This window comes from Solanum stenotomum, chromosome 1 (assembly GCF_019186545.1).
Source record: "Solanum stenotomum isolate F172 chromosome 1, ASM1918654v1, whole genome shotgun sequence".
Classification (NCBI taxonomy): domain Eukaryota; kingdom Viridiplantae; phylum Streptophyta; class Magnoliopsida; order Solanales; family Solanaceae; genus Solanum; species Solanum stenotomum.
This window is the reverse complement of record NC_064282.1, coordinates 96,133,620-96,205,708: the sequence shown is the minus strand read 5'-3', so window position 1 is coordinate 96,205,708 and position 72,089 is coordinate 96,133,620. Positions and strand designations below refer to the sequence as shown.

At 33.8% G+C, this 72,089-nt stretch overlaps 6 protein-coding genes across 12 annotated transcripts; 3 read left to right on the top strand and 3 right to left on the bottom strand.

Annotated features, from left to right (window-relative positions):
• Positions 1-1,586: 1,586 nt before the first annotated feature.
• On the bottom strand, positions 1,587-2,888 carry LOC125859891 (putative late blight resistance protein homolog R1B-23). The gene has a single exon (XM_049539744.1). It carries the CDS (start codon positions 2,886-2,888, stop codon positions 1,587-1,589), a length of 1,302 nt encoding a protein of 433 aa, XP_049395701.1.
• A 1,822-nt stretch (positions 2,889-4,710) lies between these two features.
• Positions 4,711-7,040, bottom strand: LOC125853738 (peroxidase 57-like). Its single transcript, XM_049533474.1, has 2 exons — positions 6,446-7,040; positions 4,711-5,610 (listed from the first exon to the last, which is right to left on the bottom strand). Exons 1-2 carry the CDS (start codon positions 7,016-7,018, stop codon positions 4,861-4,863), a joined length of 1,323 nt encoding a protein of 440 aa, XP_049389431.1. The 5' UTR covers positions 7,019-7,040; the 3' UTR covers positions 4,711-4,860.
• A 1,181-nt stretch (positions 7,041-8,221) lies between these two features.
• On the bottom strand, positions 8,222-13,262 carry LOC125853495 (uncharacterized). Its single transcript, XM_049533191.1, has 8 exons — positions 12,852-13,262; positions 11,693-11,787; positions 11,197-11,300; positions 10,807-10,907; positions 10,622-10,725; positions 9,836-10,273; positions 9,131-9,262; positions 8,222-8,456 (listed from the first exon to the last, which is right to left on the bottom strand). Exons 1-8 carry the CDS (start codon positions 13,083-13,085, stop codon positions 8,297-8,299), a joined length of 1,368 nt encoding a protein of 455 aa, XP_049389148.1. The 5' UTR covers positions 13,086-13,262; the 3' UTR covers positions 8,222-8,296.
• Positions 13,263-21,924: 8,662 nt separating this feature from the next.
• Positions 21,925-26,560, top strand: LOC125866377 (cysteine-rich receptor-like protein kinase 2). The gene is made up of 8 exons (XM_049546769.1): positions 21,925-22,025; positions 23,696-24,474; positions 24,580-24,693; positions 24,895-25,034; positions 25,114-25,324; positions 25,457-25,691; positions 25,931-26,081; positions 26,164-26,560. The coding sequence occupies exons 2-8, from the start codon at positions 23,709-23,711 to the stop codon at positions 26,497-26,499; spliced, it is 1,953 nt and encodes a 650-aa protein (XP_049402726.1). The 5' UTR covers positions 21,925-22,025; positions 23,696-23,708; the 3' UTR covers positions 26,500-26,560.
• Positions 26,561-28,732: 2,172 nt separating this feature from the next.
• Positions 28,733-43,548, top strand: LOC125866347 (cysteine-rich receptor-like protein kinase 2). 7 transcript variants are annotated; one of them, XM_049546709.1, is made up of 11 exons: positions 29,458-29,472; positions 31,464-31,548; positions 33,444-33,570; positions 33,700-34,463; positions 34,572-34,685; positions 34,926-35,065; positions 35,157-35,367; positions 35,609-35,843; positions 35,930-36,080; positions 36,178-36,460; positions 43,198-43,548. In XM_049546709.1, the coding sequence occupies exons 4-11, from the start codon at positions 33,713-33,715 to the stop codon at positions 43,272-43,274; spliced, it is 1,962 nt and encodes a 653-aa protein (XP_049402666.1). In that variant the 5' UTR covers positions 29,458-29,472; positions 31,464-31,548; positions 33,444-33,570; positions 33,700-33,712; the 3' UTR covers positions 43,275-43,548. The 7 variants fall into 7 exon arrangements, with proteins under 7 accessions (XP_049402691.1, XP_049402701.1, XP_049402682.1 ...); XM_049546734.1 differs by lacking the exons at positions 29,458-29,472; positions 33,444-33,570 and adding an exon at positions 28,733-28,751; XM_049546725.1 differs by lacking the exon at positions 31,464-31,548 and having other exon boundaries at positions 29,407-29,472.
• A 1,884-nt stretch (positions 43,549-45,432) lies between these two features.
• Positions 45,433-48,838, top strand: LOC125866401 (cysteine-rich receptor-like protein kinase 2). Its single transcript, XM_049546801.1, has 7 exons — positions 45,433-46,678; positions 46,765-46,875; positions 46,978-47,117; positions 47,204-47,414; positions 47,605-47,839; positions 47,924-48,074; positions 48,172-48,838. Exons 1-7 carry the CDS (start codon positions 45,889-45,891, stop codon positions 48,505-48,507), a joined length of 1,974 nt encoding a protein of 657 aa, XP_049402758.1. The 5' UTR covers positions 45,433-45,888; the 3' UTR covers positions 48,508-48,838.
• The last annotated feature ends 23,251 nt before the right edge of the window (positions 48,839-72,089 follow it).

The window sequence follows — 72,089 nt, the reverse complement described above, 5'->3', positions numbered from 1 at the left end:
AACATGTTTAATGCAAGTCTTGCCAATTCGTGCTTTAGTATTTTGTAAACCATAACTATTGATGTACGAGTATTTATTTTGTGTTATGTGATAGTTCAAAATGAATAAGGTTTCTATTATGCATATCGAAGGTTTCATAAATCACACATGTATTGTAATTTGAGCTCACAATAACCTAATGTTCAGTTCTTGGCATAAATCATTATCTATCCTCTACGCCTATCAACGATACAGATCAAATACTTCTCGGAAAATATACCTTTTCTCTGTTTTTATTTGTTTGTTTTCGCATAAGTTCAACTAGTTGTTGAGCAAGATTTGATATATATATGTACGTAAACTATTATTTGACTTATATATATACACACAATATAATTTTTCGTCAAAGGGTGATGATTGTAGCTCCGCGTCTACCTATATAAGAGATCTGACTAAAAAAAAAGACTTTTGTGTAAAATTACAAGAAATCTTACATTTTAAACTCTAACTTCTTGCTGAAATAGGATTGTTAAGAATTTCTACACTAGTTAGGTAAGACTCGGGGGCAGAGCTAGCATTGTGGTTACGGATTTGGCAGAACCTAGTAACTTTTATGCTCAAACTATATTTTTGTTTTAAATCTGGTGATCGTATTTGCGATGCACCAGGTCCATGATCTGCACTACATATATCGAATTTTCAGTCGACTTCAACTTATATAAGCCAACAATGTAAAGAAATTTACACTATCAGATCGACACTATTTTCTGATTTGCCCTCGATTTGTCAAGACTAAACCATATCATATATACGCGAAAGTTACTCCTAGTCCCATTGGGATTATGCATTGACTTAAAGAACCACACAAGACTAAATTCCAACACATGAGGATGCAACAAGAAAAATACAAATAAAACGAAAAAATTCTCAAGTGAAATAGGAAAGTGAAAAAAAAAAATCTTCATTTCTCATTCGACTAGGTCCTTTTTTTTTTGTCTATGATGATGTTTTGAATGAGCAAATTACATCTTCTTGCACCGATGGCGAAAAAAGATATATGAAAAAAATTAATCATCCAAATTGTGATACATATTTAGAGCATTGTCAAATTAGAGTCAGTCAGTGTATACAAGTTAAACTCTTATTATAAGTTAACAGCTCGACATTGTTTCCTGATTTCCCCTTGGTTTCCGGTGAGCACTTCTACCGCCCCAAGCTTGTTCATTGCCACGCCGAATTTGTTAAACCACCCCACTTCATCATTACTAAATCTTTGGACAAATCCCCTTGTTCTTATATCTTGTGTCAAAACTTGATCGGATTCGAGTAAGCCTTTTTTCATCAACAATTGCTTGTAAAATACTGAGTCCATTTTGTATTGTGTTGTTGCATCGAACGCTATTGTACTCATTTGGCTAGTACATGTAAATTTCATAACACCGCCAAGTCGCGGATCAACCATTTGCGCCTTCTCGGGTGTGTCCATTCTATAAAGAAAGTTGAAACAATGAGCTACACCAATTGAGTGTGCACCAATTAAGACAACTAAATCTTCAGCATTTAGGCCTTTTCTGTTGAAAAGCTGAATCATTTGGTCTACTGTATCATCAGGCAATGGGAGGTTGCCAACGACGTTTTCTACNATCCTCCGGAAAACCACCAATAGAAAGAAAGCAGGGTTTGAGGTGATTAGGCAAATGGTGGTAACTCAAACCGAGCACTCCTAAGCATTTATCTGGATGACTAGCAATGATTTCACCTAAAGTTCGAGCAACATCCATCCAACTTCCTAATGTCCTGGCCACTTTTGAGAGATGTCCCGCAATCACTGAAATTGTTAAGGGTAGTCCTTGACATTTTTCTGCTATTTTCTTTCCAATTTCTACCAACTCGGGAGGGAAATCATGTTTTGGTCCAAACACCTTATCACAAAGTAAGTTCCAACTGTTTTCTAAATTCAAGAGGTTCATCTTAAGAGGGCTAACAGGATTTGCATACATTGCTACATTTGTTTCCCTAGTAGTCAATAAGATTCGACTCCTATTGTTGCAATTGGGAAATATTTTTCTTATGTTATCCCAAACATCCGTACTCCAAATATCATCAACAACAACAAGGTATCTTGGGCCCTTTAGTTTTTTCTGCACTAGGTCGGCTAATTCGTTGTCATCCTTTTCATCATAATTTTTTCCAATGTCAATATTTTTTTGTTTTGAAATGCAATGTAAAGCTTCTAACAACACATTTCTACTTCCATACTTTTGAGATACTGTAATCCAAACACGAATATCAAAATGATACCTGATTGTTAGATGATCATGAGCTTTTCTAGCGAGTGTTGTTTTGCCAATCCCACCCATGCCTGCTATTGTGACAACATCTAGATCCGACATTGCTCCTTTCAATCTTTCAACTATTATCTCCAAGTCATCATCTAGTCCGTGCACGATACCATCTTCCAAATGTTGCAGCATTCGATTACTTCTAGAAGTATCACTCAATGAATCCCCAGCAGATTCAAGAATATGATCATCGTCAATATCATGAGTGCTAGTACTAAAATCAGAAACAATCTCCATCACTTCCTTCTTTATTGTATCGATTCTTTCAACAACCGGTAGAAAATTCTTGTTTAGTGAACTTTCAGATGCATTTCCACATGTCCAGCTCCTTTCAATAACATTTTCTGCACAACTAGCAGCATCTCTTATTATTTCCTCCAAAGACTTAATTTTTTTGAGATCAAATCTACTCTTGCTAGCTTCATCAACAAGATTTTGAAAATATTGAGCAGTATCAAGAAGGGATTCGAGTGTTTTAGCAGTTTGACCTTGAACGAGGTTTGGATTTCTCTGCTGAAATTGCTCAAGTGTTTGAAGAAGAGAAATCACCGCGCTATAAGCTGCCATCGACTACTCAAGATATCAAATACACAAAGATTTTCACTTGAAATACCTTTCACAAGATGAAAAGGATATCAATATATAGAGATTTGAACTTAATATTCACAAAGTATCACAATATAAAGCTGCTAAGCTCTTTAACAATTTTTTGTCACAAATTTTTAATCCATCAACTTGTTGTACAAAGTCAGAGGAGTAGGTGTAATAATACAATAATTCTTCCATTTTATTTGTCATTTCATAATATATTCCCTTTATTCTGATGAATAACTTTTACTTAATTGAAAAGGCAACAATTTTTTTAAATAAATTAAAACAAAGTTAGATCAGAGGAGTAGGTGTAATATAATAATCTCCCCATTCTTTAAGATTTTCCCTTTCTTCTGATGGACAACTTTTACTTACTTGAAAAGGCACCAATTATTTTTATTTGCCCTGATTGGACTAAACACCAATATCGAAAACATTGAAATGAAACTAATTTATAGCGACCCTACTCCCAACTCTAGCTGAGAAGTATAAGAGTTGAATATGGTTATGAAAGCTTGAGTATTATTAATACAATGTGTGATATTTATACATGTACAAGTATATATGAGAAAGGAGTTTGCTGGACATAAGAAACCTAAAGAGAAGAGGAAATAACTACGTATAACTCAAACATACTAACGTACTAGGACTCTACATCCTTATCCTTATCATGCCCCTTCAACATTGGCTCAATTTTCTTGAGACCAATGTTGCTGACAAAGGACCTTCTGGGAAGTGCTTTAGTTAATGCATCTGCTAGTTGAGCTCAAGTTGGAATGTGATGAACTGAAATTTGTCTACTTTCCACTTGGTCACGGACAAAATGAAAGTCAATTGCAACATGTTTCATTCGACTGTGAAAAACTGGATTACGACATAGGTAAGTGACACCAATGTTATCGCAAAAAAGCTTAGGAGGACAAGGCAGCTTGACCCGAAGTTCTTGAAGTAGGTTGGTTAACCAGTTCAACTCAGCTACAGCACTTGCTACAGCCTTGTATTCTGCCTCTGTGGAAGATCTGGCAACAGTGCGTTGCTTGTTGGAGCACCAACTAATGGGATTCTTTCCAAGAAAAATAATATAAGCAGAAGTGGAGTGTCTAGTGTCGGGAATACCACCCCAATCTGCATCTGAGTAGGCGAGTAACTGAGAAGAGTTACCATGTTTGAAGTGAAGTCCATAGGTTATCGCTCCTTTCAGAAAAAGAAGAAACCTCTTTGTTGCTTGCCAATGTTTAGCTGATGGAGAGCGTTGGAATTGCGCAAGCTTGCTTACTGCAAAGCATATATCAGGCCGTGTGAAGCTGAGATATTGCAATGAGCCATTGACCTGCCTATAAAGTGTAGAGTCTGCTGAAGGAGAACCATCATCCAAGGATACGGATTGTGGTTACAGATTTGGCAGAACCTAGTAACTTTTAGGCTCAAACTCTATATTTTTGTTTTAAATCTGGTGATGCATTTGCGATGCACCAGGTCCATGATCTTTACTACATATATCGAATTTTCAGTCGACTTCAACTTATATAAACCAACAATGTAAAGAAATTTTACACTATCAGATCGACACTATTTTCTGATTTGCCCTCGATTTGTCAAGACTAAACCATATCATATATCCGCGAAAGTTACTCCTAGTCCCATTGGGATTATGCATCGACTTAAAGAACCACACAAGACTAAATTCCAACACATGAGGATGCAACAAGAAAAATACAAATAAAACGAAAAAATTCTCAAGTGAAATAGGAAAGTAAAAAAAAAAATCTTCATCTCATTCGAGTAGGTCCTTTTTTTTGTCTATGATGATGTTTTGAATGAGCAAATTACATCTTCTTGCACCGATGGCGAAAAAAGATATATGAAAAAAATTAATCATCCAAATTGTGATACATATTTAGAGCATTGTCAAATTAGAGTCAGTCAGTGTATACAAGTTAAACTCTTATTATAAGTTAACAGCTCGACATTGTTTCCTGATTTCCCCTTGGTTTCCGGTGAGCACTTCTACCGCCCCAAGCTTGTTCATTGCCACGCCGAATTTGTTAAACCACCCCACTTCATCATTACTAAATCTTTGGACAAATCCCCTTGTTCTTATATCTTGTGTCAAAACTTGATCGGATTCGAGTAAGCCTTTTTTCATCAACAATTGCTTGTAAAATACTGAGTCCATTTTGTATTGTGTTGTTGCATCGAACGCTATTGTACTCATTTGGCTAGTACATGTAAATTTCATAACACCGCCAAGTCGCGGATCAACCATTTGCGCCTTCTCGGGTGTGTCCATTCTATAAAGAAAGTTGAAACAATGAGCTACACCAATTGAGTGTGCACCAATTAAGACAACTAAATCTTCAGCATTTAGGCCTTTTCTGTTGAAAAGCTGAATCATTTGGTCTACTGTATCATCAGGCAATGGGAGGTTGCCAACGACGTTTTCTACGCGTGATTCCATGCCGTCACGTCGTCCACCAGACACCTCGTAATGCGGGAGTCCCGATGCAACAAAGGCGTCACGAGATAAATAGGCTAAAACATCAGAGCAAGAGACAATGCCCGGGCAATTTTCTTCGAGTTCTGCTTTGATCTCGTCAATGAGTTCAAATCCCTTGACTGTAATGCCATTTGACGGAGATAACTTCTCTACTTTCCCACCACTTGGTGTTGTATCGAGAAATATTGACCCATCGCAACCCTGTATATATGATAAGTTACGTACACTAACAGTATAAAGAATTTTTATGATCATCTGTGTAATTTAATATGTTTTTGTAGTGAGTTATCAATGAATTTTTATTAAGTAAGTCTTAAGTTGTCGTTTAGATGACCTAAATATTTCTTACATTGTTTGTGTATAAAACTTAAACTCTATTTTCATGGTTGCAAACATTAAACTTAAAGATTGTCTTAGGATATGTTTGGTATATAATTAAGGGAAAAAGGACAAATATATCCCGAACTACCGTAAATAGTATGTAAATACCCTTCGTCATACTTTTGGGACATTGGTGCCCTTGCCGTCCAAAAATTAGAGCATATATGTCCTTCACTCTAACCGAAGACACTAAATAGGGACACGTGGCACAATCTTATTCATCGATTCGATATTTAATAAATGTCGAGTCAGTGGAAAAGATTATGACACGTGTATGTCCGTTAGTATAAAGGGTATATATGTTCTAGTTTTTGGACGGCAGGGACACCAATGTCCCAAAAGTATAACGGAGGGTATCTGCATACCATTTACAATAGTTCGAGGGTATATTTAACCCTTTTCCCTATAATAAAATATTTTTTGAAACATAGTAGTCATTTTGTGGTGTTTGGTAGTCCTAAACTATTTTTCACCTAAAGATAAAAGAAAAATCATTTACTTTTCTTCATCAATTCTCTCAAATGCTAAAATACTTATCAATTTTTCGCTCTCTCTAACCAAACACCTGAAAATATTTTTTTTCATTTTCCAAAAAAATGTGCAAAATATTTTTTTAGAATTTATGAATAATTGCATAGAGTGGTGAGTAACTTACCTTGACAAAGCAATCATGCAAGAAAAGTCTAGGGATGGCAGCAGCAATAGTAGAGTCATTTTGTAAGGCTCTAATTAGGCCATTTTTGATAATTTGCTCTGCTTGAGGACATGTATTTTGATAAAATCCCTCTCTTAATCCCCCTAAAATCTCTTGTTGTTCGTGTTCTTCTGTAATTGGATCTACGTTATATCCAGGAAAAACATGTGGATATCCATGGTGGCCACCTCCTATTAGGGGATGCTCAAAATTGAAAGCCTCAAAACCGTGTTCATGAGACTTCATTTCCTTTTTGTTCTTCTTGTTCTTATTCTTATTCTTGTTCTTATTCGACTTTTTCTTTTCCTTTAAGGACCTTTCGTTCCTTGTCTCATAATTTGAGCTAGGAATCGCGATGTCATTGACATTGGCATGAACAACATTATTATTGTCACCATGGATCGTTACGTCTGTCTTACTAGAATCATGTTCTAGAAATTCAGGACGATGATTGGGACATGATGAGGCTAGCAAAGGTAATAGGATCGCGCAAACTAGTAAAATAGCTGCAAAAATCCCAACCTTAGCTGCCATAATTTGTTTAAGGTGATATGATGATAAATGTTTGTTCAATTTGAGCTTTTTTGGATGATCTTATAAATAAATAAATTTCAGAGAACAAAAAAAGAAGGCTTTTTAGGTTATTGGTGGTAAAGATCTTTCTTGGTAGTTATTTCAGTTAAGGAAATAAATGGTTAAAATTTTGAGAACCAATGAATTCAATTTAACTAATTAAAGAAAAATTTCACCCTCACAATAGGAAGTTCCTTATAAACTTCTTCAAAGTTTTTTATTAGAAAGTAAAAGGGCGGAAAATACTTTTGAACTATTCGAATTAGGTTAATTTTACCCTTCGTTATGTTTTTTACTCAAAAATGATCTTGTTGTTGGTCAACTAGCTTAAAAATGCTCTCAAACTAGTCAAATAGTTGAAAAATATATGATTATACTAATGGTTGCTCCAAAATAAGGAAAAAAATCGTTTTTTATTCAGTCAAGTCCTCTAAAGGTCTCCTTCTCTCTCCCTTTTATTGAGAGAAAATTTAAGATTTTAACTTTATGGGTTCGATTTTTTATTACTGGACTCGCTATACTTTTAAAATTATGAGTTTGGAATCTAATATTTGTTGAACTTTTGTTGTTTCACGCGCTCACAAATACTGGTGTTGATCGAACCCGTAGCATTACGAATACATCCGCCACCTGCCGCGTGTGGATGCGGAGGGTAGACATAATGGTCAAAAACACACCTCAACTATCGTTTTTTCACAGGTTTCACACATTAACTATCAATTGTTCCCTTTTCCGACCTGAACTATCACCATCTACTCAACTAAGTGTTTATAACACGTAGTGTTATAGTTCAAACTTCAAATAGAAAAGGGGAAAAGGGGAACAATTGATAGTTGAGGTGTGAAACTGGCAAGAAAGTGATATTCTACTATTATTAGTACTAGTAATATGCATCACATACTTGAAAACTTACAAGACATTTACACGATTGAGATGAACAAAATCATTGAGTTCATAATGAGAGTAGAAATTTTTCCTTGTGGAATTCTATATTCATCTTTTTACAGCAAATCAAGTGTCACTTACATCTCTATTCAAGTCACATCCNCCCCCCCCCCCCCCCCACAACAACACACACACAACAGAGTTGCAAATTACATACAGACAAGAACAATGTGAGAGACATTGACCGTAAAATCCATTTCATTTGCGAAATAGATTTTCGTCAGTGTGTAAAAGAATTACAAAGAATGTGATAATGCAGTATTTCATAAACAAATGAGAGAAGTATCTTGCTGACTATTCAGGAGGTACTTGGTTTGGCAGTGTTGTTGTCTTTCTTAAGACATGTTTCCTGCAGCGCTCGAATATGCTGTCGTAGATCAAATCAAATTGAACTCCAGCTCTATCGCGATTCACAACGAAAAGAATGTGGTCGCCTTCTATTATTTTATAGTACCTGCACATGAGAGGAACTATCAATACTGCTGCCTTAAACAACACGAGTGATAACCTGATTGGCATGTGTTGCTCGGACTCTCCAAAATGTTGTTGTACCCGCATTGGATCCTTAAAAATGCACTACTTATGGAAGACCCGACACACATCCAAGCCATCATATTTAAAAAGTCCGAGCAACATAGGATGTATCCATCTAATTGATATCGGTACCTATGGGGAAGGTAGAGTGTATGCAGACCTTACCCCTAACTTGGGAGTTAGAGAGGTTGTTTCTGATAGACCCTTGGCATAAATGTTCACTAAAATCTGACACCAAAATGAGTAAGGTCATAAAACTAAGCCATCATCACATAAAATCATATTACTAGGTTCTGCTCTGGGATTCTATAGAAGTATGATCGACGCTACATTAAATCCTAATGAGAAGAAAGGATCACATTCGAGTTAAGATTCTTCTCACAATGAAAAGATGGCTATAACAATCGCTTATCATAAAATAAAATTCCAAATTTCGAAAACCTCAATTCTTGATAACCAGAAAAACTATGACATGAATGAAGACAATAACATGACAACTGTCTAGTTGATCTATGGACACAGAATTAGAAGAGGAACTCTATATTGGTAATTTGGCTGAATAAATGCAAGAGCAGAATCTGACTGGTCACCTACCAGATGCCAGGTTGCAACGGCTGGCAATCAGAATCTTTAATAACAAGGCAACTAGGGTGTTCAACCGGCAAACGAGGGTGTGTCATAGATATGGTGTTGAGAGCACCGTCATTGTCCCACCAATCTTCATCCCTGCATGTATTAGATGAAATAAAAACAATGAGATGATGAAACAAGTTATTGCTAGTATTGAATCAGTTATTTGTCGCTCCATAATGCTTCCGCATATGATACTTATATAATTTTGATTGAGTACTTAATGGTGCCTTTGAGTAACTGGATTTGAAAATTGTCAGATAATAAACTTATGACTCTAAACTGATCATAAACAGATTGTTCAAAGGCATCTACATTTTACCAAGGAATTAGCAAAAAGTCTTAAATCAACTGAAAGTGATGTTACAAGATCTCTATTTTGGCACAGTGTACATCAGTCATTCATGTAAATCTACGAACTAGTCTAACAACCCACAAGAACTTGTCATGAGAATATAACCCAATGGGGGTAGGATCTCAGTGTAAAGCAGCAAGGCATAACACACAGTCCCTCAATTACAATACTCGATGCTTCAGAAATTTTTTACTAAGGGAGTTTCAAAATCTTGCTGACTAATTAGAAATAAGACTCAAGTGAATAGGGCTTGCACTATAATGTATCTTCATCTATCTAAGTAGAGTGGAAACAGAGGAGTAATAGACACGAACCTATAGCCCTTATACGGAGGAGAAACATCTTGAGGATGCCGCCATTGGCTCATTTGCAGGACTCTAATGAATAGCAGAGGATGTATCCCTCGAATGCCAGAAGGAACTGCAAAACCCGTAACTTTTGTGGTATGCTTGGTAGCATAGCTGAAGTAGTATGTTTGCGGAAATGTACGTAAGTGTCTGTTCAACTTGATTGACCCCTGGATGGTAAGATCAGGAAGTATCCAGTCCCCTGAAGCAAATGGACCAGCATTCCCTAAAAGGTAATCAAGAAGACCCCGGATACCAACTTTCCTCCAGGTCATACTGAAGTGATCAAACCCAAAGTTGTAATAGTCCTTCATCAAAGGAATGTCGAGCCACTCATAAACTATTACTCCAATGCGGCAAAGTTGGAGCAAACTTACAGGCATTATCGACTTTTCGTCTTCAGGTCTGTAGAAGAATTCAGTCAAATTCAGCAAAATGCAGTTTTACAAGTCTAAGTAAACTGGAAAAAATATAATTTTTAAGAAAGCTAAACACAGATGATAGCGTTGACTGTGGAATTCATGCAAATCACCATAATGTAATGGAGTAATTACATGTTCTGTGCATTGGGTGCCTCCTCAAGAACTATGTACTCAAAAATCATATAGGAAATCAAAGCTAAAAACTTGATATATTAACTCAGAGCTCGATCAAATTTATAGCTGAGGTATCACTTCCCTGGAATTGTTCACATGGCAATAATTGATCAAAAAAAGGTTAAACTGCAATAACTAAGAACTATCAGAAACTTACTGCATTCCATCGAAGTATGTCCTGGTTGTCCCATTAAGTGCTCCAGATAATGATGTTATGCTTAAGATCCAGTTCTCTGAAGTGTTCTCATAACCCTTGAATGCCTATCACAGTAAGCTTGAGGTTAACATCGAACAGGTTATTTTAGGTGTCACAATTTTTCAATTGAATGTGCACTAATTTACCTTGTCAGCCAGCATCTGGTGCAGAACTCGAACAACCTGTGCTCCAGCTGAATGCCCCACAAAATGAATAGGGTGATCTTCATCCCACTCGGGGTAGTACCCTGCTTCCTTTTTTGTTAAGTGAGGCATTGATCCAGAAAGATGGAAATGCGATAGCTCTTTAATGGCTTAGTTTGACACAAAGTTTAAGAAAGAAAGAACGGTTTTTGAAATATGCAATCTTAAACATGTCACAACACTTGTGTATCTATAAAAACTTGTCATTCATTAGTATAAAGTGAAAAGTTCAAGGTTTCAAAATTTACAAATGTGTAGTCATTTTCATAACGGACTTATAAGGAAATAATATCATTGGGACTGAGTTATATAGATGAAGTAAAAGATTTTGACCTTGTTCATAAACTCGTCCAAATTGGGAATGTCCACAAGCCTTGCTGTGCTCCTCCCCATAATCAACTTGCCCTCCTTTCAAATAATAGAACAATCCACGAGCCCTGAAATCTAAAATCCATCAATTGTTGCAAAAACTATAGAACAAGAAAAACAGTATAACTATTGACATAAGTGACAATCTCATCTAAAAGTTTAAGCAATTATGGAAAGCACATTTTTACTTATTTAACTATGTTTTCAAAATGCCCCTCATGTACGAGAGCTCATCGTTCAAACAATTATTCAGAGTTCCTAGAGCTCCTCGTAAGGTTAGTAGGAAAACCTGTTTGGTTAGATGTATTATTATTCATATGAAGTGGATAGCTCATCCTCAAAAACTAACTCATGAAGTGAACAGCTCATCCTCAACCAGTATGTGACCCTTAACAATAACACAATATAGCAAAGAGAAGATAATTAAGCATTAAACCAAAAAAAAATAGAAAATATTCACCTGTCGTATATGCTAGTTAGCGAACCCAAATCTGGAACAAGAACCTTGTCATCCTTTTTCTCTGCACCAGCAAAATACGAAAGTCCTCCCAATCTCTACAAAAAAAAAAAATTACATTTCCAAGCCCACATGACAATAAGAATAAATAAATGTAGCATCTGTATAGGGAAGAAAAAAGGGTCAAAGTTCCCTCTATATTATTCGAAATTGAGCAACTTTATACTCTGGAGCTATACAAAGGTTTGATTTTTACCTTTAACCCCTAACGGAACTCCAACTCGAGTAATTTAAAACCATAATCAAAGAAGCATAAATTTTGACCCTTTTTCTCGAAGAATTTGAACACGTAGAGTCCACTCATTTCAAGCTAAAGCTCCAGTAAAGATAATGGCAAATACGAGACTGATTTGTTAATGACAAGACTATGAATGAACCAAATGTGTGAACACATGACAAAATTGATCAATTTCCTATGCTACATGGACAAATTAGGAAAAAGCCTGATTAAATTTTGATCCTTTTTATCGAAGAATTTGAACACGTGGAGTCCACTCATTTCAAGCTGAAACTCCATTAATGACAATTGCAAATACGAGACTGATTTGTTAATGACAAGACTATGAATGAACCAAACGTGCAAACGGATAAAAAAATTGATCAATTTCCTTTTCTACAAGAACAAATTAGGGGAAAACCCAAACAAAACAACAACAACATACTCAGTATAATCTCACAAGTGGAGTCCACTCATTTCAAACTGAAACTCCATTAATGACAATTGCAAATATGAGACTGATTTGTTAATGACAGGACTATGAATGAACCAAAACGTGCAAACGAATAACAAAATTGATCAATTTCCTATTCTACAAGGACAAATTAGGGGAAAACCTAAACAAAACAAAGTATAATCTCACAAGTGGAGCCTTGAGAAGGTGATGTATACGTAGCCTTACCCCTACCTTGCGGAGATAGAGAGGTTATTGCCAATAGACCCTCATCTCAAGTGAAGCAAAAAAGAGAAAAGAACACTAGCAGCCACAAATAGTACAACAAACAAAGCAAAGAAAACAACAGGTAACACTAAAATCGAAAAATATTAGTAATAGAGGAAAACCCCAAATGTGAAAATGTGAAAATGTGAAAAAGGGGCATTTACCCCTTTGCCAAAACCAAAGATTCCATGAACCAAAACTATAGGAGGCAAATCATTTAAACTCTTTATCTCTTTGTTACCCTCAAATTTTGGCTTGAAAATCCAATTGTTCACTGACTGAGAAACATCACCGGCGACGGCTGTGCTAAATAAGTAAAACCCATAACTCAAATGAACCAAAGAACTCACAAATAGCTCTGTCAGTTGAAATGCTGTTACCCACCATTTCACTATCATTCTACAGATCCTTAGTGAAAATTTCTCAAAAAAAAAGTTGTAAAAATGCTCAAATTGAGAGAAAACAAGAACACCCCACAACTTTTTGAAGCCCCTAGAATGAATTAAAACAGAATAAAATGGAGCTTTTGTTTCTTCAAAAATGGTGATTCTTGGAAAGAGGAGAAAGAAATGAAGAAAAACACGTTTGGGTTTCCATTTCTTTGGGGTTTTATAGAGCTTGTTGAGAATTGTTTCCACCACTTTCACGTTTCCAAAATTGACCAATCAAATCCTTGCATTTGTTTGGATTGTCGTGTTATATTGTATCGTATTGTATTGTTATTATTGTGAATATAACGTGTGTGTAGATCTCTTGTTATTTTGATATGTTTTACTTGACGCGAGCGTCATTCAAAAATTGTTGCTCTATACAATATCCTCATCATATCCCACTTGTGTGATAACACTAAATATATTATTGTTGTTAAATTTGATATTGTGTAATGATAAAAAAAAAGTCATTACATGGAATGATCACGTTGTTATCCTGTTTTTTTCTCATCTTGTCTTATTTGTTTGTACAAGTGGTTCACTAAGAGATGTCAAAATATAAAAAAAGTAAATCTACGAAGAAGTCAAGGGGTGGAAGTATTTTATCAAGCTATATAATATAATTTTTCGACGAAGAGATGTCGATTGAGACACCTTAAGTATTGGTGGCTCTGCCACTGGTTAGTACTTTATTTGTCTCAATTCATATGTCATAATTTGAATTTTGAAAGTTAAACTTATTAATAAAATTTAGAAATACTCATTTGACTCTCAAAATTTAAATACTATTAGGTAAGTTAAGACGGATAAAATATTTTGAAAATTTTATTTTCCCTTTTAATATTTAGGGAGGGAAACACAATAACAAAGAGAACCAAATTATTAGTTATAGATTTGGATTACAATCCAAAGATTATGCCTAAAATCTAGTGCAATGATTGATTTTTAAGGTTTATAGTTTTTGCATTATCCAAAAGACACCATACATAAACACATTTTTTTACTTGGCTTCAGTTGACACTTTTGCCCTTCAACTTTGATATGCATAAGTCGATACTTAAATTTATATAAAATTGAATAAGTAGACACACGCATCCTAGGTGACATAATACCAGAGGCGTATCTAGAGGGGGTGCCGTGGGTTCACGTGAACCCATGCTCCCCTCTCTAGATCATATATAGTAGTGTTATATTTTTTAAAAAATATTTAAATATAGATGTGTGAACTCATGTTCAAAGTATCATATAAAAATGTGATGATGATTGAGTGCACTTCTCTAAGTGAGAGATAGAAATTTAAATCTTATATCTATCTTGTTTCTTTGAGTAACACTTTTCCAAGAGGTTATCAGTTACACTTTTGTCGTTTCAATTAATTTTTCTTTTGTTTTTTTCCTTTATTCTTTCAAAATTTTCAAGTGTGTTACATTGAGAATTCCTAAAAAATTTAGCATTGTAAATTTTTTATATAATTAAATCAAATGTGTATATTAAAATTTAAAACTAGTAGTATTATATATTTTGGATCTATAATTTTGGGAAAAGGGACAAATATACCATTGAATTATCGTAAATGGTATGTAAATACCCTTCGTTATACTTTTAGGACACTGATGCCCTTACCGTTTAATTTTTGGAGTGTATATACCCTTTGCACTAACGGAAGGACACGTGTCATGATCTAAATGGTCTATCCAAAATTTATTTAATTTTTATCCATAATTAAAAAATTGACCCGATTAAATAAAAACCCGCCCAAATAATTTAAGACCCGCACCAAATTATAACCCCAAACCCCCAATAGACTATCTTCTCGATCTTTTCCTTCCTAACAGAGAAGGTTATAGCTTCTTTTTTTTTAAGTTAAATTTCTCGATCTTCTCCTTCCTAACAGAGATTGTTATAGTTTTTTTTTTAANTTGTTGTTAAATTTGATATTGTGTAATGATAAAAAAAAAAGTCATTATATGGAATGACCACGCTGTTCTCCTGTTTTTTTCTCATCTTGTCTTATTTGTTTGTAGTAGCAGTAGAGTAAGATTTTTCATTAAGAGATGTCAAAATATAAAGAAGTAAATATATGAAGAAGTCAAGGGGTGGAAGTATTTTATCAAGCTATATAGTATAATTTTTCGACGAAGAGATGTCGATTGAGACACCTTAAGTATTGGTGGCTCTGCCACTGGTTAGTACTTTATTTGTCTCAATTCATGTGTCATAATTTGAATTTTGAGAGTTAAACTTATTAAAAAAATTTAGAAATACTCATTTGACTCTCAAAATTTAAATATTATTACGTAAGTTAAGACGGATAAAATATTTTGAAAATTTTATTTTCCCTTTTAACATTTTAGGGAGGGAAACACAATAACAAAGAGAACCAAATTATTAGTTATAGATTTGGATTACAATCCAAAGATTATGCCTAAAATCTAGTGCAATGATTGATTTTTAAGGTTTATAGTTTTTGCATTATCCAAAAGACACCATACATAAACACGTTTTTTTACTTGGCTTCAATTGACACATATGTCCTTCAACTTTGATATGCATAAGTCAATACTTAAATTTATATAAAATTGAATAAGTAGACACACACGTCCTACGTGACATAATACACGTTGAACACCACAAGTGACACAAAATTGTCATGTAGGACGCCTCGTAGGATAAGTATGTCTATTTATTTATACAAGTTTAAGTGTTTACTTGTGCATACCCAAAATTAGATGATATAAATATCATCTGAAGTCAAATTAAAGAATACGTTTATATATTATACCTATCCAAAGTTTAGTCATTTTGGTTGACCAATTATGATAAAGAGGCGCATCAAAATGTGAACTTCATCGATTTTTACAACAACCTCACATTAATATAATTATACTAATATTTTAATAATTATAAAATATTAAAAATTAAATATTCATAAAGTTTATGTCAATATGTCTCGAAACTTACATCTTGACTCATGTATCAAAACTCATGAAGCATTTTAATTGAGTAACCATCCCAAATTAAACTAAATTGAAATTAGTAGCGTAATTTTTTTTAATTATATACAATATTTACAATAAATCAATAAATATATAAATTTAGTTAAGATAAAAAAATATTTGGTCGTTGAAATACCATTGTTATACTTGTACACTAAATTAATACTTATCTTTTTTGTGAATACGAAGGAGAATTCAACTTTGATTTTGAGTAATTCAATTAATCTACTTCAAGTTATCAACTTGGCAAAATCAAAATGAAATTTGAATGATCCTAAAATTAGTTGACCTAAAAAAAAAACATAAGGAAAGCAAAGGAAATTTATGAGTGTGGTAAAGAGCTGCCTAAAATTGTGGACATTTTTTTTTATTTCAATTTATATGATATCTTTTTTCTTTTGAAAGTTATATAATTTTTGCAAGCCATCTCATCTTTAATGACATGATTGGTTGAAATTTTACCCAGTCAATACCACTCATTTAAAACAAAAAAACATGTGGAATTCTTCATGATATATTTTTGTAAATTTGGCATACATATCAAAAGTCTTAGGTCTCATTTAAAACAAAAAAACATGTGGAATTCTTCATGATATTTTTTTGTAAATTTGGCATGCATATCAAAAGTCTTAGGTCTCATGTATAAGTTTAATAAGATTTAGACGTATGAATTTGAATACATATTTAAATATTATGATGTACATAAAGATTTAGATATCTAAATATAATTATTTTAATATTGAGATATTATATTAAGATCTGAATATTGAATAATCAAAATTGTTTGTAAACATTTGAATATATAAAATTTATCTTTTTAAGAGAAATTAATAAATAGTAAATTTAATAATACTAAATTAATCTAATATAATATTAATAAAAATATTTTTTAATAGTTATATGGAGGTTGGAGATGGTAAGGGCTAGCGGTAGTGGTTCTTGTGGGTGCTGGATTGGGATGGTGTCGGATAATGATGATATTATAGTTATGTAATAGCTAGTGGTACTGGTGGTTGACAATTGTGATTAATAGTTGTATGTAATGGATGATAGTAATAGCTAATAATGGTGATAATTGTCAGTAGTGATTGGTGATTGTTGTGGCAATAATGATCGATGTGATGATTGTAAATGATAGCTAATGATGATGATGACGGATTGTAGTGATTGATATTTGATAACAAAAATGGTGGTGGTTGTGGATGATGCATAGTGGTGAATGATGATGGTTAGTGATAGTGGTACATAATAGTTGATAATATCGAACGATGACAATAGTATAAACAAATGGAATTGATAAATTGTTACCTTTGTAGAAATTTTTGAAAACACATTTTAATGAAACTAATATTTTGATATGGATCTAAAAATAAATAAATCTAATGACTGAGCTGATAATAATTAAGATTATGATTATCATTAAGTGCAAATAATAAATAAAAATAATTTGACAATATAAACATTTTCTTATACTAACGATTTATATATAAGTCAAAACACATTAACAAAAAAAAATGGATGATTGAATCCAAGTCTAATTGGCTGACATTGTTGAAGTCATACCACTTTATGCATATGTAACATGTGATTTTATTAAATAACAATATAAAATGATAATCATAAGAAAATTGTTTTTTATTCATAGTATAATTACTATTTAAGTCAATCTACATTAACTAATCAATAGATTCTCCTAGTATTGTTTGAAACTAATTATATTATTAATCAATTGTTCAAGATTTGATAGTTAATATTTGACGATCGTTGAGATTTATGACAAGAAAATATGACGAATTATCAACATTTGGTAGTCAGACTTTGAGTTTGTTCTTGGACCTCTAGTTGGGCTTCTCTTAATTGAGCCCAAAATCAAGTGGGCCAGTCCATACCAAAATCAAAGCCGCTTTCAAAGGGGTTTCAAATTTCAAGCAACAGAATAAAAAGTTCAAAAATGTAATATATATATATATATATATATATATATATAATTTTATTCCTATGTATACAGTGTAATTTCTTGACTAGCTCCGTTACCACCAAGGATTTGGTGAAATTCCTTTGCCCTTAATTAGAAGTATTGGTCTCAAGTCTTGTGGATAAGAAAACCCTGGTACAGAGCGTTTTCCCTTCGGGAATGTCAGGATTTGAAGTTAATTATGAATTTTGAACTTGCCATCAAATTCATAGCATGATTTAATTATTGGGTTCCCTCCACCTTCAGTAAGAGATCTCGAATTCAAGTTTTGAGAATGAACAATAGTACTCTGATAAGGACATTGTCCTCCAAAGACGAAGTCAGTATATGAAGTTTATGAATTCTATGACTAACGTGTAAATTAAGTTGATAAAAGAAACTTCTATTATCAACAAAAACTTCTTGACTTTCTACAACATGCATGTAATGACCTAATTAAATGCAATTCCTTGGACCATCAAATGGAATAATATTTACTTCCTTCAATTCATTTTAGGTATTTTTATTTGATTGACCATAAAATATAATAATGTAAAAAATTTCTTTAAAAAAAAATTGTAATCATAAATTAAACATTTGTATAATGTATCAAAATATTTTTTGAATTCGTGATCTTAAATAATATAGTGAGATGCTAACTATTTTTCTTTGTCATAAGTGCTTTCCAAATAAGTATTTCCATAGAGTAGCAATTTGTTTTTAACTAATCAATTTGAAAAAAATGCATTTATCAATACCGTTGCCGAGTTTGTGTTTGGCGAAGATTCCAAAGATATTTACTATTTCTAGAGAAAATACACTTTTTTCAATTTCTTCTCTTCTCAATAACATTTATTTTTTTTCCTAAAAGTTTAAAAAAACATTCTAACTCTTTAAAATAAGCACCTTTAATTTTCTAAAAACTTAGCCAAACATTCTTCAAGTATAAACATGATCTTATTTTTTAAAACAAAAAAAAAACACGTAAATTGAAACAAAAGTCCTAAAGTGGAAGACTTTGAAAATATTATTTTCTAGTCCCCACAAAAATAGTTTACTTTGAATAGTTATTAATCTTAGTTTTCTACAAAAACAAAATATAGTTGTTCAACATTAATGCACTTTATCATGATTAACTAATAAATAATTAAGGCCAAAACACAAACTAATTGATTATAGTTAGATAATACCTTCTTAAAGTGAAAATCTTAAGCGAATGATTATACACCTTTAATATGGTATTAAATTAGACACTACAACAAAAATAGCTTTTAGCGGCAACAAATATACACATTATCAAAGAGTGATAAAATTTTTACCAACACTGAAAATATGTTTTTAACGACAATTCAATTATTGCCGTTAAACAATTACCGCTAAAGATCATTACATCATAACTCGTAAGTCTTGATGTTATCTAACAAAAAGAGATTTGTCTATGCTGTAAAGCATAGAAAACAAAACCATTTTACATATGAAAATGACATGTTAGAGACATAATTAAAAAAAAATATCTATATTATATTATACTACTATTATATTGAAGTTTAGTTGAGATGGATGACGACTTAGGTAATGGTTTGTCTTTCTACCAAAACTTCTTCTTGGTGAAAGAGCTCTTTTTTGACAAGTAGAGAATTTTTTATAAACACATAAATATTTATGACATATTTAAATACACCAGTTTCAAAAAGCTTATAGCCTCACAAAATATTTTTAGATCACACATTTAAAAAAGACATAATACATAAATATGCCTTTTAACTTGACCTCATTTTACAATTATGTCCTCCAACTTTGTGTATGCACAAGTAAACACTTAAACTTGTATAAAATTGAACAAGTAGACACATGAGTCCGACATGATACAATACATGTAGGACACCACGTGATATGTAGGATGCCATTTAGGACATGTGTGTCTATTTGTTCAACTTTATACAAATTCAAGTGTCTACTTGTGCACACCCAAAGTTGAAGGGCATAAATGTGTTTTGAAGCCAAGTTAAAGGGAATATTTATGTATTATACCTTTAAAAACTACTCATTTTAAAAAGGGAAAATGCATAAGTACTCCCCCAGCCTATGCCCGAAATCCTAGAGACACACCTAACCTTTACTAAGGTCCTATTCCCCCCCCCCCCCGGACTTAATTTATCTATAATATTCTACCCCTTTTCGGCCTACGTGGCACTATCCTTGANACATTTAAAAAAGGCATAATATATAAATGTGCCCTTTAACTTGACCTCATTTTACAATTATGTCCTCCAACTTTGTGTATGCACTAGTAGACACTTAAACTTGTAAAATGTAATTTGAAGCCAAGTTAAAGGGCATATTTAATTATACCTTTAAAAACTACTCATTTTTTTTAAAAAAATTATGTTGAGACAAACTATGTCAGGTTAATTAAAAGGGAGTATCTTGTTTTCTTTTCCTAATACATGGATAGATGTCTTAACTTGACCTTAATTAATAACTAACACATATTTATAATAGGCATAATACATAAACATGATCCGTAACTTAGTTTTAGCGGACAATTATGCCCTCCGATCCAACTTTGAGTGTGCGTGCACAAGTAGGCACTTAAACTTGTATAAAACTGAACAAGTAGACACATGTGTCCTATGTGGCATAATACATGTAGGACACAAAATTGTCATGTAAGGTGCCATGTACGACGAATGTGTCTATTTGTTCAATTTTATACAAGTTAAGTGCCTACTTTTGCATATCAAAAACTAAAGGTCATAGTTGTCAGTTGATGCCAAGTTAAGAGTTATGTTTATGTTATTATGTATTATGCCTTTATAATATGACATTTAACTTGACTTCGTTTGACATCTATGCCCTTCAACTTTGGATGTGCATAAGTCAATACTTAAATTTGTATAAGATTCAAGAAATAGACATACACATCCTATGTGGCATAATGCACGTAGTACACCATGTAGAAACAAAATTTCCATGTAGGATGCCACATAAGACGAATGTGTCTATTTGTTCAATCTTTTACAAATTTAACTGCCTACTTGTGCATACTCAAAATAGGAGAGCATAAATACAAAATAAAGTTAAGTTAAAAGGGCATAGATCCAACTTTGAGATTGCACGGTTAGACACCTCAACTCATTCCCACATAATCCCACTTATGTCTAATGGGAGGTTCCTAAGTTCTAAGTGTTGCATATGGTAGGATTTTTGTCTTGAAATATCCTTAACGTTTGCCTCATGGACAAAAATTAAAATTTCCTAAAGGAAAGACTAATTTTAACTTTTTTTTTTGGTTAAAGCAGGATTTAACCCAATTTATTAACTCGATTTATTTTAATTCGACGGTATAACACTTGTAGCCCCACCCAGTGGCGGAGCCACATGTAGTTGAGGGGTGTCGACCGACATCCCTTCGTCTCAAATTACACTATGTAGCTAGAGTAAAAATATTTTTTATGTATATATATTACATATTGACACTCCTTAACTTCTAAGTGATTTTACTTCTTTATATTTTGACACTTCTTAGTCAAAGTTCTGATTCCGCCACTGGCCTCACCGTACCAATATGTTAAGAGGGGAAGTTTCTGTTAAAAGAGGCACGTCCTTTCAAAGTCTTCGTAGCTGATTTGCAACTGTTTTTTTTTTTAGTCTTTTCTTTAGAAAAAAATGCACACAAATAATCTTCTTCTTTTTTTTCACTTCTTTTTTCTAGTTGACTTCTCTCACAAATTTATTAATATAATCGACATTTTCATTTCCATTTTGATTCATTCAGCAAAAAATAAAAAATTAAAAAAATTCCCTTCTTTTTTGTGCCTTCATTTTCTCTCTGTTTCTTCATTACTCTGTTTCTACAACTTTGACAACAGCTGATCAGTTTGCCTCGACGATCTCTCTTCGTCGAGTCTAAATTCGATAAATTCTGAGCGCTCAGTGCTCAGAGGATCTAATTTTGTGAGTGTTCCTTTTTTTTTCTTCCTTATTCTGTTTTTATCACTGATGCAAATTATGTCTTAGTTTCTGAGCTGAGGGTCTATCGGAAATAGTTTCTCTACTTTCGTTAATTAAGAGTAAGGCTGGATACATTCTACCATCACTAGACTCCACTTGTGGGATTACATCGAGTATGTTGTTGTTGTTGTTTTAGTGCGGAACAGTTATTTAATATTGGGAAAATACATAAGTACCCCCAACCTATGCCCGAAATCCCAAAGACACACTTATACTATACTAAGGTCCTATTACCCCTGAACTTATTTTATAAATAATTTTCTACCTTTTTTCGGCCTACGTGGCACTATCAACCAGATAGCTTGAAAAAATTGTCAACACGTGTTGGGCCCAGAAGATAGTGCCACGTAGGCCGAAAAGGGGTAGAAAATTATTTATAAAATAAGTTCGGGGTAATAAGACCTTAATATAGTATAAGTGTGTTTCTGAGATTTCGAGCATAGGTTGGGGGTACTTATGCATTTTCCCTTTAATATTTGTTAATAAAAAAAAATACTTGAAATTTTCCCAAGGAGTAAATGAACATAAGAGAAAACCATGTTTCCGGTGGATGTTTTGTCTTTAACCAGAGGTCTCAGATTTTGAACTTTAGGAAATAAAAGAGAAATCTGTTCAGCTGTGTGAAAAAACGATTGCTCATTTCACTGGTATTGAAGATTTTTGTATAAAATCTGCAAAAATGAAGATTAACAATAATACAGTTTTGACTTAAAATAAATAGAACCAATTTTCCATCTGAATGCTAAATATTTAATATTGTTTGTTTGCTCAACACCTGAATATATAAAACTTGTCAATATTTAAAAATTAATAAACGATATTACTGTTGGATCTAACTCAACCCCAAAAGTCAGCTCAAGCAGAAAGTATTATCCAAGTCCATATAAACAGGTCTAGCTCAATGTAGGATTCTAATATCCCCTTCATGCCCGGGCCCAAACTGGAGTGTGGATCAGGTGCCCGAACATGAATGAATATGACTTTGTTACCATGTTAAAATATGACATCTGGGCTTAACTTAATCCCAAAAGCTAGCTCAAGAGGAGATGATTGGCCAAATCCATATATATAAACATGTCACTAGTCTATTCCCCAACCAGTGTGCCTCGGTCCAAGAATGTGCACTCACCGAACTGGTTTGGGCCCGTTAAAAGGCTTGAACAATCTCCTCCCTTTGACCTAGCTTTTGGAGTGTGAGTTAGGCCCAAGGCCTAATCCATGAATGTGCACACACTGGACTTGGTTGGGCTCCTTGTAAGACGTGAACAATCCTCCTCCCTTTGAGCTAGCTTTTGGAGTGTGAGTTAAGCCCAAAGCCTAATTTGACAATTACATAATTCATTTAATACTATATCAAGAAGAGAAGTGGTTTGTGGTGGTCTTGGGTAGTAGCTAATAGTAGTGGTTAACGATAGTGGTTGTCAGTTGATGGTGGTAGTTGGTCGTGGCTACGGATAATTGTGGTTGATAGTAATGATAGCTAATGATGGTAGTGACTAATATGGTGATTATTGACGATATATAGTAGTGACTGATGTAATGATTGGTGTCTATTTTTGTCAGCTAAATGTTACATCAATTAGTCCTCTTACATTGTTTTCTCTGTTGTACAGTTCACTTGGCAAAATGGAGATACCAGCCCCTTCAATTTTATGTAGCCTCTTTGTTATTGTGTTGATCCTACTTCTACCAGATACATCAGTGTGTGAACCAAGATCGCGGACCGTCCAGATCACATGTAGTACTCAACTCGAGCATAATACGACAGTTTTTGTCCCAAATTTTGTTGCAGTTATGGAAACTATAAGCCAACAAATGAGAACTAGAGGATATGGAGTTGCAGTTTCTGGCACTGGACCAGACACTAACTTTGGACTTGCCCAATGCTATGGTGATCTTTCTTTACTCGACTGCGTGTTATGCTATGCTGAAGCACGAACGGTTCTGCCCCAATGCTTCCCTTATAACGGAGGGCGAATTTATCTTGATGGATGCTTTATGCGAGCGGAGAATTACACGTTCTATGATCAGTATTTAGGTCCAGAGGACAGACATGTATGTGGAAACAGGACGACAAAGAGTACATTGTTCCAACAGAACGCTAGGCGAGCCATTCAGCAAGCAGTTGTAAATGCACCGACTAATAATGGTACTGCACGTGCTCAAGTGTCGGTGTCTGGTCCTTCCAACGAGACAGCTTATGTTCTAGCTGATTGTTGGAAGACACTGAGCGCGAATTCCTGTGCAGCATGTCTGCAAAATGCATCTGCATCCATGTTGGGATGCTTGCCTTGGTCAGAAGGTAGAGCTCTGTACACTGGATGCTTCATGAGGTATTCTGATACAAATTTTCTCAATGCTATTTCCGTCAGTGAAGGCTCGTCATCAGGAGGTAATCTTTGCTCTTTTCTCGTCCTGGTTTGCCAGTTATTTATTGACTCAACGCGTAATTTAGCTGATAAATGGTCTTTTTTTCTTTCAAATGACGATATTGTAGGAAACGTTGTTGTCATTATAATCGTTGTTGTTAGCTCCGTGGTCGTATTGGGAGTAGGTGCTGTCATTGGTATTTATGTCTGGAAGAACAAACAAATCCAGAAGAAGAGAAAAGGTAAATCCTTTTGTGTCAAATATTAGTGATAAAGTCATTAGGATATCAATGATGAACATGTATTGTATCTTTATGATAATATTCACCTGAGAATATATCGCGCGATCATTTGCACACAACCGTACTGAAAGCAATTTTCAAGAACTAACTCGAGGCATTATGGTCTACTTGTGCTTTTCCGGGAAAATTTGAACTTTGTAGGTGCAAATGACGCGGAGAAATTAGTGAAGATCCTTAATGACAACAGCTTGAACTTCAAGTATTCTACACTTGAAAAAGCCACAGGGTCATTTGATGAGGCCAATAAGCTCGGGCAAGGTGGATTTGGCACCGTTTATAAGGTATGAAATGGTTGAAAAGTTGTAATGCAATACTAGAAGTGTTCATGTTAAACAAAGTCTGAGGCGCGGTTTATTGCAGGGTGTTTTGGCAGATGGGAGAGAGATTGCTGTCAAAAGGCTGTTCTTCAACAACAAACACAGAGCTGCAGATTTTTATAACGAGGTTAACATAATCAGTAGCGTTGAGCACAAGAATTTGGTAAGGTTATTGGGATGCAGCTGCTCAGGACCGGAAAGTCTTCTTGTATATGAGTTCCTCCCTAACCAGAGTCTTGATCGCTTCATATTTGGTAAGTAACCAGACTTTGCAACAACACAACTACTCCTCGGTCCCAAAAAAGTTGGGATCAGCTATATGAATCTATACTATTCCATTTAAGCAAAACTCATTTCATATTTGATTCAAATCTTTAAATTGACAGATTCTATCAAAGGTAGAGCTCTAAACTGGGAGAAAAGATTTGAGATAATCATAGGGACCGCGGAAGGTTTGGTATACCTCCACGAAAACACAAAGACACGAATAATTCACAGAGACATAAAAGCAAGCAACATCCTGTTGGACTCGAGGTTCCGTGCAAAGATTGCTGATTTTGGGTTGGCAAGGTCATTCCAAGAAGACAAGAGTCACATAAGCACTGCCATTGCTGGCACATTGTTAGTATTTCTTCGTCTCGTCTTCTACTTTTGTCGCGTAAAAGTACATGAAAACTAATATGGTACAACATGTGCAGAGGATATATGGCTCCAGAGTACCTAGCACATGGCCAATTAACAGAAAAAGCAGATGTTTACAGCTTTGGAATTCTTCTACTCGAAATCATTACTGGAAGGCNTTGTCTTCTACTTTTGTTGCGTAAAAGTACATGAAAACTAATATGGTACAATATGTGCAGAGGATATATGGCTCCAGAGTACCTAGCACATGGCCAATTAACAGAAAAAGCAGATGTTTACAGCTTTGGAATTCTTCTACTCGAAATAGTTACTGGAAGGCAAAATAACAGGAGCAAACACGTCGAATACACAGACAGCTTAGTTTCCATTGTAATTTTTTATCACACTATTTTCAATCTTGAAGAACTTATTGCATATTGGTCTTAACTCTTATATTCGATGAAATTAACAGGCGTGGGAGCACTTTCAATGCGGGATAATGGAGAAGCTGTTTGATCCGAATCTCATGTTGAATAACAACCATACAATCAACGTGAAAAATGAGGTCGCGAGAGTCTTACATGTCGGACTTTTGTGCACTCAAGAGATCCCAACGTTACGTCCATCCATGTCTAAGGCATTACAAATGTTCGTCAAGAAAGATGAAGAGTTGCCTCCTCCTACTAATCCGCCATTCGTGGATGAGAAAACCATGGAACTTCACGACCCTTGGGATAAGTACTTGCTTAAACAAGGCGATTCTGCTTCGATTGCCAACTTATCTCACAGTTCTTTTTACCCCAGATGATGATATCTCTGTGCTCCTAAACTGAAAGTGATGTAAAGATTATAGTTATCTCAAGCATATATATCATTTCACCTCGTGTTCTTGTAGGAGACTTCATCGTTATCGAGCAGTTAGTTACAACAACAACAACAACTATGTTTCTGTCTCAAATAAGTTGAGCTCGGCTATATGAATTCTCAATATTCCATTTTAAGCTCAACTCATGATCGAGCAGTTAGTTGTAAGTTCAAAACTTCATAATACATTTTTCAATTTTTTCATGTTTTATTTGTCGCGATTTGGAAAATATTTTATTTAGGAAAACGACTTTCCTAGTGGAATTTGAGAAAACGAGTTCCGCAAATGACATCCCAACTATGTTGCCTTCCACATGTCTCTTTTTTTTTGTTGCTTTTATTGCTTCCACTTCTTTGTTGTCTAAGTGGAAGGGTAGAGATAAGTAGGGTTGAAGGTGTTCATTTGAACCTCCTTCGGCGGAAAATTATACTATCTATACATGTTTTATTTTCCTTTTTTATTTATGTTTTCATATTTTGAATCCTTGAGCGAAAATGCTAGCTCTACTACTGCCTAATAAATGACGTACCTCGATCCCTAATCACTTTATCCAGTGTTTTAAAAGGCGGGGGCATGAGGCGAGACGTTTTATACAGTACAGGGTGAGGCGTAAGCCCCGAGATATGTAAGTCCCATGGATCTACGGGGCGTAGTCTCATATATATTCAATTTTATAGTTTTATTACTAATAAAATAAGCAAAAGTAAACATTTTAATGATTTATGATTTTTATTTGAGATAAGTATTAATAATCAATAATGAAAAAAAAAGTATTATAATTAATATTTGAGAAATATAATTACACCAATAAAAAAATATGATTTAAAGCAAAAAAAGTTCAAAAAAATAAATTAAAAATGCCGGGGAGTACTTTTTACACCCAGGACTTACGTTTTTATGCTCGGGGCTTACACCTCAAATTTTAGGACTTACGCCTTATGGATCTACGTTTTTAATTTACGCCCCGCGGCATTTTTGGTACGCCTCGTCCCGAGACTCGCCCCCAAAACGATTTTGAAAATACTGACTCTTTATCAAAACATATATCCAACATATAAATTTTATTTTAAAATTTTGTATCAAATCAAACAGTGTCACGCAAATTGAAAGAGGAGAAGTATCTTTTTTCTTCTCCTCTTGACTATTTTGTTTGGGCAGTAAGCAAAGTAGATTACGAAAGCAGCCCCACAAATATTTTTTGAAGTCTTTCAAAGTAGTACGTTTTTTAGTCTTGAGTTGGAAAGTTTCTAACAACAAAGTCTTGCCTCCTGTTGACTTTCTCAACAAAAATAAAAATGACTTCCTCCATTTTAATTTGATCATTGATTTTGACTTGATACGAAATATAAAACAAAAAAAAAATTAAGAATATTATGATTTTAAATTAAAAATAAATAGATAGAGGTAAAAGACTAAAATATGTTATCAAATTTTGAGAAAAAAACTCATCTATACCATCCGTTAAAAGTTTGATTTATTTATGTTATTTTCGTTTGAGAAAAGCCTATCCACATCATTATTTGTTAACTGAAATGACATAAATGAGCTTAACTTTTAACAAATGGTATAGATGAGTCTTTTCTCAAAGTTTGATGATATATTTGAGCATTTTTTTATCTCTTTTAAAAAATAATTTAATTGGTGACGTGGTCGAATCATAATCAATCACGTGTAAAAAATAGTTTTACAGAATTGAACGAAAATGACATAGATAAACATTTTCTCAAAATTTGATGACATATTTGAGTCTTTCCCTAAAATAGAGTACCAAATAAAGAATTGACGGAATAAAACGAAAAGTTGGATGAACAAATTGAAATTGAAACGGAGAGAGTTCAAAGTTTCTTGTTCGATTTTTATTGAGTATAAAATCAATCTTTTATTAGAAAATATTTTACCACAAATCCACAATATAAATTTTTTAAATATGAATTCAAATTTAGTCGGTCTCTGACTTTCCATACCGATAACGTCATAGTGACACCAAATTGGGAAGCCAAAAATAGTATAAAAAGCCACTTTGATCATTTTCATCAATAAAACAAATTTTACTTTCTTTTTTCTTCCTTCATCTTCTACTCTTTTCTCTCTGTTTCTACAACTTTGACAGCAACTGATCAGTTTTCACCGGCGATCTTTCTTTTCCGATTCAAAATTCCGGCGAATTCAGATCGTCCAGTGCTCCGAAGGACTTTGTAAGTTTTGTTTCCTCCTACTTATTCTGTTTTCAATTTTATACAAGTTAAAATGTGTATTTAGAAGAAAAAACCTTAGTAACTATACTAAAGGTAATTAATTTAAATAGAGATCTAAAAGAAATAATCTTACAACTCATAATTGATGAAAATATAGGGAAGAATTCCCAATGAAAAATATACTATTTAATTATGAGGAAATAATAAGAGATGATATGAATACATCTATTATTATTTTTCTGAATAAAATGAGCTTAAAAGTANATTCGATGACATATTTGAGTCTTTCCCTAAAATATAGTACCAAATAAAGAATTGACGGAATAAAACGAAAAGTTGGATGAACGAATTGAAATTGAAACGGAGATAGTTCAAAGTTTCTTGTTCGATTTTTATTGAGTATAAAATCATCTTTATTAGAAAATATTTTACCACAATATAAATTTTTTAAATATGAATTCAAATTTAGTCGGTCTCCGACTTTTCGTACAGATAACGTCATACTGACACCAAATTGGGAAGCCAAAAATAGTATAAAAAGCCACTTTGATCATTTTCATCAATAAAACAAATTTTACTTTCTTTTTTCTTCCTTCGTCTTCTGCTCTTTTCTCTCTGTTTCTACAACTTTGACAGCAACTGATCAGTTTTCATCGGCGATCTTTCTTTTCCGATTCAAAATTCCGGCGAAATCAGATCGTCCAGTGCTCCGAAGGACTTTGTAAGTTTTGTTTCCTCCTACTTATTCTGTTTTCAATTTTATACAAGTTAAAATGTGTATTTAGAAGAAAAAACCTTAGTAACTATACTAAAGGTAATTAATTTAAATAGAGATCTAAAAGAAATAATCTTACAACTCATAATTGATGAAAATATAGGGAAGAATTCCCAATGAAAAATATACTATTTAATTATGAGGAAATAATAAGAGATGATATGAATACATCTATTATTATTTTTCTGAATAAAATGAGCTTAAAAGTACCTATCAATTTATTAAAAGACCTAATAGAAAGTCATAAGCAAATAGCAGACTAAACTTAATTGTTCTAATTCTTTTCTTTTTTGTTTTTATAAAAATTCTAGAATGAGTACCAAAAATTTAAAATGGCCAAAGAAACATTTTTTAGGGTATCAGTGTTCATAGAAATAACTCTCTATGATACTAAATTAACAACCTGTTGTCAAATTGACAATGGATTCGAAGCTAGTTTAGCAAAATCTTTTTTAATAAAAGATTGGGATACCAATAAAAATAACATATCCATGATTGGTATTACCGGTAATAAAGAAAGACTATCACAGTCAAAAGAAAAAGTAGAAATAATTTTAGGATCTAAAATTGTTACGATAAGTAAATTATTTGCTTATGATAAACTGAAAACAGATCTATTATTAGGAAATGACTTTCTACAACAATTTCAAGATTATCATCAAACTTTATACATGATAAGTCTTAAAACCCCTTGTGGATATTTTATTAAAGTCCCAGGAAAGCAAAATCCTTATACTCTTGAAAAAGATAATGGGAATTATAAAAGGAAATATCTAGAACATTTAAGAAGAATTTCTTGTAAATGCCTCAATCTGGAATGGATAAAGGAAAATTTACAAAAATCATATGGTGAAAATCCCTTAGAAAAATGGGAAAAGAATGAATAACTCTCTATGATACTAAATGGCCAAATGGTCTGGTGGACCGTTACACTTGTATCCGTTTGTATTCTGGACCCTTTTACTTAATTATTTGTCAACTGAACCATTTTACTCAATAAAACACAATTTAACAAATCCCTCTGACCATTGACTAGGATTATGTGGCATTAAAATGTGTGAGTTGGCAAAAATGTGTAACTACACGCTTCTTTAGGCGAGTGAATAACATTTTTGGGTTAAAAAAAAATAAAAATTACTTCCTCCATTTTAATTTTATCATTGATTTTGACTTGATATGAAATATAAAAAAAAATAATTAAGAATATTATGATTTTAAATTAAAAATAAATAAATAGAGGTAAAAGACTAAAATATGTCATCAAACTTTGAGAAAAAAACTCATCTATACCATCCGTTAAGAGTTTGATTCATTTATGTTATTTTCGTTTGAGAAAAGGCTATCCATGTCATTATTTGTTAACTGAAATGACATAAATGAACTTAACTTATAACAAATGGTATAGATGAGTCTTTTCTCAAAGTTTGATGATATATTTGAGCATTTTTTATCTCTTTTAAAAAATAATTTAATTAGTGACGTGGTCGAATCATAATCAATCACGTGTAAAAAATAGTTTTACAGAATTGAACGAAAATGACATAAATAAACATTTTCTCAAAATTTGATGACATATTTGAGTCTTTCCCTAAAAAATAAGTACCAAATAAAGAATTGACGGAATAAAACGAAAAGTTGGATGAACAAATTGAAATTGAAACGGAGAGAGTTCAAAGTTTCTTGTTCGATTTTTATTGAGTATAAAATCAATCTTTTATTAGAAAATATTTTACCACAATATAAATTTTTTAAATATGAATTCAAATTTAGTTGGTCTCCGACTTTCCGTACCGATAACGTCATACTGACACCAAATTGGGAAGCCAAAAATAGTATAAAAAGCCACTTTGATTATTTTCATCAATAAAACAAATTTTACTTTCTTTTTTCTTCCTTTATCTTCTACTCTTTTCTCTCTGTTTGTACAACTTTGACAGCAACTGATCAGTTTTCACCGGCGATCTTTCTTTTCCGATTCAAAATTCCGGCGAAATCAGATCGTCCAGTGCTCCGAAGGACTTTGTAAGTTTTGTTGCCTCCTACTTATTCTGTTTTCAATTTTATACAAGTTAAAATGTCTATTCGTATATATATATATATATATATATATTATGCATTTTGCAAAGATTTTTTTTTTTTTTGGATAAGGCACAATAATCCTAGATTACGATCCAAAATCTCAAAGAAACATTTTAACTAAACTATGGTCCTATTACCTCAAAACTAATTTTTTTGTAATTTTATACACTTTTTAGCTTACATGGCACACTCCGTGACTCTACATAGTTGAGATGTGTGGGAGATGTTTGGATGCCACGTAAACAAAAAAGGTGTACAAAATTACAAAAAAAAATGGGTTCAAGGTAATATGATCTTTTACCTTAGTTTAGTTAAGGTGTAAGGTGTGTTATGAGATTTTGAGAATAATTGTGCCTTATTGTTTTTTTTTTTTAAAAAGAGTATTTTTGATGAGAAATCATTTGTTTTTGGCCAATTAATGTTGATCAAGAAGTGTTTCTTGGATGTAGTTATCTTTCTAAAACCTTTTATTGTTTAAAGGGAAAAAGTACAAGTACCCCTAGACTATAATCGAAATCTCAGAGACTCCAAACAGTTGAGGCGTGTGAGAGATATTTGGATGTCATGTAAGTCAAAAGGTGTACATAATTACAAAAAAAATGAGTTCAGGGGTAATAAGACGTTAGTTTAGTTAAGGTGTGTCTATGAGATTTCGATCATAGTCTAGGGGTACCTTATCCCTTGTTTAAAAGTTATTTTGGCTTAAAATCACCTGAAATAAGTCAATACACACATGCTATAAGTAAGTTTTCTCAAGAGTGTTTTTCAAAAAAGTAGTTTAAATTTAAAAGATTTTTTTTAATTTTCAAAAAACAACTTCTGTTGCTCCTCGAAAACACTTTTTTTCTTCTAAAAGTTTGGTCATATACTTCAGTTATATAAAAAACACTTAAACTTGTATAAAATTGAACAAGTAGAAACACGTGCCTTTGTAACATAATACACATAGGACGCCATGTAGGACAGAAAATTGCCATATAGGACGCCATGTAGGACGAATGCGTCTATTTGTTTAATTTTATGCAAGTATAAGTGTCTACTTGTGCACAACCAAAGTTAGGTCATAGTTGTCGGCTGAAGTCAAGTTAAGAATCATGTTTATGTATTATGCCTTTATAAAATAAGCAATTTTGACCTTCCAAATCTGCTCGCTTCTTTTCTTTTTTCTTATTCAGTTTTCTTGAAATTTGGTGGAACACCTAAAGACCAACCTAAACTAAGCATGAATTATTAGTTGAATGCCTAAACTATCAGTCTTAATTACCCTAAAAGGATGGGATTGTGCGGGATAAAAACTATCAAATAGCCAAGTTTGGGGGTGATTTAGAATTCTAATAGTTCAGGGTGCAACTAATAATTTGTGTAAAGTTTAAGGGGCCACAAATACTCTACCTTGGAAAAAGAATATTTATTAGCCATTAACTATTTTGAGTTGTGTATTACGTCTTCTTCGAACCAACAATGTAAAATAAAAATTAGTTGAAACTCCATTACATTTAGTCAAGTAAAATTTCTAGCCTAAACAATGGAGTTCAAAGTTTAGGCGAAGTTCTGAGGTATTATGCCATTTGAATTACCCCGTCTGTTTTTACTAATATTAAGACATCCAAATTTGAATACACATCTCAATATTAAGATATGTATTAATATTAAGATGTTTGAATATAAATATATAGTGTTGTATTGAGATATGAATACTAAATAACTGAATTTATAAAATTTGTCTTTAATTAAAAATTAATAAATATAAAATTCAAATAAAATGTTGATTAATCTAATACTATATGATCAAATTATTTTAGAAACTTTATATGATTGTTGGTGGTGATGGTGATCAGGTGATGGCTAATAGTGGTGATTGTGGGTGTCAAATACGGATTGTCATTGGCGATAATGTTGGTTGATGCTAGTGATGATGGTGGCAATAAAGGAACAACCGTACTTAACATGAGTGAGATCTGAATGGTTAAGACTTAAACCTTAAAAAGGCACATACAATGACTAAAATCCAAAGGATTAAGACTCAGACATTCATTAAATGCAAACAGACGCGGCCTATGTTGTTTTTCTTACACTGTTTTCTATGCTTTACAGCTCATCTGGCAAAATGGAGGGAGCTACCCCTTCAGTTTTATGTAGTCTCTTTGTTATCATGTTGATCCTACTTCTACCAGATACATCAGTGGCTGAACCAAGATCCCAGATAATCCAGCTTATACGTGGCAACAGATTGACAGCTTCCGTCCCAAATTTTGTTGGTACAATGGAAACGTTGAGTGAAAAAGTGAGAGCTAGAGGATATGGAGTAGCAGTTACTGGCACTAGACCAGATGCTACCTATGGAATTAGCCAATGCTATGGTGATCTATCATTACTCGACTGTGTCTTATGCTTCTCTGAAGCACGAACGGTTCTGCCCCAGTGCTTCCCTTATAATGGGCGAATTTATCTTGATGGCTGCTTTATGCGAGTGGAGAATTACATGTTCTATGACGAGTATTTAGGTCCAGAGGACATGCATGTATGTGGAAACAGGACGACCAAGGGTACATTGTTCCAACAGAACACTAGGCAAGCCATTCAGCAAGCAGTTGTAAATGCACCGACTAATAATGGTACTGCACGTGCTCAAGCGTCAGTGCCTGGTCCTTCCAATGAGACAGCTTATGTTCTCGCCAATTGTTGGAAGACGCTGAGCACGAATTCCTGCGCAGCGTGTTTGCAAAATGCATCTGCATCCATGTTGGGATGCTTACCTTGGTCAGAAGGTAGAGCCCTTTACACTGGATGCTTCATGAGGTATTCTGATACAAATTTTCTCAATGCTATTTCTGCCAGTGGAGGCTCGTCATCAAGGGGTAATTTTTACTCTTTTTTTGTCCTGGTTTGCCCGTTATTTACCGACTGAACTGTAATTTTGCTGATAAATGTTCTTTTTTTCTTACGTTCAAATCACCATATTGCAGGAAAAGTTGTAGTCATTGTCATTGTTGTTGTTAGTTCCGTTGTCGTTTTGGGAGCAGCTGCTTTCGTTGGTTTTAGTGTCTGGAAGAACAAACAAATCCAGAAGAAGAGAAAAGGTAAATACTTTTATGCCAAAATTTAGTTATAAAAGTCATTAGGATAGTTAAATGATGTACATATATTGTATTTTTTCTATTTTTTTTTTTACCCTCCCTAGGAGCTCCCACCCCTTTTGCTCCCTTAGTGACTCGAACTCGCAACCTTCGGGTTGGAAGTGAGGGATGCTTACCATCCGAGCAACTCCCTCTCGTCTATCTTTATTCTAAAACTTAGAATTAAAAAATTGAACTTTTTAGGTGCAAATGATGTTAAGAAATTAGTGAAGATCCTTGATCAAAACAACTTGAACTTCAAGTATTCGACACTTGACAAAGCCACGGGTTCATTTGATGAGGCCAACAAGCTCGGACAGGGTGGATTTGGCACGGTTTATAAGGTATGTAATGGTTGAATGTAGTGTGATTATGTTAACAGCAATGCAAGAAGTGTTGGCAATTAGATAGAGTCTGAGTCACATTTTGTTGCAGGGTGTTTTGGCAGATGGGAGAGAGATCGCTGTCAAAAGGTTGTTCTTCAACAACAAACACACAGCTGCAGATTTTTATAACGAGGTTAACATAATCAGTAGCGTCCAGCACAAAAATTTGACAAGGTTATTGGGATGCAGCTGCTCAGGAACGGAAAACCTTCTTGTATACGAGTTACTCCCTAACCAGAGTCTTGATCGCTTCATATTTGGTAAGTAACTGGACTTTAACTACGTGTCCGTCCCAAACAAGTTAGGGTTTAGCTAAACAAACCCTCACTATTCTATTTAAGTTAAACTCATGTCTATCATTGCACCAACTAAAAAAAAAAGTACAAATAAGTTAAACATAGGTAACCGACTTTGCATTAAGCTAAGACTAAGTGGTGTGTTTTCACATAACCAGCACATGACTTTGTCATGTATATTGATTCTAACCTTAAAATTTGACAGACCCTATTAAAGGTAAAGCTCTAAATTGGAAGAAAAGATTTGAGATAATTATAGGGACAGCAGAAGGATTGGTATACCTTCACGAGAACACAGAGACACGAATAATTCACAGAGACATAAAAGCAAGCAACATCCTGTTGGACTCGAGGCTCCGTGCAAAGATTGCTGATTTTGGGTTGGCAAGGTCATTCCAAGAAGACAAGAGTCACATAAGCACTGTCATTGCTGGCACATTGTTAGTATTTCTTCGTCTCATTGTTTATTTTTTTGCGGAAAAAGTACACAAAAACAAATAATGGATGATTTACCCTTTTTATGCAGAGGATATATGGCTCCAGAATACTTAGCACGCGGTCAGCTAACAGAAAAAGCAGACGTTTACAGCTTTGGAGTTCTTCTACTAGAGATTGTTACTGGAAGACAAAATAACAAGAGAAAAAATGCCGAATATACAGTCAGCTTAGTTTCCGATGTAATTTCTGATCAATAACTTCTCCGAAGAACCAAAATTTCAATCTTGGAGAACATTTTTGTTCATTGATCTTGACTTTATTGGATGAATTCAACAGGTGTGGGAGCACTTTCAACGCGGTATAGTGGAGGAACTGTTCGATTTGAATCTCATGTTGCATAACTACCATACAATCAATGTGAAAAATGAGGTTGCGAGAGTGTTACATGTGGGACTTTTGTGCACTCAAGAGATTCCATCATTACGGCCAGCCATGTCTAAGGCATTACAAATGTTCGTCAAGAAAGACGAAGAGTTGCCTCCTCCTACTAATCCGCCATTCGTGGATGAGAAAACCATGGAACTTCACGACCCTTGGGAGAGGTACTTGCTTAAACAAGGTGATTCTGCTTCGATTGCCAACATATCTCACAGTTCTTTTTACCCCAGATGATGATATCTCTATGCTCCTGAACTGAAAGTGATTTAGAAATTATAGTTATCTCAAGCATATATATCATTTCGCCTCGTGTTCTTGAAGGAGACTTCATCGTTATCGAGCAGTTAGTTACAACAACAACGACAACTATGTTTCTGTCCCAAACAAGTTGAGGTCGGCAATATGAATTCTCAGTATTCCATTTTAAGCTCAACTCATGATCGAACAGTTAGTTGTAAGTTCAAAACTTCATGATACATTTTTCAATTTTTTCATGTATTATTTGTAAGTGCAAGGGCAGAGGTAGGTAAGGTCGAAGGTGTTCATCTGAACCCCTTCAATAGAAAATTATTCTATTTATACATGTTTAATTTTTTTATTTTTTTGTATATACAATAAATGGTGAGCCTTTTTCGATTTCTTCACAGGGGCGGAGCTAGGTGGGGGTTCTTGGGTTTGGAAGAACCCAGTAGTTTTTTCGTAGATCCTGTATTTGAAACAGAAAATTTAATAAATATATATATGTATATTAACTCGTGAACCTCTAACAAAACTGATTGACAACTTAGTGGTAAGGAAGAGGCAGTGAAAATGCTTTTCACACTAGAGTTGTGGGCTCAAATCCACTATCAACAAAAAGTTTAGAACCTCCCGACTCCTAATTCTAGCTCCGCCTCTGTAATAAATTCTTCATGTATTTGCTTTTTTTATATTTTGAATTCTTGGATGAAATTCCGCCACTGCCTAATAAGTGAGATATCCATATTCCTAATCACTTTATCAAAACGTATATCCTTACATGTTAATTTCATGTCAAATCAAATAACGTCACGCAAATTAAAAGGAGAAGTATCTTTTTTCTTCTCCCCTCATTATTTTGGTATGGGCAGTAAGTAAAGTAGTTAGGAAACCGGCCCCACAAATATTTATTAAAGTCTTCAAAGTAGTATTCAAACAACAATTCTTTCCTCTTGTTGACTTCTCTCTATTTTTTTTTTACTTTTTCCGTATTAATTTGTTCGTTAGTTTTGACTTGACATTAAGGGCTCACTTGGCCATGTGATATAAATTATGATCTGAAATCATTAAATAGAGTCGAAGTTTTGTTTGGACATGTGATTTGGATTTTTTATGTTGTATATTTTATCATAAACATAAAAATCTTATAAGTTATAAAACTATTAAAATTGTCCCGATTCTTTATTCAATCTTACCAAATAAGTAAAGTTTATAAAATTCCATAATACACTATCGCAAAGATATTTTTAAAAATACAGTATTTATTGATCAAACTTTAATTCAATTAAAAAAAATAAAATTAAACATATATAAATTGTGGTGTACTAGTCTTAAATATAGTTCTGCCACATAGTGCATTCAATCTTCTCAGTTGAACTTGCATTTCTCGTTCATATGACTGATAAGACGAACCAACATTGTTACTTTGAGTCATTTATGGTCAATTTGGTTGGTAAATTAATTTGATAAAAAATAATGAATTTGGTGAATATAAATGGTAAAGTAGAAACTGATTTGAAGTAGTAATAAATTATATGTTAGTGAGAATAATCATTATAAGAGATGTATATGATTTAAAAAGTAATGATATGAATTATAAATTTTATTTACATATGAAATAAATGGTTAGTAGATATAAATGTGATGTTTTACAAAATATAAACTTGTATTTGAAAAATCTCAAATTTTGATTTTTTGAAAATTTGAGATTTCATCTGGAGATGAAATCAACGTGAAATCGCATGTCCAAACGCCTACCAAATTTAAAGTATTGTGAATATTATAAACTTAAATTAAAAATATATAAAACATACCAAAATACTGTTTAATCTTGTGGCCTTATACATATCGTATAGAAAATTAGAAATAAAGAGTTGACAGACTAAAACAGAAAGTTAGACAAACAAATTAAAATTAAAACAGAGAGTTCAAAATGATGAATACTTTTTCATCCTTAACTAGAAGTTTCTTGTTCGAGTTTTATTGGGTATAATATTATCCTTGTTAGAGAATATTTTAGCCCAATATAAAAAATTTCAACACAAATCAGATTTAATCAGCTTCAATATAGACATCGTACACCAGATTCGAAAACCAAAAATAGTATAAAAGGACTTCTTCACAAAGCCACCTTTGATTCATTTTCATCAATAAAACAAATTTTATTTCTTTATTTGTTCCTTTCATTTTCTTCTCTTTTCTCTCTGTTTCTTCAATGCTCTGTTTATACAATTTTGACAGCAACTGTTTCTTTATTTGTTCCTTTCATTTTCTTCTCTTTTCTCTCTGTTTCTTCAACACTCCGTTTCTACGACTTTGACAGCAACTGATCAATTTTCACCGGCGATCTCTCAGTTTCGACTCGAAAATCAGGTGAATTCAGACTGTTTAGTTATCACAAGGAGTTTTGTGAGTGTTTTTTTTTTCTTCTTCTTCTGTTTTCACTAATTATTTAGTTGTTTGATCAAATTTCTAAAATTAGCTGGTATGGAAAAGTGTTTTTTCAAAAATATATTTTTTGGTGAGAAATAATTTGTGTTTCATAAAAATAACTTGAGCAGCAATTAATATTCATCAAACTTTTAAAAGTGTTTTTAAACTTATAAGCCTAACTTAATTTATGACTTTTTGATTTATTTTTGTTATTTGGCTTTAAAAAAGGAACTTAAAATCACTTCTTTTATACACTATTATAAAGACATAATACATAGATATGCTCTTTACCTAGGTCTTATTTCACATTTGTGCCCTTTAACTTTGAGTGTGCACAAAGAGTCGCTTAAACGTGTATAAAATTGAACAAATAGACAAATGAGTCATATGTGACATAATAATACACGTACAACCACTTAGGACACATATTGTCATGTAGGACGTCACATAAGACGTATGCATCTATTTGTTCAACTCTATACAAGTTTAAGTGTTAAGTTTGGGACATAAATATGTAAGGTATAATACATAAACATGACCCTTAACTTGCCTTTAACGGACAACTATGCCCTCCAACTTTGAGTATGCACAAGTAGACACTTAAACTTGTATAAAATTGAATAAGTCGATACGCGTACCCTGAGACTAAGTTAAAGGGCATTTATGTATTATGCCTATTATAAAAGTGTTTAAAGACTATTTTCACTTTAACACACCTAAAATAAGTCAATCCAAATAAGCTTTATAGTAAGTTTTCCTCAAAAGTATTTTCCAAAAAATTACGTTATGGAAAAACTACTTTTTTTAGCTTCTGAAAAATAGCTTCTGTTACACTGGAGAACTTTTTTTTCCCCCTCAAAAGCTGGACCAAACACCCCATTTTTGTAAAATAAGCATTTTTAACCTTCCAAATACTTGGCCAAACAGACTATATATTTGTTTCAGTGCAAATTTGGTAGAACACCTAATGACCAACCTAAAACTTAGCATGAATTATTAGTTAGAATGCCTAAACTATTAGTAGTCTTAATTACCCTAAACGGGACGAGATTGTGCGGGGTAAAGACACTATCAAATAGCTAAGCTCAGGGAATAATTCGTGTAAAGTTTAGGGGGGTCTTTATATTTTCTACCTTGAAAATTTGGTAAGGAGTATATAAACAAAAGAGAACCATCAACAGTTGTGGTGGACGGTAAGTACTCCCTACATTAACAGTTGTAATGGTACTGTAAACACCCAATAATTTAAGTATGAAAGTAGCAAAAAGTTATAATTTAGCCAAATAATATGTTTTAAGCCAAAATAATGATTTTCAACTATTTATTTCTTCTCTAGATGCAATGACATTTGTTTGAGTTGTGTATTTCTTCTTCTTCGAACCAAATCCGTAGTTCCCGCCTAGAAATGCAGCGCGATTAGGAGTGAAAGTGGATGGAGTAGTGTTGGAATACCATCTTTGCAGAAATTCTTAACATCTTAATGATATTAAAATTTCGTTATAGGTCTTAGTTATTTAGATAAACTCAGACTCGTTAAGCGGTGGCAAAACAAAAGAACAAAATGCACTTAACGATTGATTAAGATTTAGCCTTTAAAAGGCACATATAATGACTAAAAGATGAAGAATTAAGACTCAGACATTCATTAAATGCAAACAAACGCGACCTATGTTGATTTTCTTACATTGTTTTCTATGTTGTACAGCTCATCTAGCAAAATGGAAGGAGCAACTCCTTCAGTGTTATGTAGTCACTTTGTTGTCATGTTGATCCTACTTCTACCAGATACATCAGTGGCTGAACCAAGATCCCAGATAATCCAGCTCATATGTGGAAACAGAACGACGGTTTCCGTCCCAAATTTTGTCGGTACAATGGAAACGTTGAGTGAACAAGTGAGAGCTAGAGGATATGGAGTAGCAGTTACTGGCACTAGACCAGATGCTACCTATGGAATTAGCCAATGCTATGGTGATCTATCATTAATCGACTGTGTCTTATGCTTTTCTGAAGTGCGAACCCTTATTCCCCAGTGCTTCCCTTATAACGGAGCACGAATTTTTCTTGATGGCTGCTTTATGCGAGCGGAGAATTACAGTTTCTATGACCAGTATTTAGGTCCAGAGGACAGGCGAGTATGCGGAAATAGGACGACAAAGGGTTCATTGTTCCAACAGAATGCTAGGGCAGCTGTTCAGCAAGCAGTTGGAAATGCACCGAGTAATAATGGCTATGCGCGTTCCCAAGTGTCATTTCCCAGGGATTCCAATGATACAGCTTATGTTCTAGCTGATTGCTGGAAGACGCTGAGTGCAAATTCCTGCTCAGCGTGTTTGCAAAATGCATCTGCATCCATGTTGGGATGCTTGCCTTGGTCAGAAGGTAGAGCTCTGTACACCGGATGCTTCATGAGGTATTCCGATACCAATTTTCTCAATGCTATTACTACCAACGGAGGCTCGTCATCAAGGGGTACTTTTTTCTCTTTTTTCGTCCTGGTTTACCTGTTATTTATCGGCTGAACACGTAAATTTTACTTGCAAATCACCATATTGCAGGAAAAGTTGTAGTCACTATCATTGTTGTTAGTTCCGTTGTCGTTTTGGGAGTAGGTGCTTTCATTGATTTTGGTGTCTGGAAGAATAAACTAATCCAGAAGAAGAGAAAAGGTAAATACTTTTGTGCCAAAAATTAGTCATTAGGATATCAATGATGTACATATATTGCAGCTTTATTCGAAAACTTAGAATAAAAAAATTTGAACTTGTTAGGTGCAAATGATGCCGAGAAATTAGTGAAGATACTTCATGACATCAGCTTGAACTTCAAGTATTCGACGCTTGACAAAGCCACGGGGTCATTTGATGAGGCCAACAAGCTCGGGCAAGGTGGATTTGGCACAGTTTATAAAGTATGTAATAGCTGAATGTAGTGCAATTCAATATAATACTTGAAGTGTTGGCAATTAATCCGAGTCTGAGGCGTGATTTGTTGCAGGGTGTTTTGGCAGATGGGAGAGAGATCGCCGTCAAAAGGCTGTTCTTCAACAACAAACACAGAGTTGCAGATTTTTATAACGAGGTTAACATAGTCAGCAGCATTGAGCACAAAAATTTGATAAGGTTATTGGGATGCAGCTGCTCAGGACCGGAAAGCCTTCTTGTATACGAGTTCCTCCCTAACCAGAGTCTTGATCGCTTCATATTTGGTAAGTAAGGGTCGGCTATATGAATCCTCACTATTCTATTTATGCTAAACTCATGTCATCATCACACAAACTAAAAATAGAAGTGAAAATAAGTAAACGCCATCGCGTTATGACTAAATGTCGTGTTTTCACATAACAATGCTAGAATGATTTTGTCGCGTATCTTGATTCTAACTTTAAAATTTGACAGACCCTATCAAAGGTAAAGCTCTAAACTGGGAGAAAAGATTTGAGATAATTATTGGTACAGCAGAAGGATTGGTATACCTTCACGAGAACACAAAGACACGAATAATACACAGAGACATAAAGGCAAGCAACATCCTGTTGGACTCGAGGCTCCGTGCAAAGATTGCTGATTTTGGGCTGGCCAGGTCATTCCAAGAAGACAAGAGTCACATAAGCACTGTCCTTGCTGGCACATTGTCAGTATTTCTTCGTCTGGTCTTCTATTTTTTCGCGTAAAAGTACACAAAAAATGCAAAGACTAATATGGTCCAATAATGCAGGGGATATATGGCTCCAGAATACTTAGCACATGGTCAATTAACAGAAAAAGCAGATGTTTACAGCTTTGGAGTTCTTCTACTAGAGATTGTTACTGGAAAACAAAATAACAAGAGAAAAAACGACGAAGATACAGTCAGCTTAGTTTCCGATGTAATTTCTGATCAATCACTTCTCTCTTGAACCAAATTTTAAATCTAGGAAAACATTTCTGTTCATTGATCTTAACTTTATTGGATGAAATTAACAGGTGTGGGAGCACTTTCAACGCGGGATAGTGGAGGAGCTGTTCGATCCAAATCTCATGTTGCATAACTGCCATACAATCAATGTACAAAATGAGGTTGCGAGAGTGTTACATGTGGGACTTTTGTGCACTCAAGAGATCCCAACGTTACGTCCATTCATGTCTAAGGCATTAAAAATGCTCGTGAAGAAAGACGAAGAGTTGCCTCCTCCTACTAAACCGCCATTCGTGGATGAGAAAACCATGGAACTTCACGACCCTTGGGAGAAGAACTTGCTCAAACAAGGCGATTCTGCTTCGATTGCCAAGTTATCTCACAGTTCTTTTTACCCAGATGATGATATCTCAGTGCTCCTGAACTGAAAGTGATGTAAAAATTATAGCTATCTCAAGCTGTCAAGCATATCCTTTCACCTCGTGTTCTTGAAGGAGACTTCATCGTGATCGATCGAGCAGTTTGTTACAACAACCACAGCAACTATGTTTCTGTCTCAAACAAGTTGAGGTCGGCCATATGAATTCTCAGTATTCCATTTAAGCGGTTAGTTGTAAGTTTAAAACTTCAGAATACATTTTTCAATTTTTTCATGTATTATTTGTCAATTTGGAAAATATTTTATCTAGGAAAACAAGTTCTTTAAAAAGGAGGAAAAAATGATATTCCTAATGAAAGTTGAGAAAACGAGTTTCGCAAGTGACATCCCAACTATGTTGACTTCCACATGTCTTTTTTTTGTTCCTTTTATTGTTTCCACTTCTTTGTTGCACAAGGGCACAGGTAGGTAGGGTCGTAGGTGTTCATCTGAATCCCCTTCGATGGAAAATTATACTTCCTCCGTTTAGAAAAGAATAACCTCGTTTCACTTAACACGGAGTTTAAAAAATAAAGAAAACTTCTCAATCTATGGTTTTAAATTAAAGTTATGTCAAATGTATCAAAATGTCCCTTAATCTTGTGGACATAAACATGTCACGTGAAAGCTGAAATCAAAGTGTTACCAAAAAAAGGAAAAGGGTCATTCTTTTTCAAACCGACTTGATAGGAAAACAATTGAAATGGAGGGAGTACTATTTATACATGTTTAAATTTTTATTTGTTTAAGGTATATACCGTAGATAGTGAACAATGTATTTCCATCCCTAGTCACTTTATCAAAATATGTATTCAACATATTAATTTCATTTTAAAATTTCATGTCAAATCAAAACCGTGTCACGCAAATTGAAAAAGGAGAAGTATCTTTTTTCTTCTCTCCTTCTTTATTATTCTGGATTGGGCAGTACGTAAAGTAATTACAAAAAAGGCCCCACAAATATTCTTCTATTGTACTGTTTTAAGTCCGTTTGAAAAATTCAAACAACAACGTCTTTCCTCTTGTTGACTTCTCTCAACAAAAAAATAAAATAAAATTACTTTCTCCGTATTAATTCATTCGTCTAGTTTTGATTTGACATTAAATTTAAATTATTATTTTGAATATTATGATACCAAATACTGCTTAATCTTATGGTCTTAAACATATCATATAGTATGTTAGAAATAAAGAGTTGTCGGAGTAAAATGGAAAGTAGTACAAACAAATTAAAACGAAGAAATTATAAAATAATGAGAGTTGCCCCAAAATCATCTATACTCTTTCATCCTTAAGCTAAAAATACCAGATTCGAGCCTTAAACATTTTACCCCAATATAAAAATTTTCAACACGAATTCAAATTTAGTCGGCTTCAATACGGATATCATTATACTTGACACCAGATTAGGAAACCAAAAATAGTATAAAAGGACTTCTCTCACAAAGCGACCCATTAATTCAAAGCCAGTTTGATTCATTTTTCATCAATAAAACAATTTTTCTTCTCTTTTCTCTCTGTTTCTTCATCACTCTGTTTCTACAACTTTGACAGTAGCTGATCAGTTTTCACCGGCGATCTCTCTGTGCCGACTCGAAAATCTTGCGAATTCAGACTGTTTAGTGATCAGAAGGAGTTTTGTGAGTGTTTTTTTTTCCTTTTTTCACTAATTATTAAGTTATTTGATCAAATTTCTAAAATCAGCTTATATTGAAAAGTGTTTTTCAAAATAAAAATAAAAATTGGTGATTAACAGTTAGAGTTCAGGCAATAAAATTAAAAAAATAACTTGAGCAGCAATTAATGTTCATCAAACTTTTAAAAATGTTTTGAGCCTGTTTAGATGGACTTATAACTTATGGCCCCATATGTTTTTACTAATATTCAGACGTCCAAATTTGAACACACATCTCAATTTTAGTGTATTAATCTTAAGATATCTGAATATGAATATATATATATATATGAATATAAAACTGTTGTATTGAGATCTGAATATTAAATAATTAAGATTGTTCGTTTTTTCAATATCTGAATGTACAAAATTTGTCCTTAATTATAAACTAATAAATATAAAATTCAAATAAAATACTGAGTAATCTAATACAGTATCATCAAATTATTTTAGAAATTTAATCTGATTGTTGGTGGTGATGGATGGCTGATAGTGATGATTGATGTTGGTTGATGTCAGTTGTTGTGGGTAGAGGCTAGTGATAATGGTGGCTAAAAGTTAGGGGCAGAGCTAACATTCCGATTATGCGTTTGGTAGAACATAGAAGGTTTTTACATAGATCCCGTATTTGTGTTAAAAAATTACTTAATATGTATAAATAACTTATCAAGAACGCAGTAACTTTCTTGTTGTGGAATCTAAAATTCGTAAACTCAAAATTCTAACTCTGTCTCTGCTCATAGTAGTGGCTAATAATGGTTGTAGATGGTGGCCGGTGGATGAGAGTAATAGTTAATGGTGATGATGAGTGATCACAATGATTGATGATATATAGTGGAGACTGTCGGTAGTGATTGGTGGTGATGATCGTAAATGATGACTAGTTGTGATTGGTGACGACGTCAGTTGTGGTTATGGATGGTGCTCAATAGTACTCACACTGTTTTCTATGTTGTACTTGTACAGCGCGTGCCCATCTAGCAAAATGGAAGGAGCAACTCCTTTAGTGTTATGTAGTCACTTTGTTGTCATGTTGATCCTACTTCTACCAGATACATCAGTGGCTGAACCAAGATCCCAGATAATCCAGCTCATATGTGGAAACAAATCGACGGTTTCCGTCCCAAATTTTGTTGGTACAATGGAAACGTTAAGTGAACAAGTGAGAGCTAGAGGATATGGAGTAGCCGTTACTGGCACTGGACCAGATGCTACTTATGGAATTAGCCAATGCTATGGTGATCTTTCATTAATTGACTGTGTCTTATGCTTCTCTGAAGCGCGAACCCTTTTTCCCCAGTGCTTCCCTTATAACGGAGCGCGAATATATCTTGATGGCTGCTTTATGCGAGCGGAGAATTACAGCTTCTATGACCAGTATTTAGGTCCAGAGGACAGGCGAGTATGCGGAAACAGGATGACAAAGGGTTCATTGTTCCAACAGAATGCTAGGGCAGCTGTTCAGCAAGCAGTTGGAAATGCACCGAGTAATAATGGCTATGCGCGTTCCCAAGTGTCATTTCCCAGGGATTCCAATGATACTGCTTATGTTCTCGCTGATTGCTGGAAGACGCTGAGTGCGAATTCCTGTGCAGCGTGTTTGCAAAATGCATCTGCCTCTATGTTACGATGCTTGCCTTGGTCAGAAGGTAGAGCTCTGTACACTGGATGCTTCATGAGGTATTCCGATACCAATTTTCTCAATGCTATTACTACCAACGGAGGCTCGTCATCAAGGGGTACTTTTTTCTCTTTTTTCGTCCTGGTTTACCTGTTATTTATCGGCTGAACACGTAAATTTTACTTGCAAATCACCATATTGCAGGAAAAGTTGTAGTCACTATCATTGTTGTTAGTTCCGTTGTCGTTTTGGGAGTAGGTGCTTTCATTGGTATTGGTGTCTGGAAGAATAAACTAATCCAGAAGAAGAGAAAAGGTAAATACTTTTGTGCCAAAAATTAGTCATTAGGATATCAATGATGTACATATATTGCAGCTTTATTCGAAAACTTAGAATAAAAAAATTTGAACTTGTTAGGTGCAAATGATGCCGAGAAATTAGTGAAGATACTTCATGACATCAGCTTGAACTTCAAGTATTCGACGCTTGACAAAGCCACGGGGTCATTTGATGAGGCCAACAAGCTCGGGCAAGGTGGATTTGGCACAGTTTATAAAGTATGTAATAGCTGAATGTAGTGCAATTCAATATAATACTTGAAGTGTTGGCAATTAATCCGAGTCTGAGGCGTGATTTGTTGCAGGGTGTTTTGGCAGATGGGAGAGAGATCGCCGTCAAAAGGCTGTTCTTCAACAACAAACACAGAGTTGCAGATTTTTATAACGAGGTTAACATAGTCAGCAGCATTGAGCACAAAAATTTGATAAGGTTATTGGGATGCAGCTGCTCAGGACCGGAAAGCCTTCTTGTATACGAGTTCCTCCCAAACCAGAGCCTGGATTGCTTCATATTTGGTAAGTAAGGGTCGGCTATATGAATCATCACTATTCTATTTATCCTAAACTCATGTCATCATCACACAAACTAAAAATGGAAGTGAAAATAAGTAACCGCCATCGCGTTAAGACTAAATGCTGTGTTTTCACATAACAACGCCAGAATGATTTTGTTGCGTATCTTGATTCTAACTTTAAAATTTGACAGACCCTATCAAAGGTAAAGCTCTAAAATGGGAGAAAAGATTTGAGATAATTATAGGTACAGCAGAAGGATTAGTATACCTTCATGAGAACACAAAGACACGAATAATTCACAGAGACATAAAGGCAAGCAACATCCTGTTGGACTCGAGGCTCCGTGCAAAGATTGCTGATTTTGGGTTGGCCAGGTCATTCCAAGAAGACAAGAGTCATATAAGCACTGTCCTTGCTGGCACATTGTCAGTATTTCTTCGTCTCGTCTTCTATTTTTTCGCGTAAAAGTACACAAAAAATGCAAAGACTAATATGGCCCAATAATGCAGGGGATATATGGCTCCAGAATACTTAGCACATGGTCAATTAACAGAAAAGGCAGATGTTTACAGCTTTGGAGTTCTTCTACTAGAGATTGTTACTGGAAGACAAAATAACATGAGAAAAAACGACGAAGATACAGTCAGCTTAGTTTCCGATGTAATTTCTGATCAATAATTTCTCTCTTGAAACAAATTTTAAATCTAGGAAAACATTTCTGTTCATTGATCTTAACTTTATTGGATGAAATTCACAGGTGTGGGAGCACTTTGAACGCGGGATAGTGGAGGAGCTGTTCGATCCGAATCTCATGTTGCATAACTGCCATACAATCAATGTACAAAATGAGGTAGCGAGAGTGTTACATGTTGGACTTTTGTGCACTCAAGAGATCCCAACGTTACGTCCATTCATGTCTAAGGCATTAAAAATGCTCGTCAAGAAAGACGAAGAGTTGCCTCCTCCTACTAAGCCGCCATTCGTGGATGAGAAAACCATGGATCTTCATGACCCTTGGGAGGATTACTCACTTAAACAAGGCAATTCTTCTTCAGTTGCCAACTTATCTCATAGTTCTTTTTACCCCAGATGATGATATCTCAGTGTCCTGAAATTGAAGCATAGATTATAGGCATATACATAGATAGACACAGTCTAGTCCCTTGGGTTGCAAGGGTGTTCAATGTAAGTTCGTGAAGTTTGTCGTGTACAAGATATGTGAAGTGTAGTTCCTAAGTCTATACTCAGATACTTAAATTTGTATAAAGTTGAATAAGTAGACACGTGTGTTTTATGTGGCATAATACACGTAGGACACAAATTTTCATGTAGGATGTCCCATTAGATGTGTGTGTATTTGTTCAACTTGATACACGTTTAAGTACCTACTTGTGCACACCAAAAGTTGAAGGGCATAAATGTGAAAGGACGCCGGTTAAATGACATATTTATGTATTGTGCCCTACCTTTCATGGCTTCTTATATAGTTTCTTTGAACTAGTCATTTGAGGTCTTAGACAGAGATGACAACTGTGAGTATGCGCATCTAAACACTTCAACTCGACTCCACTGTATCAGTTGAACCGTAACATTATTGGTTGACTTAAGCCTTGTAGTTATCATGGTTAAGTAATAATAATAAGGTCAAAATTCACATTTGTATGTAGTTTTTATTTTAAATCAATGTATTTTATCCTGAACAAGTAATAACATGTCGAAGATCACAAATTTTAAAAATATTTTTCATTTTTAAACCCGTATCAAATCAAATTGTGTCACATTAATTTAAACATGGTGTTGGGAAAGGCAAGCACAAAATAAATGTGCACTACATGGCGATAGCGGAAGAAAACCCGAGTCAAAACTTTCCCTTCTATTTGAATCAAGAGAAGACAAAATAATGCAAGAACAAACTGTTTGGGCAGCAAACAAATCAACCAAGCAAGAAAATAAATCAACACACGAGACACCAAAGTTTAACGTGGAAAACCTCTTCGGTGCAAAGAGTAAAAACCACAAGGCTAAAGCTCCACTAAAATCAACAAGAGTTACAAAAGTGTTCTCCAAAATGGCCACCAACAAAGTGCCAATCAATGAGCAACACAACTACAAGATAACACCAAAAACTAGAGAAATAAAGAAGCAAAATCACCAAACCCACAGTTACTGTTCACGAGCTAAAATCTGGAGCTATGACTCCAAATCACCCTCTCTCAGTTCCCAATCAAAGATTAAGTTGAAAAGAACAAGTTGTCCAAAAATCAGCTCAATCGGACATGAAACGAAGAGGGAATTGCGATTTGAAATTGATTGCTAGGGCTTGTGCAAAAATCTGTACTTTCTCACTTTTCTCTCTATATGACTGCTCTAAATCTCTTGTGATATTCTCCTCAAATAAGACCTAAAAGAAAGTCTTACATATGCATCATAATATTGGGCTTATGGGCAAAAGTGGACTAGTCAAATTTAGGCTAAATTTATCCAAGAAAGGAAGAAAGACCCGAAACCTTGTACTTTGGGTTTGAGCCTTCTTAGGTATATAATTGTTATTAGAAAACGTATTACCCCTAATGAGGAACTATTTCCCGATACGAATTCAAATTCCATCAATATGAATATCGGACACTAGACTGAAAACCAAAAAACAAAAGGAAAAGAAAAAAAGACTTCTATTACAAAACTGCTCTAAATTACCATTTCCTGTTCGACTAATTAAAAAATTCCATTTTTCTCTTTTATTCCATCATTTTCTTCTCATTATCTATCAGCCTCATCTTTTCTATTGACTTCTCTCACAAAAAAATCAAGGGAAAATGCATAAGTATTCTCAACATATGTTTGAAATTTCAGAGACACATTTATATTATACTAAGGTTCTATTACCTTTCGAACTTATTTTATAAATAATTTTCTACCCCTTTTCGGCCTACGTGACTCTATCTTCCTTTTGAAAAATCAACACAAATAATCTTTCCAACAAATTATTACTATTATATACTTTTTCTATTTATTTGTTCATTTTTGAATTGACACACCTATTAAGAAAATAATAATTGATATAGTTAGTTTACCATTTTACCTCTATTAATTGATAGAATTTTAAAATCAATTTACTCATTAAAGAGTTTCTACCTTTTTCAAAACTATAACTTTCTAAAAAAATTAAGGGTATAATAGGTAAAAAAAAATAAAAAAATTCTTGATTTATGAAAAATGATAAAGTAAAAATAATTTAAAAAATAAAAAGTTAAAATTAGACAAATAAAAAAGGACAGAGAGATTATAAGTGTCTATAGAAGAGGCAATTTTGGTATATTCAAAATTAATTGCTTTGACTGTTTTGTACCAAATGTTTGTTATGATTATATTATTGCTCTTTCGGAGCATATTTATTTATTTGTCCTCGGTAAAAAATGCCTCCTCCGTTAGAAAAAAAAATTGACTTTTTTTTTTTTTGATAACAATATTTTTAGTTTTTCACGTGTTATGCTTAAGATCATAAGATTAAATAAATTTTTGACATATTTTATATGACATTAATTTAAGACCACAAAATTAAATATTTTCTTGAATTCTGTGTCAAATTAAATTATTTCACTCGGTAACATTTATGCTACGCACCTCATTATGACACGTGTTTTATCTGTATCTCTTTTAAACTGACTCATTCACAACAGAGCTCCAGTAAAATGACTCCTGCATAGTAGTATGGTTAAAAAAAAAAGGAATAATACCTTAAGAAACAAATATAATTAGGCAATGTCTACTTATAATTAAATAAATATATATTTACCCCTGATAAAATAAATTTTGTTGATCTTTATTATAAGTTTCATATTTTAAAAAGGTAAGATAAGTATTATATTGGGAAAAGGTATAAGTATCCTCCTAGATTATTATCGAAATTCCAGAGACACACATTAACTAAACTAAGGTCCTATTACCCCCGAACACATTTTTTTTTGTAATTTTGTACACCTTTTTGGCTTATGTGGCATCCAAATATCTCTCACACGCTTAAACTGCGTGGAGTCACGAAGTGTGCCACATAAGCCAAAAGGTGTACAAAATTATATAAAAAATGAGTTCAGGGGTAATAAGACATTAGTTTAGTTAAGGTGTGTCTCTGAAATTTCGATCATAATCTAGGGGGATACTTATGCCTTATCCCTATTATATTATCAAAAACGTTAATGTATATATATTTGAAAACATATAAATAATTTGATTGACTCTTCAAGGTGTCCAATTTTGGAAATTTTTAATAGTTCCGTTGATTACCGACCACTTTCACCTCATTGATAAGAGTTCCATTCTCCCATTTAGTTTACTTGGAATTTCGGTAAAAGTAAGTGAACAAAAAAAAAAAGTCTTTAGGTTACTGTGGACGGTAAGTAATCCCTCATCTGTAATAAAAGATATAGTGTTCGAGCTTTAGAAATAAAGTTGGTATAACAGTCATGAGATCCTTACTCTGAGATATTTTGTGCCGGTGTCTAATTTAAGCTCTACTTAACAAATAACGTAAGTTTATATTTTCGTATCACAACGTAGTTATGTTCAAACGCGACTTCAATTTCTAAAGAACTTATATCTCAGTGAACAATAGTTCGATTATTGCTAAAGGGCAAAATCAAAGACCAGACAAAACAAATTTATTTACATGAAATTTCTCATTTCAAAACAAATAACTTTTGGATTGTTATTAATCCATCTTTTAACTCATTCTATTTTGATCCACTCATTTAAAACGTGTAGCCCCACCATACCAATATGGAAGTTTATGTTAAAAAAGTCCCGTCCTTTCTAAATTTGTTGAATTCTTTCACAAATTTATTACTCTCTCCGTCCAATTTTATGTGAGGCAGTTTGACTCAGCACGAAATTTAAGAAAGAAGTAAAGACTTTTAAAATTTGTGGTTCAAAATGAATGATAGAAATTTGTGTGACTGTAAATTATTTCATTAAAGGTAAAATAGACATTTTATAGTTAAATTATTACTTAATATAGAAATGTGTCATTCTTTTTTAGACTTACTAAAAAGAAAAATAAGTCACATAAATTGAAACAGAGGGAGTAATATAATCCATCTTCTCATTTCCATTTTGATTCATTCATAAAAACCAAAAAAAAAAATCCATTAATTCTTGTTGCTTCATTTTCTCTCTGTATTATATCACTCTATTTCTACAACTTTGACAGTCTCTCTTTGCTGACTCAATATTAAGCAAATTTGTAGAAATTAAATTAAATAAGTCTATGTTATCGAGCTGAGGTTCTATTGGAAACATCATCTCTACTTTTGTGAGGTAAGGGTAAGTGTTGTAATGCTGATGTTAATGATTGACAAACTTACTGAAGTGACCTGGTACATAGAGGTAGCCAGGGGCGGAGTGGTGAAAAGGGTTCAATTTTCCCAGCCAGCCCAAGTTCGAATCCCTGATGCCTCATTTTAGTTTTATTTTTTATATCTTGAACCCACTTCGTGAAAATCCTGGGTCCGCCACTCAGGTAGCAAGTGAAGTTTACGTCAACTAGGGTTAGTTGATATAGTGGGCAATAGAGATATTGCTTAGTTGACTTGTAATAAAGGTATTACAAGGGTGAGGAATTAAGTGGTTTAATTCCTAGATTGCATAGGGTTGTAATCTAAATCGTGGCTCGTGTTAAGTGGATGTGTTGGTGAAAGCTATGTGGTAGGTCGTGGTTTAATTCCCAGATTGCATAAGGTTGTAATCTAAATTGTGGCTCATGTTAAGTGGATGTGTTGGTGAAAGGCTGAAAGCTATGTGGTAGGTTGTGATTTTTTTTTCCTTTTGAGCAAGAAGGTTTCCATGTAAAAATCACGTGTTCTTTACTTTCAGTTGTTTAGATTATTCTTTGTTGTTCTTTACTGTTATTAACTACTAGTTTCTGAACACATGCGTTGCACGTGTGTCCCATGTAATTTTTTCTAGACTTGTTAGGACAATTAAAATTCAATTTTGAAAACATGTGTGGTTTGAACTTTGGTTACTAGTTAGCAAACTTTCAATGAAGTCACAAATGACTAATTTGAGCCCAAACGGAACACTAACAACAATAAGAAATTTGTAGAAATTAAATTAAATAAGTCTAATAGAGAGGGGAAAAAATAGAGATATAAAGATACAACATACATATAAGTTTTATGAGTTCTTCGTGACAACTTCTCCGAGACCAATTTAAATCCAAGACTCTTCTTCATCAAATCAACCTAAAACATGAATCGAAAAATACAATAGTGATAAATGCTTCACTATTTTAACTACATAATGAATATGATGACCTTGGAAGAAGGTCTCATGAAACAAAAAAGATGGATTACATAAATAAAAATTGAAGAATACCAAAAGATATCTTAAAGTCTTAAATTAAATAATTGGAGGTTATGAATATGAAAAATATGAGAGTTATGAATATTAAGAGTAGCAATTGAATAAATAATTAGATATGAGTTATGAAGGTAAATATTTAAAATAAAAATAAAAACAATAATAAATAAATAAATAAGAGAAAAAGATTAATAACCAACAAAGGAAGAAAGAAACACTAAAAACTAAGAAAACAGAGGGGGTGGGGTGAGTGGGAAGAAGTAGCGGAGCCAAAAATTTTACGAAGGGTGTTCAGGTGCTAAAGTGAGCCTGCTCTTCTTAAACTTTCAGTTCTTCACATGCAGTGGCGGAGCCAAAAATTTCATGAAGGGTGTTCAGGTGCTAAAGTGAGCCTACTCATCTTAAAAAGTGAAAAAAAGAGTTGCTACTAGTGAGATTCAAACACACGGAAACTTTAAGTTTGTGTGTCTTTACTCTTTCAAGGCGTGTGTTAAGGGTGTCCAAAATATGTAATTTAACCACTTTGTTAATCATTTTACTTGTATATACGGTATAATTTTTTGATGAAGGGTGTCTAATTGGACACCTTCACATGAGTGTAGCTATGCCCGGGAGGATTAATGATATGTCGTTATATATTTAGGGTGTAATTATATATGAGTAATGTACCTAATGGATAAAAATCTTAATTTGTAATATTTTAAGACCTTTACACTTTTAGTATTTTGTCACAATCCGATTTTTTAGGTCATGATGACACCTACTATATCCTACCAATATGTAAGTCTAACCCTTAGCCTGAAACCATAAGCAATAGACTACCAAGCAAAAATCAACAATAAGAAGATAAAACTTATAACAAAGCTAAGAAAGGGTAATCAATATAAATGTAACACAAGAAACCATCCCAAGACTCGATATCAGTCAGTAATCGAGCATCTAATATAAGTAAGAGTACAAGGCTTCTACAAATACTAGATAGGCACAAACTGTCTCAGAATACAATATAAAGACTAAGCCTAGAAAAAAATAGATGAAAACCAACAACTCCAAATATTGCTAGGAGCTCACTGTAGTTTTCGAGACTCCAAGTTGCTCCATACGACTCCTAATCAATTGAGATAACTTGAACTAGGATATGCGGGGACCAGAAGTGTAGCATGAGTACCAAAAATGGTACTCAGTAGGCATGGACTGACTGAGCTCAAAAGATAACACAAGCATAAACAACAAATAATAAGAAAAGCATAGCAAAAACAACTAAACATGAGATACTAAAGTAGACAGGCAATACAAAATAGAAACAGGATACAAGAGGTAAGACGTCGAGTCAAGAACGTATATGGAATGCAAGCCAACAACCTTTTCACAAATAACTAAGATACCAAGTCAACTACCTAGGGTCACGAGGACCCACAACCACAATTCTAAAGTCAGGCCTATCAACTAACAAAGAAAGCAATAACAAAGACAAAGTATAGTCAAATAATAACCTAATTGGATCCCCATAATCCGGAAGGTACAACCAACAAACATAACCCAACCGTCCCCATAAAATTGGAGGGTACAATCAGCAAACAAGTATGCATGCAATGCATATAAATGCAGGGTGAGCAGTAGAACCATCAGTGACCATCTGAAACCATAACCATAGGACTCCAGTCAACTCCTAACCCAACTAGCAAGAGTGACAAATCAATCCAGGCCACCCAGCCAGACAATCCACTCCAATGGGCGTAAGCCGCCTATCTAACAAAAGTGACTCGGGGGTGTATCGACTCTGAAGAGGATCTCATGCAAATCAGGGCCGCCTAACTAGACAGTACACTCCCAACCCAGCTAGCAAGAGTAACCCGAGGGCGTAAGTAATACCAAAGTATGCAAGAAAGAGCATCGACGCGTTGGGTAGTGAAGTGAAAACTGAGCACATCCCAGATGCCTCTAATATCTCAAGTAGAAAAGGAGCACATTCCTGACACCTCGTAATCTCAAAACTTAGAAATCAAGTGATCTAGGTGATACATCTCCTGTTAAAACCAATTTAGAATAGAGCCGAGTAAAATAGTGTTTTAACATGAAAGATAATTATGCCAATACATGCACCGGGATCGTACCACAAATCTGTGAAAATGAACAAACAATGCAATGCATGTCATCACCAGCATCCAAACGAGGCACTCCGATTCAAATAAATACACATCCAACCAAACCACGCTATCAAGGTGTAGAGTACTAACCTAGGATCCAACAAGTCCTCTCACTCTGCCTTAGGCCCAACAATATAATCATTAATTAAAGAATACAAAAGAAAGTTGGCATCCCCTTCGGGGCAGAATATACCTCATGGAAAGCCCCTAACACTTCTCGAACAATCCAACGCGTAGCCACAAAGATTCCAAATGTCCACGATATTGAATCAGCTCAATCAGAGCTTCCAAACTTGAGATAACGCACTTTGAAAATGAGGGCTAAAGAGGAAATTTGGGGGATATAAATAGCCGAAAATGGTCGCTAATAGTCTAATCCGGTCGCTACAGGCCTAAATTTTGGTCGCTAAAAGTTTGCACCAGATATCAGCACTTGAGTTGGTTTGCTCAAATTTCGAATTTTCCAACGAGGTGCCCGGGATTCATTCAGAACCCCGTGCATACAAACGAAATATCCTATCCCATCAAATTGCATTCCAGACTCAACGAAACCATCGAAACTTTCATTCAAGGTCGTTTTCGATGAAATGGGGTCCCACACTCAAGTTACGTTTTAGGCTAAAATCCACAAGAAGGATCAAAATGAGAATGGAAGCCTCAAGAACAGACTCTCTCTACTACATACTTTCGTGAGGTAGGGGTAAAGTTGTGTGCACGCTATCTTCCTCAGATCCACTCGTGGAATTACATTGAATATGTTGTTGTTGATATTGGTTTAGTACAAAAATTTACTTGAAATTTTTGTAAGGAGTAAATAAACATAAGAGGAAACCATGTTTTCAGTGGATGGTAAGTACTCTATACTCCCTCTAACTTAAACCAGAGGTCTTGAATTTTGAACTTTAGAAATCAAAGTTCCTATGAAATTTGATACTGATCCTTAAAGTGAAACTTCCTACGTCAATTCGAATTAGTCTGGCCTTAAAATGGGTACCCGAGTCCTGACATCGAGTAGAAAACCAAAATATAAAAGAATGAAGAGAGAACAAAAGATAAATTTGTTCAGCTGTGTGAAAAACAATTGCTCAGTTCATTGGTATTGAATTTTTTTTTCAAAAAAACTGTTAAATTTAAGATTAACTATGATACGGTTGACTTAAAGAAAGAGGACCAATTTACCCTCTGAATATTAAAACTTTGTACTATTCGTTTGCTCAACAACTGAATATAATCGGTACGGTAAGGTCTAATCCCCTTGCTTGTACTTATCTCTGTTGAGGTTTTCTTTTAATTATATTATTAAAATAAAAGACTGCTAGACACTATCTAGTGATATAAATTCACAAAAAAAAAAAAAAAACTGAATATACAAAATTTGTCTATACTTAAAAATTACTGTAATAAAATATATTTGTAAAAAATTATATATTGATGGGTGGTAGTGTGGCTAACAGTAGTAGTTATGGGTATCAACCAAGTGAAGTGGTTTGTGGTGGTGGTGGGTAGTAGGTGATGCTACTGGGTGACAGTAGTGGTTAACGATGTCGGTTGATAATGGTAAATGGTGGTGGCTACTGATAATTGTGGTTGATGGTAAAGATAGTTAACGATGGTGACGGTGACGCATAGTACCGGTGATTGTCGATATATAGTAGTGACTGATGGTGATAATTGTCTGTAGTGATTGATATCTATTGTAGTATAAGTTGGTAGTGATTGGTGGTTATAGTTGAACACCTCACAATTCTACTCTAAGGATTTGAATTATTGGTCATGAGCGTATCAAATAGGATCGGATGATATCCCACTTGTAGATGTGTGTTAAGGTCCATTATTGAATGTAGTAAGTGTATCAGATGTGGTTTAGGGTTGTAAGGTACCTCAAAAACCAAGTCAAAGTCCAAAACATTTCTATTAGCTAAGTTTTCGAATAAGTTCATATAAGTGTCGACTTCAAACAACCATATCTCTTAGATTATAAAGAGTTGTGTGACTCATGACCCGTCAAATTAAATGTCTACGAGTCTTTTTTCCAACTCTACTGACTGTTTGTCTATCAGAGTCCGAAGTAAAAAGTTATGGTTGATTTACCAGAGATGCAGTCTCTAACCTGGTTGACTGGTCCACGACTAGGTTTGTGTCACCGAAAAGAACCAGACCTCCTTGTTCACTTGAATAAAATTTCGTCTTCCCAGCTACGTGACACACTGGGCCAAAAATTCGCCGATTTTTAATATTTTAGGGTATTTTTGTCCTAAAGAATTTGGGAAGTTATCTTTTAAATGGCCTAAACATGTAGGAAATCAGTTTTTCATAATTAAACCCTCTTATTGACTCCTAAATTCATACTCTCAAGAGCTTCTAAGGCTATCATAGTGAGGGTTTAAATTCTTCACATGCCCTACATCTACGATTTCAACTAGCAAGATCATTAATAAATATTATTAATGATCTTTGATTGTTGCAATGTTTTCATGTAAGATGTATGTTCAAGATTTTAATGAAGTATTTCAAGAACGCATGTATTGCTTCAAGTGCATTATTTTTCATTTTAATGTTACTTCAATTAGTCCTCACAATTTTATCTGTTTTGTCTGTCGTACAGTTCATTTTGGCAAAATGGAGATACCAGCCCCTTCAATTTTATATAGTCTCTTTGTTGGTGTGTTTATCCTACTTCTACCAGATGTATCAGTGTGTGAACCAAGATCTCAGACAGTCCAGGTCATATGTGGAAATCAACTCGAGCATAATACGATGATTTTCGTCCCAAATTTGGTTGAAGTTATGGAAACTATAAGCAAACAAATGATAACTAGAGGATATGGAGTTGCAGTTACTGGCACTGGACCTACGTGGCACTATTCTTGAAAAAATTGTCAACACACGCTGGGCCCACAAGATAGTGTCACGTAGGACGAAAAGGGGTATAAAATTATATATAAAATAAGTTCGGGGGGTAATAGAACCTTAATAAAGGTTAGGTGTGTCTCAGGGATTTTGGGCATAGGCTGGGATACTTATACATTTTCCCCATAATTTTTGTGAGAGTTTTAGACTCGGTTATTTAACTCGACTTTGTTTAAAATAAATTACAAATGATAATGTAGCTGTTAGAATCAGTAATGGAGATTCACTAATTGAAGAAGAAGAGAGAAACAAATCTATATTGAGTTACAGAACTAAAATAAATGAATGTACATCTTTGGTAGTATCTATTTTATTTATAATACATCACATTTAAGCATTTAACTAGACTGGTAGACTTAACTTAACTATAGTTAGTTGTAACTACTTTTACTAATTGTATCTGTTACTGACACATACTAACAGATTCTATAGCTAATACTACACTAACTCTTTGCTTCATAACACCCCTCCTCAAGCTGGTGGCTGAAACAAATCTTTTACCCCCAGCTTGGACATTACGTGTAGATGTGTTGCTTTCCATAAGCCTTTAGTAAGTAGGTCTGCCAACTGATCTCTTGTTGATACATGATTAGTCTTGATCATTTTTTGTTGTAGTTTTTCTCTGACAAAGTGACAATCAATGTCAAAATGCTTGGTCCTCTCATGAAAAATAGGATTGGATGCAATTTGGATTGCAGCCTTACTATCACAATAGAGTTGAACTGGCTGCTTGATATTTACCCCTAGCTCCTTGTATAGACCAATAAGCCAAGTGATCTCTGCTACTACTGATGCCATACTCCTGAATTCAGCTTCAGCAGAACTCCTTGCTACTGTCTCTTGTTTCTTAGATTTCCATGATATGAGTGCATCTCCAAACTTCACCAAGTAACCTGTTACAGACCTCCTTGTTTGTAGACAAGTACCCCAATCAGAATCACAGTAAGCAGTAAGTAATTCTAAGCTTTGAGCAGGCATAAACAAACCTAGACCAAGAGATGTTTTAATGTATTTAACTACTCTAAGAGTTGCTTCCATGTGAGACTCTTTTGGAGCATGCATATACTGGCTCAAGACTTGTACTACAAAGGATATGTCTACTCTGGTCATTGTTAGATATAACAGCCTTCCCACTAACCTTTGATATCTTCTAATATCTTTCAAAGGTTTATCTGTTGAAGTAACTTTTGATCCATGTACATGTTTATCATACTCAATAGATGTCAGCCTTACATTAGGATCCATTGGTGTATGAACTGGTTTTGCACCACTCAATCCCATTTCAGAGATCAGCTCCAAAGCATACTTGAGTAGATTCATCACATACCCCTTCTTGGTTCTAGCAAACTCAATGCCAAGAAAAAACTTCAGTTCTCCCAAGTCTTTCATCTTAAACTTAAGTTTCAGATCATTTCTAGTCTGTTCAATCAAGCTGCTACAACTTCCAGTTACTAGAAGATCATCTACATACACAAGAACCACCACCAATTATTTTCCCATTGTTCTAGTAAACAATGAGTAGTCATAATGGCTTTGAACAAACCCCAACTGAACTAATGCTTCAGTTAACTTCAGATTCCATTGCCTAGGTGCTTGTTTTGTGCCCATAGAGAGATTTGTGTAGTTTGCAGAATTTGTTAGACCCCCCATCCCCCCGTCTGCAAAAACCAGAAGGCACAACCATATAAACATCCTCAGGGAGATCACCTTGCAAGAAAGCATTGTGCACATCCATTTGAAAAACCAACCAGTGTTTAGCAGCAGCCACAGCTAGGACATATCGGACAGTAACCATCTTAGCCACAGGGGAAAAAGTCTCAGTGTAATCCAGGCCCTCTTTCTGATGAAACCCCTTAGCAACTAGTCTGGCTTTGTATCTCTTAACAACACCTGAGGCTAAGTACTTCACCTTGAACACCCACTTACAACCAATAGGTTGCTTGCCAGGAGGTAGCTCAGTGATGCTCTAAGTATTATTATCCTCCAAAGAAGAAATTTCAGCTTGCATTGCCTCTACCCTCTTAGGTTGGACTACAGCTTCTTCAAAAGAATTAGGCTCAGAAATACTGGAGTAAGCAGCCAATGCTGCACCATAGGAAGCAGTGAGAAGAGCATAAGATACATGATTGGAGACATGATACTTGCAGGAGGCTTTAGGCTGAGCTGTCAAGAAATCTTACATCCATATAGGAGGCTTAGTGGATCTAGTAGACCTTCTTAATGGAACCGTCTCAGAATGCGTCAATGAAGTAGAACACGGATCACCTAATACATTCCCATCATCAGGAGAAGAGTCAGCAGGAGGATCAAATCCACTGACAGATGAACTAGAAGCAGCAGTGTTCACAGCAGGACTGGGAGCAGAAACCAACAGTGGAATTTCTTCAAGGAACTGCAGGACAAGTAATAAAGGGGGACAAGCAGAGCTCATATGCTTAAAGGGGAATACTGCCTCTTTAAACACCATATCTCGGCTGATAAAGAACTCTTTGGTAGCTAAAGCATAAAGCTTGTACCGCTTTTGGAGAGTAGAATAACCAACAAACACAGCAGGAACAGACCTAGGAGAAAACTTGTCAACTTTCCTCACCTCAGTGGCAAAAACAAGACATCCAAACACCCTTAAATGATCAAGTACAGGGGGACCTTTATACAACAAATCATGAGGAGTCTGTCCTTGCAGCACAGTAGAGGGGAGTCGGTTTATTAGGTAAACACTAGTGTGAACACATTCACCCCAAAAACGAAGGGGAAGACTAGCCTGAAATCTCAGTGACCTAGCCATATCTAAAATGTGTTTGTGCTTCTTTTCCACAACCCCATTCTGCTGAGGAGTATAGATACATGAACTCTGATGGATAATACCTAGAGTATGAAGTAAAGTAGTGACCTGTGAGTTGAAGAACTCACACCCATTGTCAGATCTAAGCACTTTGATCTGAGTTGAAAATACATTTTGCACCATCGCAAAGAATTGAGTTAAAGCAACAATGACTTCAGCCTTTAGAATTTAGCAGGAATAGCCATGTAAAGCTTGAGAAATCATCAACCAAAGTAAGAAAATATCTCTTATTATCATGAGTAGGAACTCTATAGGGACCCCAAACAACAGCATGTAATAGTTGAAAACAGGCAGTAGTAGTAGTATTGCTCAAAGGAAAGGATAGTCTGGCTTGCTTAGCCAATGGACATACAGTACAAATAGGAGAAGAACTAGATGGAAAATGTTTGAAACAACTAAGTTTTCTGATAGTAGAAACAGGCACATGACCTAGTCTCTGATGCCAAAGAGACATATCTAAGCTATAAGACTGAGAAGAAGAAACTGCATTAGCGACATGAACTGAATCATGTGTAGACTTCAATGAATCTACTGAGATCAGCTGACTATCAGCATGCACAACATACAAATCATTCTCCAGTCTTCCAGTCCACTTGAGAGGTCCTGAAAGACACAAAAATTAGGATAGAAGAGGACACAACAATTGAGCTCCTTTGTTAGTTTAGATACTGACAACAAATTGTAATGGAAGGCAGGAATATGCAAAACATTGGAAATCTCTGTCCCTCCAAGGACCTGAGAAGAACCAATATGAGTAACATGAGCAAGTGCACCAGTGGGTAGATGAACTTTGTTACATGAATTATGTTGTAAAGAGACTTGTGGTGTGATCAAATAGTCATTGTGTACCATATGTTGAGAAGCTCCAGAGTCAATAATCCACTTATTATCATTAGCAGAATGCATCATACCTGATGCCATCAGATTGTCACAGTTGGTGTTGGCCTTTGCCTTCTCATTCTCTTGATCCAACATGTGTAGAAGTTGTTGATACTGTTGTGGAGAGAAGTGAGGATGCTGCTGAACCTGTGGGTCAAAATGAGCTAGTGGAGACTGCCTATTAGACATAAGAGCATGAGAGGTAGTAGGAAAGAAACTACCACTGTAAGACATTCCAAGAGCACTTGGAGTTGATCCTTGACCAGTATTTTCTGAATACTACCTCAGCTGAGTAGTACCAGCATTAGCACCCACAAGATTAGCTGCAGGAATAGATCCATGTGGTGTTCTCTTCTTACCCTTCCAGTCAGGAGGATAACCATGAAGTATATAACAAGTAGCTCTGATGTGACCTTTCCAATTGCAGTAGTCATAATAGAGATTGCTGGTAGATCTTTGATGAGATCTAGAACCAGATCCTGAAGGAGGATTAGGTCCTGAGTATGAACTAGAGCCTAATCTAGGTACATGACTCTTATTATTGCTGAAGAATGCCATGGCATCATTCACCAAACTATGATTATCAGCACTTACAACATTGGATTTACCAAGTATCCTCTGGCTTTCCTCAGCCATAACCAGAGAGTAAGCCTTGTTCACACAAGGTGCTGGATCTTGCATCATAATCTGACTCTGGTACTCAAAATGAGTTGCATAAGTCTTAGAAACTTCACAGGCACAACCAGGACATGGCATAAGAGAGTCAAATTCCATCCACAATTCCTTGAGTTTGGAGAAATAGCTAGACACAGACAACATTCCTTGACTAAGTGTAGCAATCTCCTTGTGTAAATAGAAGATCCTAGAGCCATTTACTTTGTCAAATCTCTCTTTCAAGTCAGTCCATACTTGCTGAGCACTACTAGCGTAGACTATTCCACTTAACAGTTCCCTGCTTACAGAGATCATAATCCATGATAAGACTATGGCATTACATTTTTCCCAAAGATCATGTAATGAGACAACAAACTTATCCTTTGAAAACTGACCAGTAATGAAACCTAACTTCCTTTTTCGTAGTAGTCCAATCTTCATAGATCTACTCCATAAATAATAGTTTTCAGCTCCAGCGAGTTGAATTGAGACCAAGGAACTACATGGAGTATCACATGCCTGCAAATGAAGAGGATGATGAGCATCGACTCCTGTATGAGCTCCCGTAGTTCCTGAAAGAGATCCTGTAACTGAATTAATGGCAGTTGCATCCACCATTGCAAAAAACTCGAATGAACTCTAATCTTCGCTACTTTTGGGACAATGCACACTACTCCTTCACGAGCCTATTGTTGCACTGAAAATAGAGAGATACTCAGAGTGATACCTCGAGCTCTGATACCATGTTAGAATCAGTAATGGAGATTCACTAAGTGAAGAAGAAGAGAGAAACAAATCTATATTGAGTTACAGAACTAAAATAAATGAATACACATCTTTGGTAGTATCTATTCTATTTATAATACATCACATTTAAGCATTTAACTAGACTGGTAGACTTAACTTAACTATAGTTACTTGTAACTACTTTTACTAACTGTATCTGTTACTCACACATACTAACAGATTCTATAGCTAACACTACACTAACTCCTTGTTTCATAACAGTAGCTATTTTGATTTTTCCTCATGACAAACTATTTGAAGAAAAAAACTTGCAAACAGACAAGTAGCTAATAGATAACTCATGCAACGCCTATGACAAGTAACTTCTTGAAAAGTCTTACAACAGCTTCTTAAAGAGAGGGCATAATACATAAACATGACTTTTAACTTGGTATCAGTTGACAACTATGACCTTTAACTTTGGGTGTGCACAAGTAGGTACTTAAACTTTTATAAAATTGAACAAATAGACACATTTGTCCTACATGGCACCCTACATGGCAATTTATCCTACATGACGTTCTACGTGTATTATGCCATGTAGGACATGTGTGTCTACTTATTCAATTTTATACAAGTTTAAGTGTCTACTTGTGCACACTCAAAGTTAAGCTTTGTAACAACTTCCTAAAAAGATTTGCAATCAAGCAAGCAACTTGTAAATAAATTTAAAGAGTTTTAAAACAACTTCCTAAAAAGCCTTACTCTTTTTTCTATTTTTGTAAATAGGAAGTCATCAATCTCTAGTAAGGCCGCCTGAGAAACCTTTAGGGGTCGTTTGGTGTGATGGACAAGAGGATTTAATCCAGGGATAATTTTTAAGTGGTCTTTAATCTGTTGTTTGGTTGCCAAGAGTGAGATAACTTATTCCAGGATTAACAATTAGTCCTGGGATAAGTTATCCCTCCTTAGGGGTGGGATAAAAATCTCAGGATAACATATCCTGGTTATCCTGGGATTAGGTAGGTAAAATAACAAAAATACCCTACTTAAACCCCACTTTCATACACCACTTTACATTCATGTATATTAACATAATTTTTAACACCATTTATAATAACATTCACAACCTTGATTATCCGTTGTTCTTATGATAATATATTTTTCTATTAAAAATTACATTTTATAAATATAATTTTTATTTATGAATATAATATAAGATGAATTTATTTGCCTAATTCTTATGTTTATTTATATTATGATTTCTCTCAAAATGTTCACGTCAATACTAAATTGCATATTTTTAATTAAATAGTTTATTACTCACTTAAAAATTATGTTTTATATATCAATTAATAATAAAATTTCTTTTACTTTTAATAAACTTAAAATGGAAGTCTTATTTTTAAGATAAATAAGATGAAAGTTTAATTTTTAAGCTAAATAAGATGGAATTTATTTTTTACCTAAACAAGATGGAAGTTTTATTTTTAAGTTAAATAAGATGAAATTTTAATTTAAAAAACACACGGCACAATCATGGAAATGCACTCCCAAAAATATTTAAGCTAAATAAGATGAAATTTTTATTTTTAAGAAAGGATAACTAAAACTCGCATAGAAAATGTAAAATAACAAAAAATCTAAAAGGTGAAGGGTATTTTTGTAAACAAACAACTTATTCTTAGAAATTATGCAATGAATATAATTTGAATATGACATACCAAACAAGCAACACAAATTAATCTCAATTTAACTAATCTCATCGTAATTTATCACAGTATAACTCATCCCAACATAATTAATTCCAACATAACTTATAGTCAAACCAAACGACCCCTTATTGTACCACAAATATTATAGTAGTATCTTTTTTAAAGACAAACTTCAAAAAAATTGCATCCACACAGAGAATTATCACATGTCAAAGATCACAAAAATATTTATTTTCTTGTTAATTTTTATTTCAAATCAAACTTTGTTACAGTAGAAAAAGACCCTTGTTGACTTGTCGTTATTCTGAAATAACCAACAAATAATCCTTCCAACAAATTTTCCTCTGGTTCACACTTCACAGTTCACACACGCAAAAAAAAAAATAAAAAAAAATCGGTAGTATTAGAAATTTTGAATTCGAACTCTTTCTTAGAAAATATTTCTTTCCCCAATATAATTATTTTCAGCGTGAGTTTAAATTTAGTCCACTCCAATATAGATATCGAACCGAGTTACTTTCTTTCCGCAATATAATTTTTTTCAACATGGTTCAAATTTAGGGCACTCCAATATAAATATCGGACGCCAACTCGAAAAACTAACAAAAGTTGGAAGTAGAAAAGACTTCCCTCACAAAATGACCCCATTAATCAATATAAAATTTCCCTTTCATTTCCCCCTTTTTCTCTCTGTTTCTACAACTTTGGCAGCAGCTGATCAGTTTGCACCGGCGATCTCTTTTCTCTACTCAAAATCCGGCGAGTTCAGAGCTCAGAAAAACTTTGTGAGTATTCTTTTCTTCTTTCTATTTTCACTGAGATTCGATGTTGTGGGGGTGGTAAGTAATGATACGTCCTTAACAAGAGGTATCGAGTTCGAGCTTAAGAAATGAAGTTCTTAGTGAACTCTTTAATCTGAGCTGAATTTGGGCAGGTGAGAATTAATTAATAAAATGCAAAAGGGTCAAAATGCTCTTAAATTATGTGAAATGAATAAAAATATAGTCAGCTAATAATTTGATCCAAAAATATCTTTATTGTTACTTAATGATATCTTTTTTCAAATAAATATATTATTTTTGAATACATTCTTTTCCTAATGATGATTTTTTAATTAGAAAATATTCATCCTACTTTAATTTGAAAATAATTAAGAATGAAATTTTTTCTATTTTACTAGAATTTTTTTATGGTTATCTAAATAAAAGTGATGACAGGGTTGCTATGTGAGCATAAAATAATTACTACGAGGGAATACTAATAAAAATATTACTTATAAAGAAGAGTAAATTTTAGGTTTAGCAAACATAAAAATCATATTTGCGTTCTATAGTTACAGTTTTGCTATTTGCGTTGTTATGGAACATCAGATTTGTATAAAATTGCAGGCATCGAATTTGTATAAATCACAACGATTTAAATAAATCGGGCATTTGTGTCTATGAAAATTGCGTTTGTATATGTATATGTTCTTTGTGTTTGTATATCTGCATAAAATTTGAATTCATATACAATTGAATCAAGTTAAAACAATTGTATTTGTATATCATATATCTCTCGCTTTATACAAACACACACAATTTATACATTTGTGTTTATAAAAAGTGAGAGTGGCGAGCGAGATTCAAGGGAGAGAAGCAAATAACAAAGTGTTTGTTATGAATTATAATTAAATGAAACTGTGGTTATAACATTTATTTTGAATTAATAGTTTATTATTTCATGTAATTTTCTCTTTAAAGAACTTTATTCTTATTTTTCTTCTTTTAAAATCACTTTAACTAATAAATAAGTAGAAAATAACATTTTTCTTCTCTTAATCTCATTTTAACAATTAAAATAGAATAACTACATGTATCTTTTTAATTGATAATATGGGTCATTAATTTTCATAAGCTAACGATAAAAAATTTATAATTAAAAAAAAATAAAATTATTTCTTATTTTTTTATAAATTGAAGTAGAATAAACATTTTCTTATTAAAAAGATCATCATTAGGAAAAGAATGTGTTTAAGAAAAATAACTAAAATATTTATTTGGAAAAGGGCATTTTTGACTCATTAAGTAACAATAAGGGCATTTTGGGACCAAACTATTAGCTGAGGACATTTTTGTTCATTTACATAGTTTAAGGACATTTTTTTATCCTTTTCTGTACATAAAATATTATTTTATCCCTATATATATAGTATAATTTCTCGACAAAAAGGAGGTCGATACCCTAGCTCCGTCCATGTTACCACTAAGGGTGTAGGGGAATTCCTTCACCTTAACTAGAAGTATTGGTCTCAAGTCCTATGAAAGCTCTGGTAGAAAGCACTTCCCCTTCAGGAATGTCAAGATCTGAAGTTAATTATGAATTTTGAGCTTGCCACAAAATTCATAGCTCATTTTAATTATTGGATTTCCTCCACCTTCAGTTAGAAATTTCAAATTCAAGTTCTGAAAATGAAGAAGGCCCAGATAGAGACGCTTTCCTCGAAAGACGAAAACAGTATTTGAAGTTTATGGATTCTACGACTAAAGTGTAAATTAAGTTGATAAAAAAATAGAATGGAATAATATTTAGAGCCCATTTGGATTGATTTAAAATTTTGTTTTTAAGTTAAAAAATAAAAAAGGGAAAATGCATAAGTATCCTCCAACCTATGCCCGAAATTTCAGAGACACACTTATACTATTCTAAGGTCATAGTACCCCTCGAACTTATTTTATAAATAATTCTCTACCCCTTTTCGGCTTACGTGGTACTATCTTTTGGGCCCAGCGCATGTTGACAATTTTTTCAAGTTATCTGGTTGATAGTGCCACATAGGCCGAAAAGGGGTAGAAAATTATTTATAAAATAAGTTCAGGGTCGTAATGGGACCATGGTATAGTACAAGTGTGTCTCTGGGATTTCGGGCATAGGTTGGGGGTTCTTATGCATTTTCCCAATAAAAAAGTCAAATTAAAATGACTTTTAAGTCAAATAATAAAAAGTAGGGGGAGACCTATTTTTTATTTTTAAAGTCATTTTAAACTTATTTTAAGTTATTTTTAACCTTGTCAGCTAAAATTACTTAAGGGCCTGTTTGGAAGACACCCCGGTAATTGGATTTGGTGTAATTGGTGTAATTACACTGTCTTGTCCTGTTTGGAAGGACAGGTAATTACTTGGTCAGCAGGTAATTGGTATAATTGACATGGAGTAATTACACTCTACAATTCACAGGCAGAGGCTGTGAATTGCTGGTAATTACATGGTGTAATTACCACCTGATTACTTTTTAATTTTTTTTAATTTCTATTTTAATTTTTTGTTTTAAATTTTTTTACATCTATTATTTTAAGTTCTTTTTTTATTTTTATTATACTAAAAATTTGTAAAAGTGTATTTTTTATTTATATTATTATATTTCATTTTCTTCTTGTTCTCAACTTTACTTTACGTGATTCCATGTAATTTTCTTGTATTATCTATTTGTTTATGCCATGATCATTTTCTCATTGGCATAATTTTATTAGTATTTGAATATTTAAATTAAAATATAATTTATTGTTAAGTAAGGTTATAGACTTACGTTTTCTTTATTAAGAAAAAATAAAAATAAATCATATTTATTGCTATGTTGAAATTTGTTATAAGAGTATTATGTTAAATTTTTTTTTTTGAATTTATAACTTATGTTATATTTTCAGTTTCATTTGTTTTAGTAATATTGAATTTACATTGCACGTCATTTTTTAATTAGATTTGATAAATTATATTTTTGTCAAACATTTAGTAATTTATGACAACTTATTTATATATTATTCTTTTTATCAAACATGCATTTCACGATGTTCGTAGAAACTTCATACTTTTAGTTGTTACGATCAATTCAATTGAAATATATTAATTTGAAAAAATATAAATCAATTATTTTTTCATAATATTAGTTACAGAAAACATGTTTATTAATTAATATATTTTCAAAAAAGAATATATATCTTAAATATTTAATTTAATGTCATTTATAAAGTTTCTTATTTGTCTAGTATAAATTTTAAATAATTATTTTTATTTTTAAAATTTATTATAATTTTATGATTGTGTGCAACCAAACAGAACATATGTAATTACACTGTGGCATCCAAACATGACATGGGTAATTACAGTGTAATTACACTGTGGCAACCAAACATGCTGGTGTAATTACTAGACAGTGTAATTACTAGGCTGGTAATTACTACCCTAGTAATTACACCAATTCCAATTACCAAGTGGCTTTCCAAACAGACCCTAAAAGTATGTTTGACCAACTTTTAATTCAATCCAAACATGCTCTTACGTCCTTTATTTTATGTATTTTAATTTTTATTGGGCATAAAATTTAATAATGCAACATTATTTCTTACAAAATATAGTAATCATAATTTAAATATTTGTATAATGTGCTAAAACATCTCTTGAACCGGTGGTTTAACGCCCAAAGACTGATAGTTAATTAATTTCAGGGATCCTTAATCTAATACTATATCAATAAGATATTTTTAAAAAATTATATAGTGGTTTGTTTTAGTGTGATGATACTGTATGACACGGTTTATAAGTTTTAAATTATATATAAAACTTATGCGTTTTCCCTATAAATTTTAACAGGGCGAATATTTTTCTTTCTTCTCCTTTGGCAGTGAATGTACGGTAGAAAAAGACCCTTGTAGACTTCCAAGTCTTTATTTTGAAAAATTCAAACAAATAATCCTTCCAACAAATTCTTCCACAATTTTTCCTCTTGTTCACACACAAAAAAAATAAAATAAATTATGGTACAGTAATAAATATTTTTTATTTTTAATCAGATATTTTGAATTTAAACTAGCATCATTTTTGTCAGAGAATATTTTCTTTACCCTCAATATAAAGCTTTTCGGCATGATTTCAAATTAATCCACTCCGATATAAATATAGATATGGGACACCAGCTTGTTTCCTTTCCACAATATAAAAATTTTCAGCATGCATTCAAATTTAACCCACTCTAATATAGATATCAAATAACTTCGCCTCGAAAAAAAAAGTTGGAAGTAGAAAAACTTCCCTCACAAAATGATCCACTAATCAATACTACATTCGTCCACTTTTAATTGTCATAATTTCTTTTTTTAGAATTAAATTATAAAAACTTTGACTAATATTTTACAATATATTTTCTCATCACATTGATAGGCAAGTTTTAAAATATCTAAATTTTTTGTTCAAAATATGCAATTAGTTTAATTTAATTTAACTTTGAAAATAAGCTGACTTTCAAAAGCGGACAGATATAAGTGGACGAAGTGAGTATAAATTGCCCTTCATTTTTTCCTGTTTTCTCTGTTTCTACAACTTCTACAGCAGCTGATCAGTTTGCACCGGCGACGGCGATATCTCTCTTTTCCGACTCAAAATCCGGGGAATTCAAGCCGTTCAGTGCTCTCACTGAGATTCAATGATTGTGGCTGGCGGTAAAAGATCATTAGTACTTTTTTTTTTAACCCAACATAACCCGTAGTCACTACAACCTCTGTCTTCGGGTGAGCATTTTATGGTGAGCACTGGTAAACTCTCACTGTAATAGCCTGCAAACCACACAGAAAATTTAAACCGCACTAAGCAAGTCCTATGCAACAGACTCTGACTCAGAAGACATTGAGGGGCGATCGATCCGGATCATTCGTGTGGATAACCACCCTCCAAACCAACTAAGTGGACAGATCCTTCGTACTCAGTAAATAATAAGTAAGAGGTATGCAGTTCGAGCTTTAGAAATGAAGTTCTTTTGATAGTAATCTCTTTAATTTGTGCTGAATTTGTGCGGGTTGAATCAATGAATGGGTTATTGTTTGGGCTAAACAATGGGTCATAGCTCAATTCGTCTTACTTGACCCATTACTTGTACAAATTTCAAACTCATATTCTATGGTGTTTTATATATATATATATATATATAAGAATAGCATTTGATATCTGGTATTGTTTTGTTTTTGTAGTGAATAAGATTTGATAATTGCTTAATCTTCATGTTGTGAATTGTGCTATGTTTAATTTTTTTTCTTATTTTCTTTTAGTGCAACTTTCAAGATAGATGAGATTTAGTTACTTCTTTAGCCTGAAATGGGCGGGCCAATAATCAGTCCAAACTTCAGGAGGTTTGGCGGGTTATGATTTCATGGGATAATTCTGTCATCCTTAGTGATGGCGGGTAGTAGCTAGTGATGGTGGTGGATGGTGGGGTGGTTAACAATGGCAATTGATGGTGGTGGCTACCGATAATTGTGATGGATGGTAATAATAGTTAATAGGGGTGGTGACTAATAGCAGTGATTGGTGATGGTGGCGATTGCCCATAAAGATTGGTGGTTATTATGGTAATGCTAGTTGGTGGTGATGGTTGTAAATGATGGCTGATGGTGGATGATGACTAACTGCAGTGATTGAGGGA

Coding starts and splice junctions, on each gene's coding strand:
- LOC125866347 (XM_049546700.1), top strand. CDS start 40,599: ATGCAAACAAACGCGACCTATGTTGATTTTCTTACATTGTTTTCTATG. Junction 42,583..42,666: donor ACTGTCCTTGCTGGCACATT/GTCAGTATTTCT, acceptor CCAATAATGCAG/GGGATATATGGCTCCAGAAT. Junction 42,818..42,914: donor CAGTCAGCTTAGTTTCCGAT/GTAATTTCTGAT, acceptor TGAAATTAACAG/GTGTGGGAGCACTTTCAACG.
- LOC125866377 (XM_049546769.1), top strand. CDS start 23,709: ATGGAGATACCAGCCCCTTCAATTTTATGTAGCCTCTTTGTTATTGTG. Junction 24,475..24,579: donor TGAAGGCTCGTCATCAGGAG/GTAATCTTTGCT, acceptor ACGATATTGTAG/GAAACGTTGTTGTCATTATA. Junction 24,694..24,894: donor AATCCAGAAGAAGAGAAAAG/GTAAATCCTTTT, acceptor TGAACTTTGTAG/GTGCAAATGACGCGGAGAAA.
- LOC125853495 (XM_049533191.1), bottom strand. CDS start 13,085: ATGATAGTGAAATGGTGGGTAACAGCATTTCAACTGACAGAGCTATTT. Junction 11,301..11,692: donor CTAACTAGCATATACGACAG/GTGAATATTTTC, acceptor TTTAGATTTCAG/GGCTCGTGGATTGTTCTATT. Junction 10,908..11,196: donor TGGACGAGTTTATGAACAAG/GTCAAAATCTTT, acceptor AAAAGGAAGCAG/GGTACTACCCCGAGTGGGAT.
- LOC125866401 (XM_049546801.1), top strand. CDS start 45,889: ATGTTGTACTTGTACAGCGCGTGCCCATCTAGCAAAATGGAAGGAGCA. Junction 47,118..47,203: donor GATTTGGCACAGTTTATAAA/GTATGTAATAGC, acceptor GATTTGTTGCAG/GGTGTTTTGGCAGATGGGAG. Junction 47,840..47,923: donor ACTGTCCTTGCTGGCACATT/GTCAGTATTTCT, acceptor CCAATAATGCAG/GGGATATATGGCTCCAGAAT.
- LOC125853738 (XM_049533474.1), bottom strand. CDS start 7,018: ATGGCAGCTAAGGTTGGGATTTTTGCAGCTATTTTACTAGTTTGCGCG. Junction 5,611..6,445: donor TGCATGATTGCTTTGTCAAG/GTAAGTTACTCA, acceptor TCATATATACAG/GGTTGCGATGGGTCAATATT.